At 32.1% G+C, this 69749-nt stretch overlaps 7 protein-coding genes, 2 long non-coding RNA genes and 1 pseudogene across 17 annotated transcripts; 5 read left to right on the top strand and 5 right to left on the bottom strand.

The window, feature by feature from the left end:
- Window positions 1-776: 776 nt before the first annotated feature.
- LOC123221509 lies at window positions 777-1515 on the bottom strand (annotated as a pseudogene).
- Window positions 1516-4340: 2825 nt separating this feature from the next.
- Window positions 4341-9993, top strand: LOC123220239. Its single transcript, XR_006503004.1, has 4 exons — window positions 4341-4610; window positions 4870-4936; window positions 7005-7072; window positions 9661-9993. It is a non-coding gene; the product is annotated as an uncharacterized LOC123220239 (long non-coding RNA).
- LOC123220238 (transcription repressor MYB5-like) lies at window positions 9465-11107 on the bottom strand. Its single transcript, XM_044642324.1, has 2 exons — window positions 10558-11107; window positions 9465-10251 (listed from the first exon to the last, which is right to left on the bottom strand). Exons 1-2 carry the CDS (start codon window positions 10836-10838, stop codon window positions 9663-9665), a joined length of 870 nt encoding a protein of 289 aa, XP_044498259.1. The 5' UTR covers window positions 10839-11107; the 3' UTR covers window positions 9465-9662.
- Window positions 11108-17685: 6578 nt separating this feature from the next.
- LOC123220407 (beta-glucosidase BoGH3B-like) lies at window positions 17686-21742 on the top strand. Its single transcript, XM_044642622.1, has 10 exons — window positions 17686-17808; window positions 18416-18645; window positions 18737-18941; window positions 19027-19117; window positions 19198-19343; window positions 20023-20266; window positions 20358-20462; window positions 20555-20737; window positions 20823-21027; window positions 21108-21742. The coding sequence occupies exons 2-10, from the start codon at window positions 18432-18434 to the stop codon at window positions 21593-21595; spliced, it is 1881 nt and encodes a 626-aa protein (XP_044498557.1). The 5' UTR covers window positions 17686-17808; window positions 18416-18431; the 3' UTR covers window positions 21596-21742.
- A 9207-nt stretch (window positions 21743-30949) lies between these two features.
- On the top strand, window positions 30950-32559 carry LOC123221195. The gene is made up of 2 exons (XR_006503231.1): window positions 30950-31332; window positions 32289-32559. It is a non-coding gene; the product is annotated as an uncharacterized LOC123221195 (long non-coding RNA).
- A 288-nt stretch (window positions 32560-32847) lies between these two features.
- Window positions 32848-40950, bottom strand: LOC123221194. Of its 4 annotated transcripts, none has more exons than XM_044643958.1 (11): window positions 40755-40950; window positions 39157-39823; window positions 37762-37939; window positions 37424-37649; window positions 36805-36944; window positions 36232-36521; window positions 35860-36072; window positions 35287-35775; window positions 34503-35174; window positions 33556-34092; window positions 32848-33345 (listed from the first exon to the last, which is right to left on the bottom strand). In XM_044643958.1, the coding sequence occupies exons 2-11, from the start codon at window positions 39433-39435 to the stop codon at window positions 33121-33123; spliced, it is 3249 nt and encodes a 1082-aa protein (XP_044499893.1). In that variant the 5' UTR covers window positions 39436-39823; window positions 40755-40950; the 3' UTR covers window positions 32848-33120. The 4 variants fall into 4 exon arrangements, with proteins under 4 accessions (XP_044499893.1, XP_044499890.1, XP_044499892.1 ...); XM_044643955.1 differs by having other exon boundaries at window positions 37424-37652; window positions 40755-40949; XM_044643957.1 differs by lacking the exon at window positions 40755-40950 and adding an exon at window positions 40690-40708 and having other exon boundaries at window positions 37424-37652.
- Window positions 40951-43610: 2660 nt separating this feature from the next.
- LOC123220960 (tubulin-folding cofactor B-like) lies at window positions 43611-49454 on the bottom strand. Of its 2 annotated transcripts, none has more exons than XM_044643590.1 (8): window positions 49257-49454; window positions 49013-49098; window positions 48493-48611; window positions 46623-46684; window positions 46395-46436; window positions 44834-44967; window positions 44222-44291; window positions 43611-43793 (listed from the first exon to the last, which is right to left on the bottom strand). In XM_044643590.1, the coding sequence occupies exons 1-8, from the start codon at window positions 49359-49361 to the stop codon at window positions 43746-43748; spliced, it is 666 nt and encodes a 221-aa protein (XP_044499525.1). In that variant the 5' UTR covers window positions 49362-49454; the 3' UTR covers window positions 43611-43745. The 2 variants fall into 2 exon arrangements, with proteins under 2 accessions (XP_044499525.1, XP_044499524.1); XM_044643589.1 differs by having other exon boundaries at window positions 49013-49164; window positions 49257-49451.
- Window positions 49455-49601: 147 nt separating this feature from the next.
- LOC123220959 (cystathionine beta-lyase, chloroplastic-like) lies at window positions 49602-54210 on the top strand. The gene is made up of 13 exons (XM_044643587.1): window positions 49602-49777; window positions 49976-50144; window positions 50230-50342; window positions 50590-50660; window positions 50779-50870; window positions 51019-51106; window positions 51184-51295; window positions 51659-51755; window positions 51850-51931; window positions 52977-53094; window positions 53298-53405; window positions 53492-53594; window positions 53808-54210. The coding sequence occupies exons 1-13, from the start codon at window positions 49712-49714 to the stop codon at window positions 53981-53983; spliced, it is 1395 nt and encodes a 464-aa protein (XP_044499522.1). The 5' UTR covers window positions 49602-49711; the 3' UTR covers window positions 53984-54210.
- A 1921-nt stretch (window positions 54211-56131) lies between these two features.
- On the top strand, window positions 56132-61627 carry LOC123221760. Of its 4 annotated transcripts, none has more exons than XM_044644666.1 (8): window positions 56132-56238; window positions 56404-56493; window positions 57279-57384; window positions 59067-59249; window positions 60068-60496; window positions 60709-60792; window positions 60911-60988; window positions 61389-61627. In XM_044644666.1, the coding sequence occupies exons 2-7, from the start codon at window positions 56446-56448 to the stop codon at window positions 60973-60975; spliced, it is 915 nt and encodes a 304-aa protein (XP_044500601.1). In that variant the 5' UTR covers window positions 56132-56238; window positions 56404-56445; the 3' UTR covers window positions 60976-60988; window positions 61389-61627. The 4 variants fall into 4 exon arrangements, with proteins under 4 accessions (XP_044500601.1, XP_044500599.1, XP_044500600.1 ...); XM_044644664.1 differs by having other exon boundaries at window positions 60068-60556; XM_044644665.1 differs by having other exon boundaries at window positions 56180-56238; window positions 56407-56493; window positions 60068-60556.
- A 1202-nt stretch (window positions 61628-62829) lies between these two features.
- LOC123221758 (binding partner of ACD11 1-like) lies at window positions 62830-66764 on the bottom strand. Of its 2 annotated transcripts, none has more exons than XM_044644663.1 (8): window positions 66589-66764; window positions 66396-66499; window positions 65895-65970; window positions 64581-64652; window positions 64446-64499; window positions 63585-63925; window positions 63292-63415; window positions 62830-63166 (listed from the first exon to the last, which is right to left on the bottom strand). In XM_044644663.1, the coding sequence occupies exons 2-8, from the start codon at window positions 66401-66403 to the stop codon at window positions 63146-63148; spliced, it is 696 nt and encodes a 231-aa protein (XP_044500598.1). In that variant the 5' UTR covers window positions 66404-66499; window positions 66589-66764; the 3' UTR covers window positions 62830-63145. The 2 variants fall into 2 exon arrangements, with proteins under 2 accessions (XP_044500598.1, XP_044500597.1); XM_044644662.1 differs by having other exon boundaries at window positions 66610-66764.
- Between the last annotated feature and the right edge of the window lie 2985 nt (window positions 66765-69749).

The following is a 69749-nucleotide window of genomic DNA, read 5'->3' as shown; positions in this document are numbered from 1 at the left end:
TCTCCTTCATTTGATGTGCATGTGCTCAAGGACATTATCAGCCAGCTATATTAGAATTCTGTGAGAGTAAAAGACTGATTTGATACAGCTAGTTTACATAGAATGAATCCTAGTGAATGCAGTCATGTAAAATGCAAATGTCTTGGTTGCAAAGTGTTAGGACTCACATATTTGTGCCCACAGGAGACAAAAAATTGGGTGCACAGATGGCACACCAAGGGGAGGAGGGACCACTTGGGACAACAAGCACACTTTTGGTAGCAAATTGTGTGGGCAGTTATGAGAGAAACAAGGATGAAAGAAAGGGTTAGGTGAGAAGGAGGAATCAAGCAGAAAAATTGTGGAAAACATTTGAGGGAGAGAACCTGGCCTCTCAAATACCAGGCCTGGGGAGGGTGTGGTGCTCTCTGTTATTTACTTTTTACTTTTGAATGTTGATTATGTAATTGGAACAATTGTTCATGGTACAAACAGAGTAAAATCAATACAAGATCAGTTGGCATTCAATCAACTTCGTGTACAATATCTGCATTTACAATTCAATTACATTTGAATCTGTTGTTGGTGCTTGGTTAATAACACAAAAACTTACACTTCTGTTAATGTTAAACTGAGATACAATAGCAAACATTGCCAAAAAAGAAATAAATCACTTTTTGTTAACCACTTTGTGAATGGAAAACAACTCTGGCATATAATACCATAATTTATATCAAATGAAACTTATGCTAAAGATGAAAGTTTACAATCAAAATTTTTAGAGTGACTAATAAGCACTAAATAAACAAGATATCGAAATAAGTAGTCCACCTTTTAAAAGAAGCAAGGTTAGGGTGGTCATTTTGTCTTGGCCAAGTTTGTGGCAAAGATGCATCCTTGAGAGAAATATAATCTGACAAAACATAGCTTGATGAGCACACAACTTGTATGGAATTAAGTTTAACTGTCCAAGCTTTGTCCATGGCAGACGCCTAATGGAATGACGAGCAACATAAAAATGATCAGCCCCCCACGTTTGATTCCAATACGAGTACTTCAAATTGATATTGAGGATGCATTGTTGGATAAAATCTTGAATTCCATCTGCACCAATTCTAGGGTCATCCCACAGCCTTGCTATTGAGAAAGGCAAAAAGAAAAGACTGCTTTATCTGGATCCTTTGTTGTAGAATGGCTCTTCATAAGAACCCCCTTAAAGTAGTTTTCATTAGAATAATTACCACTGGGTTCAAAATTCACTTGCAAGACATTTGCACAATGATCATTCTGCCTGTAAGGATAAACATATATCCTAAAGCTCCTGTTCATTTGTTTATAGTCTTCCAAATATATGGCTCTGTCATGGAACACCTGCCTGTTATTCATATATTTCCCTGAACCATAAAATCCAGCAGTTTCCAGATTTTGGGTTAAGTCAATAAAAGTTTGTAGAAATTGTCTAAAGTTTTTCAACCTTCTACTCTCCCCATTCACACTAAATTTGTTTGGATTAAAATTCTCGTGAGGTGGATATAACTATGACCAAATCAGTATCTGTTTTCAGTAAAATGATGGCAGTGAAATATGTCACCAAAACATGCAAGAAGTTCAAATCTTCCAAATGTTTACATTATGTTCTGTAATCAAAAGAAAACTTCTTATATATATGCACTTCAGCAGCATAAGTACAAGCCAAAGATGTCATACTTTTCTCCACTATCCTTGATTTAACATATAGAAACAGAAATTGTAAGTTAATATATACAGGAAAAAGAATGAAACAAGATCCTTTTAGGACAAAACTTCAAACGTTCATACACATTCAGCAAATTTTAAGTTTCCTAAACACATCTCTCCCACTCTCTTTCAACTTCAAGCACCAGGTGAACCAAAGGTCTCAAGCTTTCAAATTGTAGAACTTCAAAAAACTCAATGTTGTTTTATTACCATCATAACGTTTGAAAGGTATTTGATAAAAAAAAACATCAAAACTGACAGAGAAATTCAACAACCCAACACATCAAACAAAAAGAGAAAAATGCCCACAAACAAACAGTCTTCAACATCACATACCAGGTGATCCCGATTGATCTCCGACAGGCGTTGACTCACCTAGACTTTCCCACCACCACCACTGGGCAAACCAAGAAACACGTGGGTGACACTAGAAACACTTTGGGGTGAGGAATTTAAAGTAAGAGTTTAAACAAAAGTGAATTGTGTTCATTTTTCAGCCTACTTCCATACTTAAATTAAGTCATTTACTTCATTATAAACTACCAAAACGCCACATATAAATCCAACAACTTCGTGAAAATTTCAATACCTCTGTAGAAAATATCACAAATACTAAGCATACATACAGCTTAATTCTTAGCGATTTCATAAAATAGAAAATACAAGTAAAATTTAATACTGGATACATCAACTGCACTTTGTTCATATAAAGAATTATTGATTTTAATTAATGTTTCTCTTATAATGTATTTTAATTTACCTTGAATTTAATTCTTTCTATCATTTTAATGTAGTATGTAATGTTTGTTCATATAAAGAGTTCCTGACTTAAGAACTGTTATCTCGGACATCCTCTGACTTTTTCAACAAATCCCTTTTTATTGTTAATGACATTTATCTCCCCACATTTTTCATTAAACCCTTACCTATACTTTTTACAGTGTAAGTGTTAAACGTATGAGCAATACTATATATACTTATTTTAGATATATAAATTATATATATTTATAAATATCATCGTATGATTGAGTATTATTTTATCTTTAACACTTAATTACATAATAATGTATATAAGTGTATACATATTTATGTATTTAAAATAGATACACACAATTTTATTGTAATAATAGATGTAAACGAGGACAAATATGTAATTTAAGGAGATAAAACCCTCCAATGCCAGCATCAAGCCCTTTCAAATCATACATATTGATTTGACATATTAAGTTTATATTGCATTATTACAAGTAACGCAATTCTTTCCCATAAGTTTTATTTTTCAAGTGACAAATATCTTGCTACAATATATAGCAGCTATTTTTCAAAAAAAAATATATATATATTTGCATTATGGTACAACGTTTAAAATTAAAATATTACACAAATTTTAAGTTTTCTTTAGATATGAGAAATGAAATAAAACTTGTAGAGAAAATACTAAACTTTCTTTTTAAGTTATGGGGCCTTAAACAAATTTCCTTATTATATATTCGTAAATATTATTAAAATGAGAGGGCAGACTAATATTATGGTGACATTACACACGTGCTCAAAAATATGAATGTCGTTGGAAAGGTAGGTTACACCGAAACAATGGTTAAAGCATGAGTTTGTACCAAATAAATTGGCCAATGGACAAAGTATTGAGTTTTTCCAAGTTTTTACTTTTTAATTATAAAAATATTAAACACTCACCCATAAAAGATTAAGTCTGTTAGTTTTAAGGACAAAATCGTTTTTTCATTTGTAATATTTAGAATAAATTAAAATTTAATATCATTCCTCCCCTCAAATCCTAAAAACTAAAAGTTTGCCCCATAGACTAAGTTTTAAAAAATGACATTCCCCCCTAGGGTTTAGTTTTTAATTCTTAGTGCCAAATTCAGCATCATCGCTGGTGATAAAGATTTCCTGACGCATTACCATGCTTCGACAATCTCTCTCCTCTTCCCTGAAACGTTAATCGATAAAGATCTTGTTTGGAAAGACGAAAAAGCTTCGTTAGAAGATGAAACTCTTCGTCTTGCTAGATGTCTTCTTCTAGGAAGACAAAGAGCTTCATCTCATCTCCCTAACTTTATTCGACGCTGATTGGATATCTAGTTAAGAGAAGAGAGATCGTTGAAGGGAGAGGCCATCGACAATGACACTGAAGTTTGAAAGCTAAACCCTAAGGAGGAAAATATTATTTTTTAAAACTTGGCCTATGGGGGAAATGAGTAATTTTTAAGGTTTACAAGGGGGAAAATAAATAAAATTTTAAGTGGCCAAAATTCCGTTTATTTTAACTGTTCATGAGTAAGTAAATGAGATTTTTAAAATGAAGGGCTGAGAACTTGAAATAAGAGAATACTTTGGGTGGGAAATAGTCCTTTGACCAAATAAATATCCACATAAGTTAGGTCAATCTGTATAACTATATATTATAATGCAATAATATTATATACACAATTTTTATGTTCAGACAATGATATGTCATCATGTGATTAGATATTATTTTATCTTTAATTTTTAACTATCTAATTATATAATAAAACATCGTTATTTGTATATAAAATTATGCCGAAAATATTACTTATTATAATAATATATATATTCTCTCTTTAGAACGTTGGGTTGGTGAAGCATTGACCAAACAGAAAACCATGTGACAATAATCTAACCCTCTTTCTACTTGAACTTGAACCACAGACGACATCCAAATATCCTTTCCTCTTCTTTCTCAGTCAGTTTCATTCATCAATTTAATGATCAATAATTTTAATCTTAATTTCCGTCGTTGAAGCATATACCTTCTGTCCACCGATGTTCGAATGGAATGGGACAGCAACGAGAAAGGGAGTACTATGGAGGACGTAATATTTTGCCTGCTACAACTCATGATAAGTTTCCAGGTTTGTCATCCTTTGAAACTTCCCTTCATATTTACAGAAAAAATAACTTTAACTTTAGTTGAATGAATGGATTTTTATATATAACAGATTCAAACAATCTATCTCTTGCTCCTTCATGCTTTTCCTGTACGTTGAGATGCAGAAAATCACTTTAATTGCTCAAAACGAAGAGGCTGCTTGCTTCATCACTTTCCTTTCTGCCTTTCTTTCTTTCTTTCTTTTATTTATTTATTTATTTATTTTTTGTTTTTGGGTGCAGTAAATTTCGATCATGCATGGAGAAACTAAGGCCAATAAAGTATGACAAAAAAATGGTGATAAGGAAGGTGTGAATTAAGTGTTTATGCTATTTGTTAATTAAATTTGGTATTAATATTAATCTAATTATAAGAATTTGGGTTCTGGCAAAGCTTAATTTTATTCAGCTCAAGGTTAATTTTTTTTTTTGACTTGTTTAAAGGAATAAAAAATTTTAATAAATTAGTTAACTTCATTTTTAACTAATTATTTAAGCATAAAATAATTAAATTTGAGAGGAATACAGTATCCTGGATTCTGACTCAGGAATATTCAAATTAATCGATTGTCATTAATTCTAATAAAACAAATTAAAAACATTACATAAAACCATTATTTACTTAATATATCTATTTGGTATTAAATGGAGAAAAGAAGAGACTACAGAATAAGGGCAAATACGTTGTCGTTTTTGTGATGACATTATTATTCTTATTATTATAATTGTATGTCAACTTATATTCCTGGGCAATGAAGATTAGGTCTAGCCAATTTTGTAGGAGCTACAGTGATGAAATATCAATTAAAAAAAGGCCAAAAGACTTTTTCCCACCCAAGGTTTATTGGAAACAAAAACTTATACCTACTAACTTTTAAAAACCTCAATACCCGTTCATTGATAATTTTTTATTAAATTTTTTTATCAGAGTTAAGGATAAAACTATCATTTAATAAAAAAAATTAAAAAAACTAAACTTTTATCATAATTTCCCTCTTTAATTCGAACATCTCAAATTTTTTTTCAAAATTTGAAAGGTAGGTATTTTTCCCCCAAGTTTTTTCTTCTGCGGCAACGATTTCTTTACAATTGTCAATCGACCTTCCCTTCTTTTTCTTCCTTAGCTGATCGTCTCCTTCCATCCTTCGTTAGAGACAAGATTATCGTCTCCATCTCAGACAAAGACTTTTATTTGCATCTAAGAAGGAGACGACGATCTTCATCTCCGACGATCTTCATCTCTGACGAAGGCAAATGATAGCAAAAATAAATGACTAGTGAGGGAGAAAATAGAGGAAAGGTTGGCTGATGACCAAGAAGAGTGAGTCATCGGAGGAAAAAAAACCAGGGATAAATTGTGAGATTTCAAATTTTGAAGAAAATTTGGGAGATAAATTGTGAAATTTTAAAATTGGGGAGGGAAGAAGTTATAAAAGATTAGTCTTTTTAAATTTTTAATTAAATAACGATTTTATCTTAATTTTAATTAAATTTTTGATAAAAAATCACTCATAAATAAAAATTTAGATTTTTAAAAAATAAAAAATTGGAGTTATGGTTCTTACTCCATCAAGTGGCCGAAGACACATCATCTAGCTTGGGTAGGAACAAGATTTTTGGCCATTAAAAACATGTGATACTTTCACCGAGGAGAGAGGGATGGATGGATGAGTATTTGCTTTGCATGTGAATGCATGAAGATTAGGTAAACCAGTTTCTATTTCACGTCCAAGAAGATTAGGTGAAGCCGAAGTGTTTGAATTATTTCTTTATTTATTATAGTTATTTTCCTTCTTTAGGCTGCTCAAATACTCTAAATTCCTAAAATAATACATAATGTTTTGCTTTCTTAAACCAACATTCATTTATGAATTTTAATTATCAATCTGCCTAATAATATTATTATCTTAATTAATTTCATATCAAATACTAGCGTTGAATTTGAATCAAACCAAATTTAAGTTTGGCTTGATTTATATGAAACCAAGTTCCAACTTAAACTTACTTCAAAGAAACTCAAATTTGACTCATTTCAAAAGAGTTAAGCTCGAATTCGAACTTGTCATGAGCTTTGAGCTTTTGTTATTAAAATGATATCATTTTAATATATATTAGTTAAAACGATATCGTTTTGTATCGAAGTTTTTAGACTCATGAGTTTGGTGAGTCAAACACCCTAAAGCTCAAATTCTAAAATATTTAATTTTTAGATTCGAACTCAAACTCATTTAACTTAAACTTATTTTAGGTTCATTCGAGCTTAAACTTGAATAAACTCAATTCTAACCCACCGTATTGCATACTTTTTAAGAAACTATCAAGAATAATTGTTGGGTCTACTTTTATTGAAAAACTAACAATCATATATTTATTTACAGATTTAGAGGTTCATGGGAAATGGGAATGAAGAAGTCTGTCAAAGGCATTTTTAGCTTCAAAATATCAGGTATGAAAATTATTATTCTATTTAATATTTATGCATGATCCTAATTCCCACCTTTATTTTATGTCACTAATGGTACCCTTTCTAATAATGGATGGAACCAAATATTACCAGAAAATAACAAAAGAAAAGGGCAAAACAATAATAATTATAATTATAATATTCCAATGATATAAAAGACAAGAAGTTGGGTCTTCCACTTTATATTTGCATAATTTTTTCTTGCTCTTTCACTAGGAGAAATCTTTATGTAAACTTTGATAGTTGGATATGGCAAACATGCCAAATTTCATGTGATTATTTTGGTCAAGTTCGATTGGAATAGGAATAAATCTTATGAATCATTTTTAGGAATACTCAAATTCTATCATTTGAATGTAATTCCTCCGTTTTATCTTATACGTAAGAATGACTAGTAGGTAGTATTTAAAAGATACATACACAAAAAGAGAGCTATTTGCTAAAGTTATTCTCAAATAGAACTGAAAGTTCTCTTAGAAATCTAGTTATCATCTTAATGATCCTTGTCCGAAGTTCCATCATTTTCAGAATATATTTTATTGTGTCAACGATAATTAATAAGATACTATAAAAGTGAGTTTCTAATCTTTGGGTAAAATCATATTAAAATTTTTTATTGTGTTTCTACTCTATATTTATCATAGTCTACACTGTAATGGATAATAGAGTAAATACCATCCTTACCGTAGTTTATCTTACGGAAAGCTTAAAATTATGTATATTAATTGATAACAAAAAATCTCATAAAAATGCCAATTAGTATGCATGTTTTCAATAGTTATCTCGTGCTTCCTCCTAGGTTTAAGGATGTCTTCAACTTCAAACCTTAAAATAATAGAAATCATCTCTCACTTCTTTCTACGCACAGTTCAGAAAATCATCCTTAATCTTGTAAACCATGTTAAGTTTGACTGTAATTAGATCTTATCTTTTGAAAGGAGATATCTCTTAGGAGCCTTGATGGTTTTTGAACCTTCACAAGAGATCAAAGATGATAACACTTTTAACCTATAAGATTTGGAAATTAAGCATGCAAAATTTTTATTTTCTTTATAAAAAATTTAAGGTTGCATTTCTTCTTTCATTTGAAACTAAACGAGCCTCTATTTATTCAAATTATAAGTGTGAAATGTACAAATCTTAAAATATGTTTGTTTGTTTTTTTTTTTTAATTGTTTTATTTCAATTTTAACACTAAACATCTTAAAACTAATAGTTTATCATAAAAATCATATTATGTTCAAAGAAATTAAAGATAATAATTTCAATAAATTTTTTCAAAATAATAATATTTGGGAATTAGATACATTAATAAAAATAATTAAGAAATACAAAAATTATATTCATTTAAGAAATTAATTATATAACTTATTAACATTATTGTTGATTTGCAATTTATTCTATTAATTAAGAATTGAAAAATGTGATGAGTTAATTAATATCAATGTTTTTTGAAATGGTAAGAATTGGAAAAAAAATAAAGAAAATATAACATAGAAAGATTATATTAAAATTTAGTAATATTATTGTTGGTTTTTGTTTTTGCTTAATAAGTTTATGTGACACTAATTACAAAAACAAACAAAACCATAAGTATCTAAATCATCCAAATTTAGTAACATTTAAATTTAATATCGAAAATCGAACTACCCATAGACATTAATTTTTTATAATTCAAACACCCACAAATAAGAATTCTTAACTTGTAGAAATTAAATTTGTCATCAGAATATATTTTTATAAACACACTATTACACGTATCTTCAGATGAATTTTTGAAGTATAAAGTCTACTTCATTTTTCCATTTTATAAAATAGGAATCTTTCTGCTTTTGGAAAATAATTTGATAAAACACAGGCAAATGACCCGAAGATTTACATGAGAAAAAAATACAATCTCGTAATTAAGCTACACAAAGCATTGAAATTTCTCAATACTACATTCTGTACTAAAGAAAGTAACAAGGAGGAGATCATGTTTAATAAGTTAAACATGCATAAATTATCAAACAATTGAGATGTGTTAGAATTCTAAGTATAAGACATCAGACTTGGATCTCATATTGACAAATATGAACTTCTAATGTAAGGTTTATATGAGTTTAGGGTATCTAATCTTAATAGCTAATTTTTGAGATGTGATTTTCAGAATGTTTATATCAAAATGCCCCCTAAACTTGCCTTGCGGAATAATTATCTTCATAAAACTCTCTCCCCAAAACATGCAAAGCATAAAAAAAAAAAAAAAATTAATGAAGCTGATTAAAACTTATGCATGCAATGTATTATAATTTATATATTACTAAGTGAATACCATTAAAAATTTGAGGAGTATATGTATGTACGTAAATTATACTTAATTAAGTATTCAAACTCACAACAATAACTTAAATTTTTTCTAAAATAATTTTTACAGCATAGAGTAATGGATATTAATTGAGAACACAACAACATGAAAATGAAAACCAAGTCTAGTAAAGAAACATAATATCGAACTAATAACAATGCAACCATAAAATCACACAAGTAATTAATCAAACCTATTTAATCATGATTCAATTCCTTTTCAGCTTCATGCAAGGTGGTGATGACGACCCAAGGCCCTTTCTTCCTCACTTAAACCAGGCATAGCTGATAAAACTTCACCTTCCCAAATGTTACCATGGTGACTACTCGAGAGTTGGTGAACTGGGTTTGGCTGCTGCTGCTGGTGAAGGCTCATAAACACTGTGTCATTAATTAGGGAATCGAGGAATGAAGAGAATGTATCTTCGTTAACATAGTTTTCCTGGTTGATGTTTGAAGAATGGCTAGTTGGTAAACCCATCATGAAACCATCCATCACCATTTCGTTATCCTCCACTTTCTTATTTTGATTATGATTATGAAGATTGAAAACGAAATTTTCATTGCTTTGAGTAGCTGCTGTTTCGCTTTCTAAAGAACCAGGATTAAAATCAGGATTAGGGTTAGGGTTTGAAGTTGATGCAAGATGATTATTATCTTCTATATTATCCGAGGAAGAAGGAAATGGGTTTAATGGCTTGTGGGTTCTTGGATCTATTCCTTGACTAATCAACTTCTTGCTAAGATGGGTATTCCAATAATTCTTGATCTCATTGTCAGTTCGTCCTGGGATTCTTCCAGCTATCAAAGACCACCTGGGCGTAAGAACGTGAGGAGAAGATTTATATTAACAAATCATTCTTATATTCATGGGGAATTGAAAGATTAATTTAGGGAAGAAATGATTAAACACCAAATTATCTTAAGGAAGAGATGAAGCACGTAAAGCTCAGCTGATATTCATGTTGTAGGAATAGCAGATTAATTAAAAAGTAATTCATGTTAGGATAAAATTATACGTAAATTCTTACTTAATGTTATGTAAAAAGAACCGGAGATCAATGGAGCTCTTATTGGTAACGTGAAGGAGAGGGCCAGAAAAAAAGCAGAGGAAAGATTACCTGTTTCCGAGCAAGCGATGGAGGCGAAGAATAAGGTCTTCTTCATCAGGAGCTATGCGGCCTCTTTTAACGCAGGGTCTGAGATAATTCATCCACCGGAGACGGCAACTCTTGCCGCAGCGGAGCAGACCGGCACGCTTTGGGAGCGTGCGCCATCGGCCTTCACCTTCTCTCTTGATATAATTGGATAAGATCTCATCTTCTTCCGGAGTCCATGGGCCCTTTTTTATCCCCACCTTGCTGCAACAGGGGGTTTTAGCAGCAGAAGAAGGGTTTCTCATATTACTTGTGAATGAAAATCGAACTGTTGCTCTGTTTTAATTATTGGATTGCGGGAAGTAAACGTTGATGGAGGAATGAATAAACGAAGAGACTAAAGATTTTAGGGTTAAAGGCTGGCGTGGGGGAAAGTGTTTTTGCAGATGTGAGGAGGCAAAGATGAAGTAAAAGAGAATGAAGAAGACACATCACCGAGCGACCCTACATACATACAATGCAGCCAGAATCTGTGTGTCCTTACATGAACAATTTTCAAGAAGATTTTCTTTTAATCACAAAAATAATTAAAAAAATAAGTTTTGTTTTTCATCTTCCTAGTTTACATTGGTCAAGGTTAGGAATTTTTATATAAATTTTATCTCAAAACCTGAACTAAATTTAAGAAAACGTCTTCTATTTTTCATTTTTCATTTTAAATATTTGATTTGTATTAAATTTATGATAATATTTGGTATATAAATACAAATTCAGGTGTTTTAAAGTAATTGATTGGATTTAAATTAAATTAAATTAAATAATTATATGCAAAATTATGATGCTAATTTGTTAAAAAAAATAGTTTTTATATATAACATTATTCTTAAATTTATGTAAACAATAGTGAGAAAAAAATGCAGGAGTATTTTATTTATTAATTAAATTATATATTGCAAAATTTATTATTATTAAAAAAAGTGTGAACTTAAAAATATTCATATTGCCACGTCAGATAATAATTTACCTGGTTGGTGTTGCTTGTCCATTTGCTTAGATATTAAGTTTTGCAGGCGCCTTTTGTTTGATGGATAATGTGAATTTGACCTTATCCATAACTAATGGGTCCCACTTCACCAGCCGAGCCCACCAAATTATCTCTACTATTTGGATATTATCTTAATTTTGATTCAATCAAAGAGCTTAATCTTACTTTAGAATCATATTAAAATCTATTAACATTATTTAAACTATGTTTAAATTAATCTAATCTATCTTAATTGAAATGACATTTTAATATGATATCTGGATATAACTCACATTATTTTACGATTTAATACAATATTATACATTTTACTATAAAATAACATAATTTTTATATGTAAATGATACGTTTTAATATGAAATTGAATATTTCACCAAAATAAAATTGTTAAATTACATTGTATATTTATTTCGCTCCATGTTGTTAAGGATCTTAAATAAAAGAATTTTAATTCAAATTATTGGAAACGAGACTACAAGCAAGGAAACAGATTATTGAGTTTCTTATTAAACCATAGAAATGAGACTGCGATCAAGGAAATGGAAATAGATTATTGAGTCTCCTATTAAACCATTAATCAAAATAATTAAGTTTCCTTTTGTACAAGATTCTATTATGATTTACTAAGTATAGTCTCTTTTTTCTTGTATAAATTCACAGATTATATTCTTAACAAATATATAGAAATACATACAAAATTAAAAAATTCCTTACAATATTTCTCGTTCGGAATTTGACATGGTATCAGAGCCTCATTTGAGGCTTACCATTCTCGATCCTTTTAGCTCTCAGTGTTCTCCAATCTTATTTTTCTCTCACTCCAGTCCTCTGACCTCGTGGGAATACTAAGGATATACAAAAAAGGTACTATTCATTTTTTTTTTCAAGAATGGAAGTAGGCAAGACTACAGAGCAAGAAGAAACAAATTCTTCAACCCAAAACTCAAGATCAAGCCAACTCACTCCATCTCTAGTTCAAATTGTTCGAATCAACCAATCATATAAACCAGAACCAGGAGACATTTTATACACTTCACCATCCGATGGACTCGAGTTGGTCTTCATCAAGCAAACCCTCACTGGACCAAAAAATTATGCTCAATGGGTAAGAGATCTCAGAAGGGCGTTAATTGCTAAAGATAAAGTAAGGTTCATAGATGGTACTGTTCCCATGTCGGCAGAACTTGACTCGGTACGTTTTTGGAATAAATGTAACGTCTTGGTACATGCATGGATTAGTAATTGGTTGGCTCCAAAAGTGTTAGTCGGTCTGTCACCAACCGAAAATGCCAAAGAAATTTGGAACAATATCAACAAAATGTATGGATGACTTGATTTAGCAAAAATTTTCAACCTTCGATGAAGCTTCACTGATATCTGGCAAGGTAATCAAATGGTGGCTATGTATTACAACAAATTGTCAACCATATGGAACGAACTTGATGTTATTGAAAGTTCGATCATTGGCCCACCAAAGACACTTGGCAAGTTCAAATCCTCAAAGATCAAGAACGGTTGACGTGTTTCCTTCTTGGGTTGAATAAAGGTTTCATCGCTTTTTGAACACAAATCTTGACTGGTGGTAGTGAGCTTTCTTTCTGATGAGTCTACCAACTTGTCGTCCAGGACAAGTCTTAGAGAATGATAGGTTTTGATGTAGGAAAATCATTGAGTGCTCTCCTAGCATCTTCACCAACAACTCAAGAGGGGTCAAAAGAGGAAAACATTAAGATATCGACACCAAGGGTAAGTAATGTTGATTTAGGATTGAATAAAAACCTTTTTCATATCCTTTTAACAGATCAGATTATCATTCTACAATGAACAACCAGAATTCATCTATTCAAGTATTACAAAAGGGCTCCCAAATTTTTGGGGCTTATAATAACTCCCCAAGACCTTCCACATAGTACTTTCAATAACCTACAATTCTAGATAATCACACTCAGTCCTTTGGCACCAAACATAGAGGCAAATTATTCTGTGATTTTTTCAAGCGTCACAATCACACTTGAGACACCTGTTAGAAACTGCATGGCAAACTGGGTTCCAACAAAGTCAAGCTTGCGTATCATATTGTCAACCAAGTGGGACCTAACTCTAGTAACTCTTCACCGTCAGGACTCACTATAGAATAATATCAATAATTACTAGAACTCTTGACAAAAATTCCAAAGCCTAATGAAACTTCTACTACATACATAGGTACATCTTTCTGTCTTAATACTCAATTATCTGTTGATGTTTGGATAATAGATTCAACAGCTAGTGACCACATAGTCTGCACACTAGACCTTTATCAACACTATAGACCTGTGATTGACCTTACTCCTATCAAAATGCCCAATGGCCATATTACTCACGCAACCCATCAAGAAAGTATATGTCTATGAGATTTGGTTCTAAAAAATGTCCTTTATGTTCCCTTTTTCAATTTTAACCTAATCTCAGTGTCTCGAGCTTGTAAAGACAACTAACAATTTTTTTCACCCAAAAGTTTAAAAAGTTGCATTTTCTGTCTTGCTAGGGTTTACCTTCTTCCCTTTCCTTATTTGACAATCGGACTCTGCCTGAGATCGGTCTTTATCCTATCTTCTCCCTCTCTCATTGATGACGATGCTCAACGAAGCCCCAACTAAAGATGAATCAAAACGAAGAGTTGATATTTTTCATCTGTGTTCTCTATTGAATTGGCTCCACACAAAGCTTCCATTGTGTGATTCATCTTCGTCTGAAGCCAAATGGACAAAAAATGAAGCCAATTAGTGTTGTCTAGAGCTGAGTCGATGAAGACTCTTCATCTTCATGCTTTGGCATTTGTCTTTGATTTGTTGTTGGTCTAGGCTTAGTCAGGCTTCATCTAGCGTCATCGTCAATGGGAAAGGAAGAAAGATGGGATGAAGATTGGTCTTAGTTGGAGTCCAGTTGTGGGAGAGTAAAGGGGAAGAAAGTAAACATTATAGGGGAAAATGTAACTTTTCAAATTTTTGGGTGAAAGAAAATTGTTAGTTTTTTAAACTAAGAGAGGAAATTAAAATTTAATTTTATTTATTTTAACATTAGTTGTAAAAATAACAATTTTACTCTTATAATTAATTAAAAAATTTAACAGAAGTTAGGTGATAGATGAATATTTAAGTTTTTGAAACCCTAATATGGATATTTGGAAACAGACTAAACCTTGGATGAGAATAAGTCTTTTGAAAATTTTGTAGGGTTTTATCTCTTTCAGTTTTTAGTTTTTGCAGCCCTCCCTAAATTTTTTGAAAATTTTGTTTCACCTCAATGGTCTGTACATCCTCTTTCAATAATTAAGCTCCTTCGTCTTTGACCACCTTCTCTACTTGAGACCATGTTGACATTAGTCTTGCTCGTACGTTTTTGGTGAGGAAAATCACAAACATAAATTGCATGTTAGACCGAAAATCATGGCAGCATAGGAAGTGTGCACAAGGAGATGTTAGAAACAACCCAAACGTTGTCAGTGAAGAGAATTGCAGACCAGAACCACACTTCAGATTGAAACTACATATTGTCGGTGAAGAGATGATAGGGACAACCCATATGTGTTGTTGCAATTTTTTCATTGGAAACGTGATGTTTTGGTCTAACGTCAGCTTAAGTGCTCGAGAGAAGCTCAGTGTTGAGTAGAGAAGGTGGCTGGAGATAGAAGAGTTTGATCACAGGAAGAAGATGTGTAGACCATTGGGGGCGAAAGGAAATTTTCAAAAAATTCAAGGGGAAAATAGTCACTTTTCAAAATTGAAAAATTTGAGGTTAAGAAGAAGAGTTAACAAAACTAGTAAAACATTAGAATTTCTAGAAAGAAGTTTTAGGTTCGAGCCTCTATGACGTTTGTGAAACCTTCTAATTAATTACTTAAAAAAAAAATGAGGCTACAAGAAAATTATTGGTTTTTAAAACTATGGCAGGAAAAGAGTATAAAATTATTTTTTTAATATTACTAATTAAATGATATTTTTATTTTTATAACTAACAAAAAAATTTTTAACGGAAGTTGGATAATAACTAGCTATTTAAATTTTCGAAAGTTAGTAGGTATCACTTGGCAATTGACTAAACTTTGGGTAGGAATAAGTCTTTTGGCTTTTCAGATGGAGTCATCAGTTCCCCTACCTACCTCATACATCTATTGCTTTTTGAGCTACTTAATATATAAATTTGTTGACATATTAAGCTAGAATTTCATATTTACTAAGAATGGGCAGATCACGACTAGTTTATAAGGGTAAATCTAGCAAACGGGTGGGTTATTTTGGTTATTCAACTAAAAACACGTACTAGTTTGAAAGTTTTCAAGTCATACTTGTGCAATATTTGTTTTTTGTGGGTGGGCCTAATATACCCATAGATATCCAGAATAAATTAAAAAATTGAAATTCTCAAATATAAGCACTTCAAGAGAGTCAAGGATGCCATTAATTTTCTCTTAGACCTTTTAAGAAAGGAAAGGACATAAATGCAAATACACAGAGTTTAGAGTAGTAGAAGGAAAAAAATTAAACTAAGCTAGGACCTTTAAACTGTGATATAGAAAGTTTTAATTAGATAGAAGTTTGTAACCCACAGGTTGATCATATCTACAGAATTAGGTGCGGATTTCAAAAAATTAAGGGCTCTTATCTGTTTTGACCCAACCTCTATCAAGTTGGGTTTGCCCGTTTACAATGTCTATATTAACATGACAACACCAAATCTTTAGTCAATAATGGTTAATTATAAAAAAATATTTTAATTAACAAATAAAATAATATAAATAAAAATAATTTTAATTAAAGAAATTATGAATATTTTAATATGATCAACGTGACTCATCATTACGTCAATAATGGTTATCCAAATATTTTAATTAGATCTTTAGTCAAATGTGATATTTGATTATAGGAAAATTAATGCAATCTAATTTTTTATTAGGAAATTCATTTATTGGGGGTTGAATTAAAATCCAATTAAATATATTTGGCCTTTATTAGAATTCTAAAATTGTGGAAGCAATCGACCATTTTATTTTAGGTTGCTTGCTTGGCAATGAAATTACCTCAAATATTATTCATAGTCTACATAATAAAAAATCAACTTAATCTTTTATTACTTAACAAATTTTTTTTTTTAATTAAAAACCCCAACCTTCTCGGGCATGTATTAAAACATTCTAGTAATTTAATTTTCTATTACCCATTAATGTATTTACTTTAATTATTAAAAAATTATTAAAGTAATGTTTGATTTTATAATAATTATATTTTTATTTGTTAATTTTTTAAGAAAAATATTTTAGAATAATTATTTATACTTCTCAAATTTTATCAAATATAGTAATCATTTATACATATTAGAGGGTGTTTGGTTAGAGTTTTATAAAGATTACTCTGGTAATCTATATTTTATTACTTATATTATCTTGTTTGATATATCAGTAATAAAATATTACGGTAATATTTTATTATAATGTTGATGTGGTAGGTAATATATGTAATAATCTGGTTACCACTTTTTACCTTAGGTATTAAAAGATTTCTAAGGTAATCTTGATTTTATTATAATTATATACTTATTTATTAGTTTTTTTATATAAATAATTTTATTTTTAATTAATATAACAAATAAAATAAAAAATATTTTAGAGTAATTATAATTAAGGTTTAAGGGTATTTAAGTGAAATAATATACTAGTATTATTTTATTATTTCTAAATAAACATAATAATTATTTATACCTATCTATTTTTATCAAATTTTATCAAATATAGTAATAATTTATACCCAGTAATCTTCAAGGTAATATAGCAATTTTGGTAATAAAATATTGTTTAAACTAAATGCCCATATTAATGTTTTAGGTATCTTAGATATTAAAAAATTATCAAATTAGTTTTAATTTTATTATAATTATAATTTTATTTATTAAATTTTTTAAAATTAAAATATATTTACTTTTAATCATTTATACCAGTAATTTATTAGATAATATATGTTTAAGGTAATAAAATATTATGCAAATCAAATCTATTATGGAAATATTTCAATTTTGGTAATAAAGCAAAACCACAGGCACCCTGTTAAAACTAATTGCTCTCTCAAATCAATCACACGGATCATTCTATACAGAGTGATGACAGAGTATATTGCTCTTTGAATACCGACTCTAGCTGTGTCGTCTTCCGAAGGAGAACTCTGTTTCTCTATTTTCTCATTCTGATATTTGACTGCAAGGTCTAAAGCTTTCTTTACTTGCTTATGTGTTTTCGTTGTATGCATGCACTGCTACTTTTATCAAAACTGCTTTTTATGTTTGTTTCCTGAGAATGTGTTGGAAAAGAGAAGAATAACATCACAGCCATAACAATGACGTGAATAAATGTTGACTTAATTGATTTTTTTAGTAGTTGTTGTCTGTGAAATTGTCCTTTTTATGAATTGGGGAGTTTGATTTTATTCTTTGTTGAAAGTTTGGAGAGGTATATTACTTTGTTATGTTTTGTTTTTCTCTAATGCAAATGTACGGTGTTACGTGGGAGTATGAACGGTAGAATTCTTGAGAATTTTGATTCTCTATTGCACTGTTTGAATGGTTGCTTGAGAATTTTGATTCTCTATTGCACTGTTTGAATGGTTGCTTGAGAATTTTATGGTAGCTTTGCTTGAGGATTAGCTATATTCAGTCCTTTCTTGATGATATTCTTAAATTTGATCTCAATCTATTGTTTTTGTGTTAAAGAGATTCTTTATGTCTGTACATTGAGTGCTGAGGTTCAGCATTTAATGTTCATCAACAACTTACAATTATTCAAATGATGTTTTTTGCCCACTGGAAATTCAGGTATTTAGAAAAAAAAATGGGTAGAACAAATTGTGTGCTCTTGATGGGGCTGCTGCTTCTGTGTTGCTTAGCAGAAGCAGAATATATAAAATATAAAGACCCAAAGCAACCATTAAATGTTCGAATCAGAGACTTAATGAAAAGGATGACTTTGGAGGAAAAAATAGGCCAAATGACACAGATTGAACGAGCTATTTCATCACCTGATGTGATCAAGAATTACTTCATAGGTAGATTTACTCCTTACTTTCATACATAAAATGGAATTTTCCCTGCTAAGATCTAATCTCATTTGGTTAAGTTAAACTTCATTTTCTGCAGGGAGCCTGTTGAGTGGAGGAGGGAGTGTTCCAGCTAAAAAGGCTTCAGCTAAGGATTGGATTGAGATGATAAATAGTTTTCAAAAGGGCGCTTTATCTACTCGACTTGGTATACCGATGATTTATGGTATTGATGCTGTTCATGGCCACAATAATGTTTACAATGCAACAATCTTTCCTCACAATGTTGGCCTTGGAGCTACAAGGCAAGTAAATTTTATGAATCCTAAGATTTAACATTATGCTAAAATATCTGGCCTTGGGGATGAGTTTTTCTTTCTTATCAATCAGGGACCCTGGACTTGTCAAAAAGATTGGAGCAGCAACTGCACTTGAAGTTAGAGCTACAGGAGTTCCATATGCCTTTGCACCTTGTATTGCGGTACATTATCAATTTCGACAACTAATTGATATCAGGCTTTGCATTCTTAAGATTAATTGATAAATCTTCTGTTTTTATAGGTTTGCAGGGATCCCAGATGGGGTAGATGCTATGAAAGCTACAGCGAGGATCCTAAGATTGTTCGAGCAATGACTGAGCTTATACCAGGACTACAAGGAGAAATTCCTGCTGGCCTTCGAAAGGGTTACCCCTATGTCTCTGGAAAGTAAGTGAACTTTCTGCTTTATAAAATTGCTGTCTATAAATCTAAGATCTTTGTTGCACAATCTTTACTGTTATATAATCTGTTTTTGAATGATAATTTATGAACATGTGCAAATAATATTTTTTGAAGATTTGTTAACTTATAGAAATATTGTGAGGTATGATTCTCAGATTAAGTTTACAGTTGTGTACTTCCTCTACAAGAAAAAAAACCATCCATATAAGCTTTGTAAAACTTTTCGCATTTTTAGGAAACTATTTTAGAGTTGAAAGTCAGTGTAATTATATTTTTTTATACATAAAACTGTAGATTTAACTTTAATCAGTCGAACACATCTGCCCTTATTATTGTGCTTGTCTCTTTAAGGTTGTCAATAGCTGTAAAGTTCAAACTTTGCAACTCTGATAGGAGGCAAGAATTCTGGTAATCTAAATTCTCTGTTTTATCCGGAAGATGAAAGATATTTCAGCACAAATTCTGTCTAGACTTGTCTGCTTAATTTCATGGTCAAAGAAAGCAATGGCACTACAATGAGAACTTCGTAAACCAAATAACCAATGCCATTCTTGTTTTTGAAGTTATATTTTTGAAAACCCCCTGACAGATACCCAAGAGATTTTGTGATCAAGTTTACTTAAAATATAGTCGGTGATACAGATGTTTGCTCCTTTTTACACAGAACAAAGGTTGCAGCTTGTGCTAAGCATTTTGTGGGTGATGGTGGTACAACCAAAGGCATAAATGAGAACAACACTGTGATAGATAGACATGGTTTGTTCAGCATACACATGCCAGCCTACTATGACTCCATTATGAAGGGTGTGTCAACTGTCATGGCCTCATACTCTAGCTGGAATGGAGTTAAGATGCACGCTAACCGCGATCTTATCACTGGATTCCTGAAACATACTCTTCGATTTAGAGTAAGAATGTTTCTTTTTATGTGTACATATATATATTTTCAATCTATGCAAAATTACTAACTTTGATTATGAATCTTGTGAAATGGTTCAGGGTTTTGTCATCACAGATTGGGAGGGTATTGATAGGATCACAAGTCCTCCACATGCCAACTACACATACTCCATTGAAATGGCAATCAATGCTGGCATTGATATGGTAAGTTTAGTCTCAGAGTATATGTTCTTCATCAGATTTTTCTTAAATCTGTCCGAGTTTCGTCTTCCAATGCTGAAATGTATGTGTGGAAGGTCATGGTCCCAACAAACTATACAGAATTCATCGATGGTCTTGCATCCCTTGTAAAAAAAAATGTCATCCCCATGAGTCGCATTGATGATGCAGTGAAGAGAATTTTGAGGGTGAAGTTTGTGATGGGTCTATTCGAGAATCCACTAGCCGATGACAGCCTGGTCAATCATCTTGGAAGTCAGGTTAGTCAACAGTTGCAATATCTAATTTTTATGTTACAAAAACTAGCATCGAAAAATTCTTAATTTGATCCTGTTACATAAACAGGAGCACAGAGAATTGGCTCAGGAAGCTGTAAGGAAATCTCTTGTACTGCTAAAGAATGGTGAATCAGCTGATCAGCCACTGCTGCCTCTTCCTAAAAAGGCATCAAAAATACTAGTTGCTGGTACCCACGCTGACAATCTTGGCTACCAATGTGGAGGATGGACAATCGAATGGCAAGGACTTAGTGGAAACGACATCACAAGTGGTATAAGAATTCTTCCTGATCAATAAATACTGCATTTCATGGATAAATACAGAAACTAAAATGGCCTATATAATGTGCAGGTACTACTATCCTCACTGCCATAAAGAATACAGTTGATCAACAAACAGAAGTTGTGTTTGCGGAGAATCCAGATGTCAACTTTGTCAAGTCCAACAATTTCTCTTACGCAATTGTTGTAGTTGGTGAACATCCGTATGCAGAGACAAAGGGTGACAGTTTGAACTTAACAATCCCTGACCCTGGTCCGAGCACCATCACAAATGTTTGCAGAGCTGTAAAATGTGTTGTTGTCATAATCTCTGGCCGTCCAGTCGTGCTAGAACCATATGTTTCTTTAATGGATGCTCTTGTTGCGGCCTGGCTGCCAGGATCCGAGGGCCAAGGAGTTGCAGATGTTCTATTTGGTGACTATGGTTTCACCGGCAAACTTCCCCGGACATGGTTCAGGACAGTGGATCAGCTGCCAATGAATGTTGGTGATAAACATTATGACCCCCTCTTCCCATTTGGATTTGGCCTCACTACAAAACCTACCATGGCTAAGTAGGCTATTTAACTTCACAAAGATTTTCATATTTGTATTGGTACTAAAGTTGTAATCAATTTTGACTTGCCCAGACTGAATTAATTATAAACCGATAAATAACATAGTATTATCTATGAAAGAAATTGCTGGTTATTAGTATCAAAGAAATCCTGATATCTCAAAATGTAGAAAAGAATTCTACACAAATTAAATTATAAAAAAAAAAACAATATCATTTTATGTGAAGTGCAGGCATAGAAGAATTTGAATCCTTGTTTACTAAATTAAATACTATGAATTTGTTGTACAAACTTCTATTGACAAATCGTTAGTCAGTCTCTGGTTGGCTAAAGATTCTTCTTTGTTTGGGAGATTGGAGGGGGTGCCAGTATGAGAAATTGGTTGGAGAATAGTTATAAAAAAAAAGAGAAAAGAATGAAACTTTAAAGGAGAAATAGTTATTTTTAAAACTTTGAATTGAAAGAAATTATTAAATTTTTAGACTTTGAAAGGAAAATGTGATAAATTTTTAATTTTTTTTAATTTTTAATTAAAAAAGATAAATATTTAGATTTTAAAAATTAACAAGTATGAAGATACGATTTCACCAAACCTTCGGATGGAATTAGTTTTTTTGCCTTTGGACTATCATTGGCTGTTAACCTCGGAGGGGCAACTGTCAGTAGGAAACCTTAGTCACCCAAACATACTGACACGGACAAAGACCTAACACCTAAGTAAAAAAATTCTACGCTAAAACCAAATTTTAGGGACGAAATTGTCGTTGTCCCATCACACATGCATTGGTAAAAAATCACACTCAATCATATATATATATATATATATATATATATATATATATATATATATATATATATATATAAATTTTATTCACGTATAATAAAATTATGTATATATATTTTTTATATATAATTTGAATATATATATAATATATTATTATATAATTAGATAATTTTAAATTAAAGATAAAATAATATTCAATCAATATGATAACACAATATTTATATATTTAAATTACATATAAAATATATATACACATAATATTACTCTCCAAATTGATGCCAAAGATGGACACATCTCTTCAAGTCCTTGAGTTGTGATCCACTACTACTACTTAAAAACAAAAATGGTTTTAACAAGAAAAAAATAATGAGGATAAATATCTAGCTATTATAAATAATATTTTGAATATTTTAATGATCAATTATTTATATTCCCATTAAAACAAAATAAATTTATAATTTTAGTGATGAACATTTTAATTTTTTCATTAAAAAACTTATAAGTTAAATTTGAATTAAATTGTTCAAAAATTACAGTTTGATTTGAGTTAGATTGAGTAACAGTTGGGTTTAGTTTGCTTTAAAGAGTTAAAAAGCAGTTTATGGTTTACAATCCAGTTTGGCTGTAAATGAAACCAAATTAAACCGTAAAACTGGTAATAATAAAACAATAATATTATACACACAACTTTATGTACAAATAACACTATATCACTATTTAATTAAATATTGTTTTATCTTTAATTTTTAACTATTTAATTATATGATGATAGGCCGTTATTTGTGTATAAAATTATATGCAAAAGTTATAGATATAACATTACTTATAATAAAAATAATGACAACAACATACTAATCTCTCTTGTAGAACTAATTAATAAAAAAATCTAAATAATTAATTTAAAAGCCCTATAATCTCACTCAATGAAGTATGAGCCAATCTAAACAGGTGAGTCCCAAGATTAAAAATAATCATTTAGTGATAAAGAAGACACTTTTATAATGTAATTCAACATATAACCTATACTAAGAAGATGAAATTCATAATTAAATTCATAAAATCCTTAAATAAAATTTCATAGTTGGACATGTCATCATCTGTAGGATGAAGGAAGTGGTTAACCAAAGCAGGTTGAATAAAATAGGCTGGAATAAAGGTGGGAGTTTTCGAGTTTTAAGGCTATGGTCTATCCTTAAAAGGGTTTGTTTTTCTCTGTACTCCTCGTGATTGATCCATTGGGTCTCTCATGACCCATGACCTGGGATGAGTTTTTCACTTAATCAGCCATATTCCAAAGTAGTCCAATAGGACTCAAAACCATTAGTCGAACTAGTTAGCTGACTTATCCTTGAAACCATGTATAGAAGTAGTAAACAGTACAACAAGTGAATTCATCTGGGAAGAATTAGCTTCCACTTCAAGACTTTAGTTATGTAAACTTAATTTGTATCCAGTAATACCCTCTATATTGTTTGTTTTAATTTACTTATCTACTGAACCCTCCATATGTATTATACCTTGCACATGCGAAGTAAGCAAAAGGGGAGTACTAAACCCTAAACAAAGTAATCTCGGACTCCAAGAACCAAACCCTCATAAATTAACTGCTAGACCCTATATTCTTGCTGCATCGGCAGAAAGAGTTATTATTGTCCTAAAAATAAACGTTTGAAGCACCTAACATTCAATGCCACATGGGCACTTCGAGGAAAGCAATTGGCCGTAAAATATAATATATCCCTATTTTTCTCGCTCTTTTCTAGAACAAGACACCATGGTAAGTTACGCCATGATGATCTCTATGAAAAGCCAGTTACGTCTGTTACTTGTTTATATATTGGAATCAAGCTATTTAGGCTTTAGCTAGGGTTTATATATATGTAAATAGCTAGCCATAGAGAGAAAAGGATTTCTACATGCTTATGCTACTTGATTTATATCACGAATTCATTGAAGAACGACTCGTTCAAGACAGATAGAAATAGAATCGTAAGTGAGAGAACAAAAATAATTATATATAAATTAATGAATAATAGAATACTCTTTTCTTCTTCTTCTCTTAAGTCAGTTTCTTCCTTTTTCATAATAAATGATGACACGTTCATACTCTCTTTCTGTCTGCGTGCATGTCTTATGTTATTTTTGCAAAGAAAGAGAAGAGAGCCAGAAAGAATGTTGTATATATCAATTTCAGAATTATAAGATATCATAATATTAAGTAAACCCATTAATACGGCTAGTGAAAAGCCTTAGTTGTAATAGGGTTTTGATCATCAATCGTGTTCAAGGATAATCTTAACACAAAATCCTCAACATAGATATTGAAATATATATTATATCCTTTTCTTGTCAAACAAGATCGACCCAATAAAAATCTTATACCTATGAATCCAATAGTTAAGTTAATTTTATAGGTTTTAAATTGAATGATGTAAATCTTAAATACAGATAAAAAAAGGATCGAGTTATATCAAACCAAAGAAAGTATTATCTGTTGATAGTTTTAGAGCAGTTGCAATCAAAGATGAGAACTAGCTTACCTTCTTCAAGATGATGCAGTCATGTAATTGAGAGGAAAAAGCTGGTGTGAGGAATGAAGCCTGGTCCGAGATCGATCGGTCCATGAAATTATCCAAAAACAAGTGACAAGAGAGGGGAAGAAGAGGAAGAAGGTTCATAAATAAAACGATCTCGTTCCGATTCTCCTTCTCTTATAAAAACCCTTTTCTTCCTCAAGAATATCCTGATTTTCAAAGACAACAACGGAAATACAATGAAGAGATGGAGGAGAGAGAATTTGATCTTGGATCAAACTTCATTCCTGGCACCTCTTTTCCTTCTTTAGAAAATCCTCTTTGCTCTTTCTCTTTTTCTCATGATTCAACAATCAAACGTATACCCACAAGGCTGTTGCAGCGCTCAAGTTGTTATCTCTTTCTCTCTACTTTTATACACGCTTACACTTACAAACAACAACCAAACTGGAAAAAGAAATCAATTTTAAAAAAGAGAGACGGCAAAGACTAAATGGAAGTAAAAGAAAGAAACAAAACAAACAGATAAACGTGGGAAAAGCACATGATAGACAGGTCATCTTATTCATAAATAATGAAAAGACTGGGGGGATTTACAGGGACGATGTTGTCTTCTTCTAAGGCTTTTTAGAGAACAATTAACTTTAACAGCCTATATCTGTGGAAAAAGAGCTCCCTGCACGGAAAATAACGAGAAGAGGACCAAAGAAAAACAATGATATGGCCCTCCACATGGTGCAATTTAATATCATATTATGGGTTTTTTTTTTTCTTTTTTTTTTCCCCTTTTACAGTTCCATTATGTGTTATTAAAGGATCCCACACTAAAAAAAAAGTTAGAACAATTATCAAGATATCTTCATCAAGAAGAAAAGGCATCACCGGCCAAATAGAAGCATGACATGAGCACTACTCAATATACTCTCTTGTTGATCAGTATGGCACAGTACTACTGTCTATGAATATTGTTAAATTTTTATATACGAGAGTGGGAGGGAGTATTCTGGTGAAGCGCATCAATGTTGGTAAAAAGCATCGCTATTCGAGGAATCCCAATAACTTATTCAATTATACCATTATCATTCTTTGTCTAGTTTATCTCATTTTGGGAAGAGTGAAAGCTTCCAAACTAGCACAGCACTATTGCCCACACTTGCTTTTTTCACTTTCCGGGTTATTTTCTTAAGATCATTGTCATCACTCGTGGTTTTTGGCTGCTTAGATCGCCTTAATTTCTTTCACCTCGTAAAGATCAGATAATGGATCGATATAGGAAATTATTGAGTTTAGATTTGTTTTACTATCAAAGTTGTTGTACCTGCTACCACTTATAAAGGCAAGTTTGAATTTTCTTCATCGATCGACAGGTGCAGCCCCATCTAACTATTTAATTAGGAAAGCATTCGTAGGATTAAGAATCAAAGTGTATGTCGCAATCATCAAGTCATACAAAAGAAGTCTCATTGAGGCTGATTAATTAACTAAATATAGATATAATTTAATTGCATAGGAGAGCAATTAGCATTATATTGAATTCAATTGTCTAAAAGATTTTGACCTTTTAGATATGTATAGTGATCTAGATGAAAAGAAAATATCCAAGCATCAAAATATAAATACTCAAAGCAATTGGAGTTCTAATGTCACAGCACATAAAATAAAGAGATCCCATGTGAATTTGTTGTTCTATATGAAATTTAATATGCTAAATCTTCATGCATTTATTTGCTAATTCATTATTCTTCGAAAATTTTATTTGGATAAATAACATCTCTAACTTTTTCTGAGTAATGTTATGTATACCTATTTTTGATATATAAATATGTACACGTATGAATGTATTATTATGCGATAAAGTATTACAAAATCACTCAATTACATCGTGACACATCAATATATGAATACATTTATATACAAAAAAATGTGTAAATATAGTTTTATTTATTTATATTTCTATATTTTGAAAATAAGGGTAGAAGAAAGGAATTTCTTATAAAATTTGTCTATATTTTTTTATTTTTGTATTATCTCATTATGATTAATTTTAGTCGAATTAAATATATTGCACTAAGCCTCGATTTCGACACAACAACAAAAGAGAAGTAATTATAAAGAAACAAATACTTTCAAGGTTGGCTGCTAATCATGTCATCTCTTTGTAATTATTCTAAAGAGATTTTTCACCGTCAATATCAGTTCACATTTAGTCTGAAGAATTATTATTTAACGAGGGAGTTCTCTTTTTCAAGGCATGTATGATTGAGAGATTGAATGAAAAAATTTGTGTAACTTATTGTCCATGAAATGAAATCATTATCCATCCTTATAATTCAAAGCATTGTTTGAATTATGGCAACTCAATAGTTTAAAAAAAGAGGAAACAAAAGTGACTAAATATTCAAACCCTTTTAATTATGGAGTGATTAAGGTTTGTGATCAAGAAATAAAAGCTTTGAAATTGTCTTGTTTATCTCTTGATCACTATAGATGATGCTTACATGTGTGTGTGTATCTTTTGTGTAGTCAGATTCCTCCTTGATCAACCTTATGAAGACAAAAAACAAATAGACAATTTCCAATATATGTTGATTAGTTATATGAACAACATATAGTGATAAGTTATATACGTCATCTATTTGTAAATCCACAACAAAATGTGAATAAGAGATCTTCTGTCGAGGTAACAAGAAGAATAACTCTTGCCAATTATAATTGTTTCTTACCATCACCGTAAAATGCAATAATAATTTTTTATTATCATGAGATCACCTTTCATAACATCTCCAACCATGTTTAGAAGGCAAATAACTCACACTAAATCCGAGGCACACTCTCCACTTTCATAACAATAGGATTCCAATATCCATCTATATAATTACTTATGTAATCCTAATATATTATCCTATAAATAAATTAAAGATTACACAAAAGTTTAAAAATAACACTTATAAGATTACACTATTATGATGTCAAATTGTAATCTCAAATACTTAATAATATAACTATAGACATAGGAGGGTTCCAAACAATAGGTTAAACCACATTAATAATGACACGTACTATTGCCTCATTTATATTGTTAATTCTATTAATAATAAAATTATGTATACTCACTTTGAGTATATAAATGAATACCTACTTTGAGGATATAAATAAGTATGCATTTTATGTGTGTCATCATATGATTTAATAATTTTAAATTAAGATAAAATAATCTGCAATCATATGATAACACATATATATATATATTTATTTATGTACTCAAAATAGATAATTATAATATTGCCGATCAATTAAATATTATATTTTGTATAATAAATTTGGTTGATATACTTCACATCAAATCCAATATTGATTAGGCTAATAACAACCCACCAACCTTATTAGGCTTGTGGTATTTTTTTTCCTGTTTTAAAATATAAATTTCAACATATAAACACTAAAATGGATATCATTTATAATAAATGAGTAAGAAACTTATTTTGTCAATGAATATCATGCACATGATCATAATTGAACATTAGAGTTAAGAAATTATTGATGACGCCTAAACATAGAATAGAATTAATATTACATCATCAAGTTCAAAACAATTGAAGCAGAATGGCTTTAAATCACATCAAGGTGGCATTGTCAAACTTTAATTTGCCTTAACTTTTCCAACTTTAAAAATATTACTCAAATAAAAGTGGCCAAAAACTTAGCACCACCCAAGATTTGATGAAAACATAAAGCCTCACTCGTAATTTTTAAAATTTAAATATTTTTATTTTGTAAAAACTTATTATTAAGATTAAAGATAAAAATATTATTTAGTTAAAATTATTTAAAAAATAAAAAATTATCATATTTTTTCTCTTAATTTAAAAATTAAATAATTTTCTTCTATCCAAAGTTTAAAAATACAATTTTTTTCTTAGGATCTTTTTTCACTATTTTCTAGTGAATTTCACTATTTTCAATTGTGTTTTCATTCCTCCCAACTTCTCTTTCCCTCTCAGTCTCTTTTTCTCTCTCTTTTGCTGTTTTAGTCTCATATGAAGACAAAATCCTCTTCATTGGAAAGTTTAGAAAATGGCTAGAGACGGTGAAGTTCGTCTGAAAATGGTGAACACAAAAAATATAGAAAAAAAATATTATTTTTTAAACTTTAGATCAAAAAAATTATTATATTTTAAAATTAAATAAAAAATATGATTTTTTAAATTTTTTAATTTTTTTTAAAAATTTTTTATTTTTATTTTTAATAATAAATTTCAAAAGGATAATAAATATTTAGATTTGTAAAAGACGATAATTGAGGGATGGTTTAAGATTTCACCAAATTTTGGGTGAGAGTAAGTCTTTTGACCCATAAAATTTCTTCCTAATCATATGGTTCCATTTTAATTCTCTCTTACTTACGCATACATATATATATGCTGATTGATGATTCCAATGCAAAAGCAAAAGATGAGTCATCGTTCACATGATTTTCTGACTAATCTGATCAATGTCTATTCTTTTTGGCTCAACCAGTTCAACTGCTCTGGCTGTTTCTGCTTGTTTTGGCATTTTCTCTCTTATTGGGACTCCCATTATTGGTTGTCCACGTCTTGAACCAAATTAACAGGCCACTTTGCCCTTGTAAACTTGCCTTTGTCCTCCATGAATCTAATTTTCAATCTGATAGTGTTGGTCAAATCTTAATGGATAAATCTCTGAAATCTTTTGTCATTATTTAAATTCATGAGTTTGAGTGAAAATAAAAGAAAATTGCCAACCCAATCTCACCCTTATGAAAATGTCATTTCATTCATCCTAGGGCTTAACCTCAGATTTTTGGGAGCATAGATGGGGTGCGTATCCTTGACATGGAAATTAAAATATTATTATGAATTCTTTGATTTTTTTATTTAAATCTTTTAATAAAATATTAATTATATATTTTTACTTAAATATATTAATTGTTATAATTATTTCGTATTAATTATAATATTATTTAAAAATAATATTATTTTTACCCTAAAAATTAATATATAATATTTTTTAATACAAAAGATGAAAACGATAAATTACTCTTTATATCATCAATCATATCACTCTTAATAATAAACAATTATTAATTTTTTTTATTATTTAATAAATTAAATAAAAATAATATCGATAAAAAAATATAAATAACTAAAATACCTAAAACAAATGTCTCTTTTATGTATAATATTTTTACCGTGGATGGGATCGTGGCCAAGTTTTGTGGGTTTTCGTCTTTGTTAACCCACAATCCTAATTAAAAAAAAAAAAAAACCACCCCAATCCTAGTTTTGAGTATATAATTTTGGCCATTCTTATTTTTAACCTCGAAGATTTTTGGGATTCCCTTCCCCACTTGAGTTTGTATTTCTGTCAGATTTTTTTGTCACCCTAAATTGAGCTACATGCAAAAGGAAAAATAGTTCAATGTTACCGCATCAAAACCATTGCGTTTAAGAAGCATGATTGCTTCCAATCTAATCCATATAGCTTATAATAAAACCTTAGAAAATATTTCAATATTTCATTTTTGATAAAAACCTCCTGCAATTCTCACCCACTGGAGCAAATACAATCCAAGAATCGCAACCAGCACTCAAAGCCGAAGGAAAGAGTGATATAATTCTTATTTTATTGCTCTCAGGGTTAATAGCAAAACAAATGAAATTAACGGTAGATAATTTCGATAATTCGAAGAGTTGAAGATCTCTTTTTTAGTCAAAAGTATGATAAAACCTAATTAACAATATTTTTTCTCTCTCCTTCTCCTCTCCTACACTCCCCCTTTTATTTCTATATTTTCCATACTTTCTCTTGCCACTTGTCTCTCCGTTTTCGAGCAATTCTCAATTATTATTGCACCACTATCCCAATATTCGATTTTTCAATGATGGTACACTTACACCAAACAAGGATTTAACATTGTCCAACCCAATGACAGCTACTTTGTCCTCAATACGGAAAAGAGGAATTTGTGTGTTGATCACTTCAAACTATCGTAGCATTTCTTTGTACTAGCAATAGCAATTTGATTATTCACATTTCATTTCCACATATATGGTTCCTCAGTGGTGCCTTCAATGTTAATCTTGGTACATTCATGGAAAAGGCTAGCACATTATCCCTTAGCATATCAACACGCTTGATTTGCAATACCAAGCCTAGCAAATACTTTGATTCAATAGCTCCTCGACACGCTTGATTTGCAATATTTTCTGTGCTTCAGCTTTCTCATTTGCAGCCACTCTCGTCCTGGCAGCTGCATTGATTTCATTCATTGCTCTCTTTACATGCTCATCAAGTTAGTGTTTCGCACAGGTTGTAATGTATGTTTTAGTGACGGTGGAGCCTGAGGGGATTGTTGCAATTCCACATGTGCAGAGAGGCAGTTCATCATTTTCAATATAGGTAAACATTATATTCATATAGAACTACGTTGTATCAAATTATTAATATGCAAAATTTCTGTCATTGTTGCATAACAAATTTGTTAAGCTACTCTTCTTTATTGCCACTTGAGCTTGTCTGGATTTCTAAGTATGACAGTTTGACCCTTGGACTGGGGTCCCATGAATACCTGCACCTAATAGGACGGAATATGGATATGGGTAATTATATATTGGGGTCGGGCAGATTTGCGAAGAAGTTAATTCGTACCAGGTTTGTTGTAGTTATTGGCAAGGTGATGGCATTTCTGGTTGAATTCCTCTCTCATTATCATCTCCATCATATTTCTTCTAGCTCTCCCCCTAAGGAACTGGTTTCTGCTTTTCTTATGGGAATTTCATGTGATGCGTCGGGCCAGTTTTGTACGTAGCATTTGCTTTTAAAGAACGAAAATTTTTATGTGATCTATTTCCTGCATTGTTCGCTATTATGCCATCCCAGTTCTTTCTGTTGTTTTTTATGGTACTGACTATTTCTTATCTGTTTATGAGAGACAGTTTAATAAATGCTTACCCGAAATTTTAGACATATGATAAGATTACCACCACATTTTCAGGCACCTATAATGACAATGGAGTGAAAATGTGTTGATTTTATGAAAAAGCTTGTTTTTGGAGTTGAATTAGATGATAGTTTGTCGTTTCTTTTATACTCGTCAACAAAAGGGATCTTGGTATTCATTGTCATTCATCAATTGACACACGAATATTGGTGGTTGCTTTCTTTTGTTGATGTGCCTTACTTGAGCGATACCAATTCCCTCGCCATCCGAATTCTTTCCCTTTGTAGTTTCCTTGTTACAATTGATATTGCCTCCTTTATGTTTTGTTGCTTTTATGATCCAATGTCCATATCATGTTTAGTCTAACAGCACAGCATTTAGTTTTGTAGTTAACTAATTTTGTTGCTCATGACAGCTTGTGATGAACTAATGTTGGGCATTCCTTACCAAGCTTGGTGGGTTGTTGTCCTGGTGACTATCTGCTTGGTATTGGCCTTGACCATTCCTCACTTTCTTCCACCCTATTTACCGCTGAAGAATGCAAGTTTGCAGTCAACTGCAGAGTATGTTTCCCAGGAATCTTGACATCTAATTTAGAATTGTAAATTAAGGTTATCGTTCTCTGTGGCATTTTGTTGTTCATTGAAGTTTTTTCTAGTCCAAACTTGTTAGGCATAACTATTCAACTATTCCAGTGTTTGACTATTGAAATTTGGATAACAAATATTAATTTTCCTTGTTGAAGAAACTTGATCATCCTACATGCCAAATAACTAGTTCAGCAGAATCATGAAGGGCTGCTGCTTTTACATTCAGAGGGGAGAATGGAAGCTCATCCACTGCTCAATCAAAACAAAACTGTTAAAACTCTCTGTAGCAGAAATCTGCAACACCTGCGGAAATTTTATAGGCTGCCAAGCAAATCCATTTAATAGTAAGTGCACCAAGTGGAATAAAAAATGAAGCCTTTGTCAGAATATAATATCAGTCCATCTGTTTATTACGGTAAAATGACTGGAAATAATTTACAGTTTCCAGATGAACAGGTCTTTGATACATCAAGGGACTTGAAAGCATCAAGAAAAATCAATAAGATGATTTACCATAAACCTATTCTAAAAACTAAAGGATTAAAATGTACAGTGAGATTATCTGTACAGTCAAATGTACAGCAATTCATTGAAGAAAATACAAAAGTAATAAAGGACATTAATTGACATCTCACCAAGCAAATATCATTTGTTCTTCTATGCCTGGTTTTTAATGATCTTAACACTGTTATAGAAGCGCTTGAACTCCTTCACAGCCTTCTCCTCGATTTGGATTGATCTAATGGATGATGGTGCTTCAACTTCAGGTTTGAACCACCTGTTCGTTCCGGGAGAATCTGACGGTGAGCTCTGACTAGAAGAAACAGAGAATCCAGATGTTCTCATCTTAGGACTGTGAGAGAGACATTGTTGTTTTCCTTGCTGTGAGACAAAAAATAACAATTCAGATAAAACAATTTGGAAATACAAAGCCAACAAAAAATTTCAAGAAAACATTATATTCAGGCAGCAAAAATAAGTCAGTAATGCATAGTAGGCTTTCTTAAAATCAAGGAACTGCAGAATTATGGTCATCTCAATTTAACAGAAAACTATTAGACACAAAATCAGGAGAGAAGGGTATATGCTTGCCTGTTGCATCTGGATGTCCCTCAGAGATGGCCTATAAAGACTGGGAGGTGTCCCAGAAGCAGCCCAAGGGGGTGTGCCTTTTTCTCCATCAGATGCATGTGACATTCCAGAGGAGACCACAGGAATTGGTTTTGAAGGCAAAAAAGAACTCAATAGAAATTTTCCTTCACTTCTACTATTAGAAAGATCATCAGCTTGCTCTCTATTTGTAGTATGCTGGTTCACCTTGATTTTGCTCTGCTCATTCTGAATTTCTCGAAGTGAAGAAGATCCTTGGGAAACTTTAGCCCCGCCCCATGCAGGGCCTTCACTTTTTGGTGTTGGTGGGGGAGGGGTGGCATCTCTTGGGGTTTCGTCAAGAGCACCACTCAGGAACATAGAAAGCCCTCCCTTCTTATTCTTCTTATTCTTCTTAGGTGCCATTTGTGAGCAATTATCACTTTTCACTGTCTCTCGACTGTCTTTCTTCTGAACCAAGAAAGTGGACTCTTCGGAAGATACAATGACCTTAATACCTTCAATCATAGCATCTTCCTCCTACAAAAGTAATAATTAAAAAGAAAATCAACAAATGTAAGATGTTAAATAAATAAGTCTGGACTTATATTTCTGATGGTTGCACTACTTTCTAGAGGATCTAATCAAGGAAAGTCCTGTCACCTGGGAAAGGAACATAAAGACCACTAGTAGTCTGGTCTTCTCTACACTAATGCAATAATCAAATCCAAACTGGATGACGATTGAGTTGAAGTTGATGTTTACTTAAATGCAATTGCCACCGCATGGAACAACATAGATCCTTGACAAGCACGACAAACCTTAAAATCCCTTCTAAATCCCAGAAATTTAAAGTGTAACACCCATACAAATACCACTAAAGACTACATGTAGCCATTCATTAATCTTGCTGCAAGCAATGCACATAGAAAAATTATAAGAAACCATACCTTATTCTTGGAAATTTGTGAGATTTCAGCACCAAGGAAATCCTTTACAGGAATCAGTTCCACATCTGTTACGGTAAAACCAGAAACTGTTTCCAAGTGTTCAGCCTTATGTTTGCTCTTTTTCCTCTGTTTTCTTGACACTCCAGCCTTTCTATTCCCTTTTCCATCTGGCGAGGCTGCAGATGATGCTATTGACTGCGGTAACTCAACTGGAACACCAAGCTGAGCAAGAGAATTCTCAACAGCTGACTTTTTTAGAAGCTTTGCAATTTGCTGGTCATCAAGAGGATACCCTTTATTCTGCTTCATTTCAAGCATCTCAATCTGCTGCAGCTTTTTCCGTAAAGCTCGAATTTCCTTGCTTATGCCTTGATTGAGATCATCTTTGGGTTGCAGAAAGGAATCTAATCTTGTGTTTCCTTCCTTCTTGAAGGTGGATTTTTTCATGTTTTTGTTATGAGTCCTTAGAATCTCATTCTCACTATCCTCCTGTTCACTGTTGATGACGACAGAAAAAGTAGCAGTTGGTGTTGGGAGCCGACGATAGCACCAAGGTTCTGACGACCTCAGGTCTAACAACTTCTCAAGATTAGCTAAAATATCCAGGGATGCACTAGAAAAAGCATGTGATGAGACTGTCAATATATAGTCAAGGTTCCGAATACAAATATCCTGCTCAAAAAACTAATTGTTATATTCCATATAACAAAGGATAGAACCACAAATTAAATCTTACATGAAAATTTGCATCTTTTCAATGACAGATATGGTGATGATAGAATACCTCGCAATGCTTCCTCAGATCATCTGCTTCAAGTGAATCTGCAATTTCAAGTAGTTGTAAAACATTCCTTGGCTCCACGAGACACTCTGCAGCTACTTTTTCACAAAGGCTTTTTAAGCTTGGCACAGGCCTATTCCCAGAATCATCATTGTCCACAGCAGATAACATACTGGACTCCATGTCATTGAATAAAAAATCTTCTTCAAACTCATCTAGGTCATTCTTCACATTTGACTTCAACTTCTGATGAGTCTTCGCCACACTCAGAGGATAGACAGGATGATAGAGAGATCCAATAATCAATAAATGTGTTTCACCCACAGCAACAGAAGTAGCCTTCTTGACACCTGGTAATCGAGTAATAAGTGGTGGATTATCTTTTGTTTTCTTCCCATCCCACATATAAACATCACCTGTGCCTGTAACTGCAGCAGTCCAGTACTTTCCAGCAGATACACTCACCACATTTTTTCCGCACAGTGAATACAACTACAAGTTCGAGGAAAATACAATTCAAAAGTTTATTAAATAGCAGAGGTAAAAGTTGGTCAAGATACCAAGTTTAGTCAAAACCTGTTGGCATCTAAGATCAGGATCTGAAGAAGCCCAATAAAACAATGCCCCATCATCAGTGAGAGCCACACTATGGACCATCCCGGCAGCTATAGAAACAACATGAAGCCGTTCTGATTGATGGAACTTCAAAGGGGTGCTCCCACTCTTCCTCAAATTTCTAGCAATCAGAACGCGCTTCGGTGTAACAAGTCTGTGACCCCATGTATAGACCTGACATATATAGTTTATGAAGAATTTGGCCCTACTTAGATTTGAAGGTGGAATTGATATAAATAGTACTAGTTGTCCATTAGCCCAACTATTTCAATTAAGAAATGAGTTATAATGTGTATGGTATTGACCACAATAATCACATCTGCTTATGCTTACCTCTCCATCAACTCCTAATACAAGTGTGTGGCATTTTGCAGCCGCAATTCTGACTAGAGCCTTGCCTTTCAAGTACTCAACCAATCTAGGAGTGTAATTTGATGCTGAATTAGAAGTTCCATAACCAAGCTGACCCTCCCTATTGCAGCCCCATGTGAAAACTTCACCAGACTCAGAAACCACAGCTGTATGCTTGTTTGCTGCAGCAACAGCCATGATTCTTGACTTGAGAGAACTTACTCTACGAGGTGTAGGTTGATTATCGACAGATGTGTAGCCAAGTTGACCCTCTGCACATCATCAAAGAATTGAACATTCACAAAAAGCAGAAATACAAATATTATATGGAAAACTTAAAGGATCATTTTGTCTTTTTCATATATATTTACTTCATACTTTTAACACAAATCCATTAACTAAATTCAGAAATTATCGGTGTCTTTCCAATAAATAAAATAGATAATGGGAATTATAAAACCACAAAGCTAGACAAGACTGAATCTAAATTACAGCTATACAATCTGGTCAGCAAATTCTGTATTCATGCACAACCAAAGACCCAATAATTTTTACCTCTATTAGATCCCCAAGTGAATACATCCCCACCTTCGGTAGCAAGAACAGTGTGATGCTTAGCTGCAGCAATTGTCTTCACCCGGCGTGACCCTAAACCAGAATTCACCTGACGGGGAGTTATAACTGCAGCTTGACCACTGAAAAGAATAAATAAAATCCATCTGATTGTTGATTCAAAGGATCTTTATACACACCAGTAAGCATAATAACTTAAAGCAGAGTACCATGATACAAATTAAAAAGTTTAGCATTTGCCTTTTTAGTACACAGCATTTAAATTTGTGGTAACTGGCACCAAGGTTATCCTTTTAATTATTTCTCAATTCTTTGAGGTTTTAGCAACCAGACATGAAACACGACCACAGTTGTTTATCATAAATCTCAACATATAAATGCAGAAGGTTTACTGTTAGTAATACATATAATATTCGTATGCTTAAACATTCAGTTTTGATATTACCTTGAACCTTCAAAATTCATAATCATTATAAAAATCAAAAGTTTGTCTGTAAGTACTACTTTGCACAACCAGATTGCCAGAAAAATGCAAATTTGGACTTCCAATCAAAGTTTTAATACCTTGTTAACATGTATGCATAAATAATAGATAAAAAACCTGTGGATATCAAACTCAGGATGCCCAAGGCGACCCCCTCTCCCAAATCCCCAAGTGTAGACTTCTCCACGGGTAGTAACTGCAACACTATGGAACTTTGCAGCAGAAACCAACTTAATTACAGAACCATGAAGTGAATCAACTTTGCATGGTAGCTTCTGTATGTGTGCATTTCCAGTCCCAAGTTGATAATTTGCACCACTTCCCCAGCTAAACACCTCTGTTGCTACTAAAGAGTAAAAAAAAAAAAAGACTAAGGTTATACCCAAACAAATTCACACTCATTATGCACCAAGAACAAGAGCCAAATAAATCTTACAAAAAAATAGCAATGATACCTGAATTATGTTCAGGTCCAACAGTCTGCAACACTGGTCCAGATAGGAGATCGACTGGAGTTCGTGATTTACAATCCTCTAATGTCATAGAAGCCCCAGATTGAAGTAGGACATTTGCCACTGCAAGATGACCAAAATGTAGAGCCCTGTGAAGACTACTCCATCCTGATTCTCCATCCTGAAAATGGATAGTGTAAAGATCATGCAAACAGGAACAATACTCTATTATATAAATTGCAAAATGTGAACTTCTAGATTGCTTCTTACCGTGAATTTAATAGAAGATAATTAAATTCAATTTCATGATAATTTCTTATACAAGTTATATTATCACTACCTTTCTTGATTTTAATAAAGAGCAATACTATGTATAGTCACTTTGGTACACAATTATGTACACATTTATATGTGTCATCATATGATTGGGTATTACTTTATCCTTAATTCAAAATCACTCAATCATGTGATTACACATGTAAGTTTGTATACATTTGTGTACTCAAAATAAGTACACATAGTTTTATTGTTTAATGAATTCTACACACTCTCAGATAATCCAGTACCATCACTGAAATAGGATAAAACTGGTTCCTACATCCTACCCTGAACTGGAAAAGTCTGCACCATCAACAAAACTTTATGAACTTTCTGTTTGTGTTACCTTACTCATCTTGTTCTTTTACTTTCAATCAGTATCTCGTGAGTTAAGTCTGCATCATCACTTAAGAGACATTACTTTCAACTAGGTAAATATATTTTTTCAAATTGATGTATTCTTAAATATACCAAATGTCCAAGATTAAAATCAAGATTATGAATCCAATATGGAAGTAAAGTTAATTACACATTTACAAATCCCTTGCAGCAACATGCTTACAATTTAATTATTGTTAGATACCACAAGAGCATTGCTTAACTTAACATTTGCACAATAACTCAGGTTATAAAAGAGTGTAATGATATATAATTAACTAGCATGTGCACCAAGTAATTAAAATGTGGAGCCACTAATTTTCAAGGGTTTCCATGAAGTCTGGTTTGTGGTAATTTAAACCAAATGGAGTTCCCAGAACAAGAAACAAATTCAGTATATGAATGAAGCATTTCCAACCAAATTCCCTGTCCACATAAGTAGACAACAGATCCTGACTCATGTAATCAAACTTACAGCAGAATTAAAAACCGAAGAGTGAATACACATTCGAGAAGTACAAAGGAAACAAATAATAAAATACATTCATTAAAGCACCTTTAAAAGGAGAGAGATAAATGGAACAACAGAACTTAATTAACACAGAAACAAGATCATAAACACTGAAAAGTAAAACAATGGACAGGCATCAATTTGTAACACCGGATAATTTATATGAATGAGGATAAAGAACAGTAACACACCCTAGCATCAGGGTCAGCACCAGCTACAATAAGCCTCCTAACAATGGGAATGTGGTTTCTCCAAGTTGCAATATGAAGAGGAGTCAGACCGAACATGTTCCTTGAATTAATATTACCTCCATTCTTTTTCAGCAGAGCTAATGCAGAATCTACATCAGCTAAAGACCCCTCCCGCACAACAAGACAAAGATCATTTTGGATTCCACCAGGCAAACACTTACGAGAAGATGTTGGTAGATTCTGCTTATGTCCATGAGGTGAAACTAATATCTCTGTCATTGGAAGTATAGTGATGATAATCGATCAGCACTTTCTAGGTTCACAAAGTTGTTGGTTTGATACAAGTGGCAGCCAGTGCTTAAAGATATCTATATGCCTATACAATGTGAGGGGCTAAATTCTCTAAACATCTTAAGAAGTTAGTCCACGCCAACTAGCATCAGGCAACTCTCTTCCATGTTATAGCAAGAGAAAAATAAATCCATTTCAATAAAAAATTGAATTAAAATACTGCTATCACATCATTATCATCGCCATCCTTATTATGAACAAAAACCAATTGCAGCAGTCATTCACGAACAACCATCAAACTTGACAAGCCATAGAGAAATCTCCAGCAATCAAACAAACAGCATAACACATTGAATGTCCTTCAGTCATAAAATCTCTGCAAAAAGAAATGAAAAAATTTGACAAATTAACCAGAAAGTCGCATATGCACAGACAAATACCACAGATTCACAGACCAAACAGCCATACAATAATAAAAACATAATTGAAGCAGAATAGACATAGCTCCTAACAAAAATCCATATCTTAACATTTCAACATTGCAATAGAGTCTATCCTTTTTAGATCTCAGGCATTAATGACTGGTAATGTCACTAGAAGACATAAACTCTGTACAACATTCATACAATGCATGATATAAATAGAAGCAGAAACTATTACTGAAATGCAAATGATCATACGGCAAAACAGATCCATATTTACATAAAAATGATTGGCAGACATTACAAGGAAACTCAAGCGATAAAAGAGTCAACCAACTGGGTTTGATTTGATCAAATCAGAGTTTCAAAACAAAATATAGTAAACAAAAAATATACATTGACTTGAGAGCTCGTTCATCCACAAGACTCAAAAATAGTCCATAAAATCCAGCCAAAATCAACTGCACGCAAGCAAAAACTCCTAGTTCCACCAAAATGAACCAAAAATATAAATTCCAAAGCCAAGACAAAGTTTCTTACCATGTAAAGCATGAGATCAAGCATATTAAGTATTAATTCCCCCATCCAAAATACAAAAATTTGATTCATACTAATCATAATGAACCAAAGCCACCAAACAAAATGACAAATTTCAACAAGAAGACAACACTATAATAATCCAAAACAAAGGTGCAACACCTGACCACCTAAAAATGATAGCTTTAAAACACAGCAAACAAATCTAAAACCAAAAAAATCTCCCATAATCAAAATAAAACAATAAGAAATAAACACAAATAGAAAATCATAACCCGCTTACAAAATGAATAGAACTCAGCATTATCTATAGAAAAAGGCACCAGCTTTAAGAGATTTATACATTACCTGATACTTTTCTTTATGCTTATTTTAAAGAGAAACACGGAGAATTATACCCAAAAACAATAAGAATCTCAAAAAAGAAAATATAACAAGCAAGTGATTAATGTTAGGAAGAGCATCGAGCATAACGAAGGAATATACCGACCAGACAGAAGACATTAACAGTTTAACACAAACACAGGTGTTTAAATATGAGGGCAGTTTAGGAAAATTAGAAATACAATTTGACGAAAATGTACGATGGACTTTTGTTTGAGAAAGTATAGAATTTATTCTGAGTTGTCCTTAGAGAGCGTAAAAAGGTTTAGCGGTAGTGACACGTGGCGATAAAGTAGCGAAGGAGAACAGAAGCGAAGATCTGAAAGTGCGTAAATTTAATTTAATTAATTAGTTAATTTGCCGTTTTGGTAGGTTTGTGGTGGCCCTTTTTTCCTCAACTACCGCTTTGCCATGGTTTGAAGTTTTTGTGGTTGTTATGACTATTTTACCCTTGTTTCTGTTATTAAAGTCAATGAAGTCCTTTTTTTTTTTTAACTCCAAAGGAGACTTTTAAATAACAACCAAAATTTCCATTAAAGTGTATTTATTTGGACAAAATCCTTAGGTTGATATTTTGGTTTGAAAATGTGCACCAAGGAAAAATACACAAAATTAAGGAGTGTTAGATACAAGGATAGAAAGAAATATAACAATGAAAAACTTTACGGATTAACAAAACTAATAGATTATTAAAATTTTTAAAAAAACATACTTGAATTCAAACCTCTATCATGTTCAATTTAGGTAGGGTTCTCCGATTAGCAAAATATATATATATTTATAATAATGAAAGCGAAAGACAACCAAGTGTTTTTAGTGATCCAACTGAAAAGATTAATAGCCTGTTCATGGAGTAGATATATATATTGATAAGAGTAAATTAAAGTATAAATAGTACAATGTTCTTTGTTCAGCAAGCCTGGAGGGTTCCTAATATGTACTCGGGAGGTGAAAAGTTTTCTAAATTTTAATGTTGGAGGTGCAGAAGTGGTTTTTCGTGCCTACTTAGGAAGATGACAACCTTTAGAACTTCTGGTGACAAGTCAAAAACAAATCAGTGGAGGTTTAGTTTGCAGAATGGTTATCTGAATTTTTAGTCGAAAATGCAGGTTGTTCAAGCTCTCCCAATAGCTAAGTTGACAACAGATTATGAGATTTCTGAAGCTCTCTAATCCAGCAGTTGCATGCTCCAGAGTCTTTCTTGGCAGGTCTCTATTAAGGCTCATGCCTTGGTCTGTTTTCTTTTGAGTGTTTTGGCTAGTATAGATTCTCCTTTCTGGTACATTAGGGTTGTGTTTTGTATACAATTCATTTGCATATGTTTAGGTTTATTTTTGCATAGAACTTTCTCTCAAAATCTATCAAGGCAATAGATTGATAGATAGGGAGAGATGGTGGCTTTTGCTCCTTCTTGGTTGTGGCAGTGATCGGTCCACAAGCTAGGGCGTGTCTTAGAGGTGGACAGACGACTTGTCTTTGTGTTTTCTTCCGCTTGTAACCTTCTTTAGGCCCTTGAGTTTTGGTTGTTCCTTTTTCCATTGCCTTGCATAAGGTAGTGCTTTGTTTTGTCTATAATACTTACTTTCTTAGGAAAAAAAAAACAATTAATTATTGAATATATGTAGCTAACTTCATATATCTCCTTTCCCTATTCATTGTTTATATTTAAAGTGGTAGGGCTACATAACTAATGCAATAACTAATGGTGTCAAAGAGAATAATTTATTGTTATGTGATTGTTAAAATAGTAATTGGTCTATGTTTTTTGTTCCAATTTTTTAAAAGAGAAGACTTTCTTATCAAACTTAGTTTTACGAATTATGAGATAAAATAATACTTACTACCCTCTCTAGAGTCGAAGTTCAAAAAAAATTTAAACCTTATAATAATTGTCCTACAATTTCAAGAGCACGAGTAAACCACAAAAACTTTTTGCTTCTTTTACTTGGATAGACATCCCGTGTTTGGTCAAAATGTGTTGCATACACAAGTTGTGTGCCCATCAATTCAATTAAAAAGTCATGAGGTCTTGTAAGTTACATCTATTGTTTATGAGTGTACACTTGACATGTACCTTAGTGTTGCTTTGAATGGTCAGATGATTTTCCACTTTTTCTCAAAATGCCCATAAGAGAACTACCATTTCCATACATAAATCATATACCTTTCTGTAAGTATCTTTAGAAAACCCTAACCCTTTCAACTCATTTCAAAGATCGAAAATTCTTTCTTACTTCATGCATTGTTTGTCTTCCTTCTTTTTGTCTTTGTTGTACTATTCTAATGAGGTCTCATAGAGATAACTTTAGGGTTTATCTTCTAAATTATTTGTTGATTTAAAGTTATTTATATTTTTCAAATGTCTTTTGAGAATTCTAATGACAATGGTGCCTGCTTCTATGTTGACTCGAAAGGCTCATCTTTTGATGTGGTTCCTCAATTAGCTTATAGAATGAGGAGGACTGCAGGGTTAATTGTCTTGCAACCCTCTACCCAGGTAACTCTGAGGGCTAAACCTATAGGGAGCAACCTATAAAATAACAGCCCGGTGACAAGTCTAATTATTTAAACTTTTTAGAAGTTATTTATAGTTTCCGAGACTCATTCAAACTTACCTACTAACACTGCTAGAACTGTGCACAAGCCCTTGGTTGAGATAGCTTTGATGACTTCCTCCACAAGTAATGCTATAAATGAAGTACAAAATTTCTTTGCAACTATTAACGCAGAATAAATGGTCCACAAGGAGTTAATTTTCAAGTTTGAGAATGCAGTTACTCACAGACAAGATGTCCGAGGGTGTTGATAATGATGGCAATGTGACACAATCATTCGCTGTTTATTTATCCTGTTAAGCAAATTTGCATGTTTCTTTCTGGCATCCATAGGATGTTACAATAATACATGTCACATGAAGAAACGGAGCATCATCTTCATAATCTTATCAAAGCCTGCTTATATTTCATCTTCCTCAAGTTCGTCTCTCTCTGGATAGTCACCAACCTATAAATATAAGATAGCATCGGCATTAAGCAGATATATCAAGCAGTAGAATTTCCAATGGTGTACAAATCCATAACATTTTTTTAACAGGCCACTCTTTTAAGGTTTGAGAGCATCAAAAAGCGCTTAAAACTTGAGGGATGAAGCTTAACGGCTAGGAAACTTTGAAATTAGGGATGATCAGCATCAAGAAATTGGCAGTCTTGCATACAGAATGAAGATAACTTCCTTATCATGACTGAAGTTTCTTGTAGATCATTTATAGACACAACTTTCTATCAATGTGCACTTTATCAGTTTGTTCACTTATTCGACCTAAACTAAAGGATGATTCAAAACTCAAAGGGGCTCAACCGCTTAATAGGAAAGTGAGTTGTCATTGGCACAAAGTTTTAAAATAAAAGCATAATGTAATTTGCCATACGAACCTTTACTTTGTCTGGCCTAACCATTGCACCATGGAGTGGAAGGCACTGAAAGTAGCGTATCCCTTTCACACTGTAAAATGTCCAAGAAAAAAACTTAATGAAAATGCAGAACAGGAAGGTGCATTCATTTGAGTGCACAACCAGTTTTATAAACAAAATTCAACAGCAAAATTCTCCTAAGGTCTAAGCTCTCACTAAACTGTGCATCATTTTTTGTTTAAACTTAATAAAGGTATCTCATATGATAATAGCAGCCCTAAAGTGTACTATGTGGCATAGAAGTTTAATGTTCATCAGTGCATACCCAAATTTCTTTACGCTATATTGAAAGATCTTGCATTTTCATACTCTCCCAGGCTACCCTTGCCACTCAGTAAATTGCATAATGCTCTACCAAGTTATATGAAACAATCTATAACACGAATGCATCAAAGTTTGTTTGGTAATGCTGTTCTGATTAAAATATTAATTTTGCAGGATATACAAAAATAAACAGACAGCACTAGTAACTAAAAATAAGATGCACAACGACAACTGAATAATTAGAAAACTAGATAACGCATTTTTGAATATTGAAAAAACTCCAAGAAAATGAAACAGCAGTTCACATACATGCCGTCATGTTTTCCCAATGGTTCATCATATTGAATTCCAACCCAGAAACCAGGTGAAAGGGATTCTGCTCTACCCACAAATTTGACAACACCTCTTTTTGCTCCTGGATCAACTTCACATCTGTCTCCTACCTTATGTATTGGAGATATTGAAAAAGGTAAACAAATTATGGTGAAAGGGTCAAAAACAAGACAAGGTATTTTGTATAATCACAAACTGTGGAATTCAAGAATGTTCTTCAGTCCTACCAAAATTGGTTGGAAGTGATAGTCTAAACGCATAAGGTGGCCATCTACATTTGCAGTTAAAAAATGTTGTACTGAATGCAAAGAAATATCAATTACAGGCTACAGTCAACAAGTAAACCCAGCACACTGAACCAAGTAACATCAATAGTTTCTTGAAATAGTCATACGAGGACACAATTATCTCATATCAATCCAACCATGGCATCAAAGTCACATTCAAAAATGCAAATGCTAGAAACTTCTAATGTGTTACATTCTAATTGTACCAGGATTTTAAGTATCTTCAGCAATTCCAGAAACATGCTTTAGTACTGGGATTTATGCAATTGTCAATTACTAAAGAATGGTTCAACCCTTTCTGATTCTAGGAGCATAAAGAATCTTGCAACTTATTACCGTACACATTATAGAATCCTTGTCTCTACAATAAACAAGGAACAACAAGAATAGAATAATAATAACATTTGATCAGTTGTTGCATTGCAAAGACTACTCAGATTAAGCAGGCAAAAAATAGTTCATAGTTATGATGACATTGAGCAATTTCAGCAGTAGGATGAAATACTTGACTCTGAGGATTATAAGAAAGAAAGATGCCCTGTCTCCATCATATGAGATAGAAAAAACATAATTCAATTTTCCCCCTATCTATTCCAATCTTTGTCCTAAGGTGTACTAAGTGGCATAAAATAATTGACTTTACGGAATTATCTACTCTGTATCTATCAAGAAAAGACAAAGTCTCCCTTTTGTTTTCTCTCATTTGCTTTTCAGGATAATTAATAATCAATTGCTAGAACTGGTTTCTAATATGTATAAGATCTATAATTGGGATAACAAGTATGAAAATAATTGACTTCAAGGAATTTCAGATTCTGCTTCTAATTGTATAGAATGTACTTCGGTATACTCAACAAGAAGAAAAGATAATTATTCCATGAACAATACATGTTTACTGTTAGGAATCTCTAGTCATTATACTTCTGGTTAAAAAGCAAAAAAAGAAAGAAAGAAAAAGCACAGATGCATAGGACATTTTGAGCAAAAAGCAAGAAAGACTTGCCAACATCTAAAAAAATGACACAAAGTGAACACACAAAGATTAATCTGGATTATAAGTCTCAGTTGGTAGAATGCTGACACTTCTCTTTTTGCTCATTTTTACCAGCCTTAATAGCTTCGTTGATTCCCATAATCATCTCAGGCAAATTTTACATATTCTCCTTTGAAGAACTGAACATTTGTGAGCATTTATTATAATGGATAATATGTAGAAAAGTACAAAAGAAAAAAAAAAGGAGTTAATTGACCTTAATATTTGCACAGAGGTCTTCCATGTAGTTGTCTGATATCTGTCAATCAAAATAACACTAGAAAATAAAAAATCAAGACAAGAAGGAAAAAGAAACCTCAAGATACCCCATTACTACATTATTTAATTGAGAAAGCAGCTTGATGCAACCAATTATTTGTAACCCTTACCAATTTTTATTAGGAGCACTGGACAGGAGATTACAAATGGAATGTGGGAAACCTACCTTATTCTCAAGAGCTGATGGCTTTTGAGATTGCATTTTCTCCTTAAACTTTCTAAAGGTACCTGAAGAGAATGTACACAAAAGTAAAAAAGAAGACCCAAGGAAATTACTATCCACTAAAGTATAGAATATGGTTCTCCATTTTAATATGTTAGAAAATCTGAACTGATATTATTATCCAAAATTAGTGGGATTAAAAGCCTTAGGATTATTATTACTTTTTTATTTTTTATATTAAAGATTATTATCCATCTTTGTTTTTGAATTGTTTGCTTCCCAATAAAAAGAGGTATTCATTAAGAATCTCATTTCTCATTTTCACAAAATAAAATCACATTACTAGTAGACACAATTGAAAATAAAACCTTTGGCACTAAATTCTGTGTTTCCACACTATAGTAAATTAAAACAAATCATGCATCGTGCTATTAAGTTCTCTACTGCAGATATTATTTAAAAAAAAAAATGAAATCAAAAAGAAAAAGCAAGAAAGACAGAACCCTTGATGTATTATAAGATTTCTGTTATTACCAATTTTAAGGTATAACTAGCATCTCAAGTCATTTTGTCTATAATGCCACTTTAAGAAATACTGACCTACACCTTTTCTACAGCATTGACAAGTTAAAATTCAATTTCTGCACAGAGAGAGCAAATGAACTTAGAATTGGTTATCTCTGTAGGAAACAGTCAATTCAGTATCAAAATTTCTCCTTATGGCTTATCGAACTACAATGTAATTTGTCAGCAGATTTGGTGGCTACCTCAGACGATTTTATTTTATTATATCAGCATTAGCTGAAATTTAAAGGATCAGGCAGGAGATTGGGTGGCTCCTAGACTTGAATCTAAGTGAAAAATAAAAAATAATCAAATAAGAATTTCTGACAAAGTTCCTGGACGAAGCTTTAACTCTTCAAAGTCACTTGCCAAAGTCAATAGTGTGACAAAGAAGATTGGTTATCAACATCAAACGATTTGTAAAAAAATTAAATTTATCTACATATATCTAATTTGATAACACCAAGTCATCACATCTCATATGACACCATCTTTCCAGCCTAACTAGAAAATGAGCCAAGCAAAGCAAACAATTGTTTTCTTCAAGAAAGAAGTAATCTCTGTCCTGAGGAATTTTACTTTAGTTGTTGCAAAGCTTGAATTTTCAGATCTTTAAATTAAGTAGCATCTTAAATTTAATTTCTTTACAATGTCAACATTAGCTGTGTAATGTGATAATGAAAGCCATAAATTGGGTGTACACTACAACGTCTTTTGTGATTAGCCTCAGTAACTTCATTACTGTATTTAACCATAAATAATTTAGAATCTAATTCCACAATTAAAGAACACTTTGCCAAAAGAAAAAAACTTAAGTAGAGTTTTATGGATATGTAAGTGAATTCAAGCTCTTTAGCTACATGTCTTTTTGCATTTTTTTCCTAAACATTACAATGATACTTTACAATTAAAATACAGTTGCCTCCAAAATAAACTCTGTGAAGGCTTAGTAAAGGATAATAATGTTGCCGTTCATAATTTAGTAATATTGGTAAGATAAATGCTGCCTGGCAAGGCCAAGGCACAACAAATACGCCCTTGAGCAAGCTCAATTTATATTCTAGCCTCAAATTTAACTTATGTTTCAACAGCACCAGCTTGATTAGCTCAATATAAGGTTCTGCCCCCAAAAGCCATAACACCTTATATCAGCTCTATTAAGTTGATATCAATGGCTTGATTAACCAGTTATACCAATTCTCTTAAGTTTTTTTATTCAAAAGCGTTTCATAATGCTAATGAATATGAAATGAAAACCTAGCACACAAGTTCATTCCCAAGATAGGAAAACATATGTTGTGGAACTTACCATCACGTTTGCAATACTCATCTTCAGGTATAGTGTATTTCTCCACCAGCGAAGTGTCTTCAAGCCAGCCACCAGAGGTTACAGATGCGGGGTCAAGATCTATGACATGTAACCGAAACCTTCATAGAGAAAAGACATACAGGCCAAATGAAATCAATCAGAAATGGAATGCACATAGGCAAGGCAGAAAAAAAAAATCACCAGAAAAAAAAAAACAGCCAGTAGATCAATAAGACAGGCTTCAGAAAAAAATATGCCGGTATTTTTCAGTTAATATTAGATAATTCAATACTTGAGTTTTCAATTTAACAAACTATAAAAGTCCTGCAACTATTACAACATAACATTTTAGAAATCACCGGTCAAAATTAGCTAGGTTTAAGCTACAATGCACTAGCTACCAACAGCTTTCCTCTACTTTGTGAAGGCTTAAAAACTGTGTAATGGAAGTAAATAATAAGAAATAGTTATATAAACCAACTATTTCAAGAATTAGCAAAATAAAATAAAGGAGACAAACCCATTGAGAGGCGAATAAAATCCAAGAGGTCTAGAATTATCACTCAAATCAGAAACTTTAGAGTTTGTGTCATCATATAATTCGAGCTGCATTGAATCAACAGATGTACCACATTTTCTCCACAGCTTATCTTTTACAGATTCCACACTCATCTAAAAAAATAAAAAATAAAAGAAATAATCATCTAAGAAAGAAAGTAAGTTAGTTCATAAGTAACAGTATTATTTGTGTTGATGGTGAAAACCTGAAGGGAAAAACGAACATCAGCAGCAAAGGTTTTGATATTCGAGTGAGTGACGCGTAAAACAACTGACTCATCGCCCTCAACCTGCCGCAACCTAGCAGCCATATCTTTGCGTTTTCACTTTACTCAAGGGTTTTTGTAAGCAAAATATTGTCTTTTCAGGATCAAAAACAACTGCTATAGATTACTAGCCAAATCCCCCTTTAATTTAACAAAAGCTGATTAAAATGAAACGGTGATTAACCCGTTGAAAGTGCGGTTCGGGTCCCAACCCAACGGGTCGGTTTGCCATTTTCAAATTGTTAAAACTTGGAGGGTTTTTTCTCAAAAACTGACACAGTGAAAAGGGTTTACTTAAGCAGAACAAAACAAAACACCCGGCGTGGAAGTGGCTTTCTGTGTGGACGCAAGGCCAAGGAAGTGGGAGTGGGAATGCTAGTGGTTGAGTTCTGTTAATGATGGCCTCTTCTCTGTTTCTCAAGCCCTTCTTTATCTCGCTCGTCACTGATCTCAACAACCAAGTAAGTGTGTTTCTTCTTTCATTAATCTTTTGTTTAGTTCAACACAACTTCTCATATTTTAGCTAGCTTATATGGAGAAGAAAGTGTGGCGTATGCCAATACGTTGTGTTCATGTTTTCTTATTGAATTTGATTTTTTTTTTTTATTTCTTGAGGGAATAGCACTTATGAAATGATTCTGTTTTGGTGTTTCTTATAGGGTTCTATACCTGGGAATTCCCCAACAAGTTTGTGGATCAGGAAAGAATTTAACTTTAGGGAAAACCGTTTATTGTTTGTGAAGAAATTCAGTTTAAATTGTTCAATGGAGAGGGACATGGATGTGAGCACTTCAGCTGCTGTTGGTGATCTGACAGAGTGTTGCGAAGGTTTGTGCTGTTGTTTATTTTGTTCATGTTTACTTTAGCCCGTGGTTGTATTGGCACTACTGTAATTTTGTTTAACATGATGCAGGAACTAGTGTTAAGGAGCCTAGTGTTTCAACATTGTTGATGAATTTTGAGAGTAGCTTTGATCCTTATGATGCAGTGAGTATACCCCTTTACCAGACAGCTACTTTTAAGCAGGTAAGCTTGATGGACTACTTTGACTTCAAATTTTTCTGTCTTGAGGTCTGTGTTCATCAAGATTATGAAAGAGAAAGCATGATCTTGATTTTAGAATAGTTCTGTGCAATCGTATAGTTGAGAGAGAAGGGGGTGGGAATCTTGGAAAGAACTTATACTGTAGTTGTTCTTTTGGAAGCATGGCCATATTCGCCATATGGATTTTTGAGTCCTTGTGGTATTAATTTGTGTTGACTTTTTGTTGAAGCCATCAGCAATAGAAAATGGTCCCTATGATTATACCAGAAGTGGAAATCCTACACGAGATGCATTGGAAAGGTTAGGTTTTTGCAATCTTTAGATTCTCTCACATATCTTTTTTCTTGTGAATTTTTGGATTTTTTCATGTCTTTTTTCTTGTGAGTTTTCATTTGAATCTTTTTTACTGATTTTTTAGCCTCCTAGCAAAGCTTGATAAGGCGGATCGAGCATTTTGCTTCACCAGTGGAATGGCTGCTTTGGCTGCTGTCACCCATCTCATCGGAAATGGTGCTTCTCACTTTCATACTTTACTCTTATAAAATTAAGTATGCTTTTAGTGTCTCTTTCTTTGCGCTGTACTTTCGATAAATGAATTTTTCTTCCTTTTTTGGTGATGGCAGATGTTGAAATATTCTTGTATATTTTGATTATCCAGGTCAAGAAATTGTTGCTGGAGATGACCTGTATGGTGGTTCTGATCGTTTGTTATCGCGAGTAACTCCAAAAGCTGGGATTGTGGTGAAGTTAGTATATTTCTCATTTTGATTGTAATGCATTTTCCTTTATTAAAAATTCAGATTACTTGATTGAAAATGTGCAGACGTGTGAATACAACTGATCTAGCGGAGGTTGCCTCTGCTATTGGTCCCAAGACAAAGCTTGTGTGGCTTGAAAGTCCGACCAACCCTCGGCTGCAAATATCCGATATTCGTGTATAGTGTTTAACTTTTCTATAATTATATATATATTGTTGAGGACTTCAGATTGGTTAACTGCAGGTATGATGAGTGAAATATACTAAATCTTACAATCAGCAGATATAGCATGCTTGATAATTTAAATATAATGTGTTTTAGAAATGCTATCATGGAATTCTATAAAAATGAAAATATATCTTGTGTTGGATTTTTCATAAAATCTATTGGAACAATGCAGTTGCCATGCATTGACTGCTCTTACTTGAATATGAGCATGGATTTAAATCAGTTTCTTTATGATTCATTACTGTTTTGGTAGTGGTTTTTAAATATTTTTGATGCTTTCTCTTTACTTTTCCATTTGTGTTACACTTTTAGAAAATTGCTGAAATGGCACATGAACATAGTGCTCTTGTGTTGGTCGATAATAGCATTATGTCTCCTGTTTTATCACAACCGCTGGAACTTGGTGCAGGTATAACAACATGTGGAGATATGTCCTGACTTTAATGAACTGTTATTTTTTATATTAAATTATTCTTAATTATGATTGTGCAATTCCTTTTCAGACATCGTGATGCATTCAGCTACTAAATTTATTGCTGGACATAGTGATGTCATGGCTGGCGTGCTTGCGGTAAAAGGGGAAAGGTTTAGCCCTTGCTCTCTCTATTTGTGCACTCCTAGAATACTTATGTGAATCATTTTGTTTTTCCATACTGTGGTTTCATTGAAAAAGTGAGCAATATCATAATTTTTGTGTACATAGCATGTAGATTTTAAAAAGGATCAGTCAACATGTCACTTGCAGATCTGGAAGAACTGCACTCCATCAAAATACAGGCAAAAAACAAATACAATATAAATAGAAAAAGCAAGAAGTTGATAGCATTGATATGATACTGAGAACACATTGAATGTGCATTTTCAATAGGAACATACCTTACAGCAGCAATTATGATCTAAAGTCCGTGAAATTTGCTAACGCATTCTAAATCTGGGAGGTCCTTATCTCTTTCTGAAATGAATTTTTTTATTTTTTGGTCTATGGATTCTCCCCAATAATTCTTCATTAATGTGTTTCCATAACAGTTAATTTACATAAATTTTTTTTTTCATGTAAATTTTTTTTACTAGAAAGTAGTAAATTTTCATTTAGTTTCTTATGTTTCATAAAGTATTAATCTTTGTGTAAATAACTTGTGAAGTTAATATCATTCCAATTTCAGCTAGAATAATCTTTGTGGATTTTAAATTTGACATGTTTTTTAAAATTCCCAATATTAATTTTAACATTTTTAATAACTTAAAAATATTTTATGTATAATAATAGGTTTAAGTTAATTTTAGAATTTGCATTTGAACAACTCTAACGTCAGCTCTAAATCACTTTTTTTTTTGTAAAGAACCTATTAGATTGGATTCTGACTCTGTTTCCATATTAATTGTGCTTAATGATCGTATAACATCATAAAATTGATTTTTTATTGTGACATCCAAAACGACACCACAAAAGAATATAATTATTCCGTGAGTTTAAACAAGGAAGTCAATGTGATTATCACTTCAATTTTTTTTGTTGGTGATCATTAATATTCTTCTATTTCTGATTTAATTGCTTTCTACAACTTGCTATTCTTGTCAATTATTTATATTCACTTCCCTTTCTAACTTTTCCCCTCCATCTATACTTCAGCTTGGCAAAAGACTTGTATTTCCTACAAAATGCTGAAGGCTCTGGATTGGCTCCATTTGATTGTTGGCTCTGTTTGCGAGGAATCAAGACCATGGCCTTACGTGTAGAGAAGCAACAGGTTCTGGTTTAGTCAACTATGAGTATACGAGTCCTCTTATGTTTGAATAATGCTTCTTCCTCCTATTAATCTTCTGTGTGGTCCTGTAAATTCTGATATATATGCAAGTTGAGTGCGGAACTTAATAAGTTTAATTTATGCGATGCATCTCAGTTGATTCACCGTCAAATATGTTCGAATAATGCTGTTTCATACCTTTTCAGGAGAATGCACAAAAGATTGCTGAGTTCCTTGCTTCCCATCCTCGGGTGAAGAAAGTTAACTGTGCTGGTCTCCCAGGTCATCCTGGACGTGATTTACACTATTCTCAGGTTATAGTCAAATAGATGGATCTTAAATTCAAGTCTGTTATTCCCATAAAATCCTTACCATCAATACGTCATGCTTGTTCTTGCAGGCAAAGGGCCCAGGCTCTGTACTTAGCTTTCTGACAGGATCAGTGGCACTCTCAAAACATATTGTTGAGACAACAAAGTACTTCAGTATCACTGTCAGTTTTGGTAATTACACTTCTTAATCAAAGTGCAAATATGATTTCAAATTTTTTCATATAAATTAGTTTTAAGTTATGTTATGAATTAATTCAAGAATCTATATGAGCCAGATCAATGAGTGTTGATGAAGATGTCCTTTGCGCAAATCTATTTTAACTAACCCAACTGATATTGCATTGTAATTCAACTCTCACTGAGTGGTTATCTTCTATATTTAAGGAAGCGTGAAGTCTCTCATAAGCATGCCCTGCTTTATGTCCCATGCAAGCATACCGGCAGCTGTGCGCGAGGCAAGAGGTCTAACTGAAGATCTTGTTCGTATCTCAGTGGGAATCGAAGATGTTCACGACTTGATTGCCGATTTAGACAATGCACTTACCACCGGACCTCAGTAACTTCTTGTATATGCCTAACTTTTGGCCTTCATAGACCGTAATCGGACGACACCCTTCAGACACACCCAAGGTAATTTATGTTTCTCTCAGGAATTAGGAGCTTGGAGCCAATGCTGAGCCTTGGAGTTTGACGCATAATATTGTAAACTCTATTCTCCCTTGAGCTTCTAACTTTATTATTAACAAAACATAATTTTAATTTATAGATGATTTACTAGTTAGATGCACCGTGAGAAGCTTTTGGATTGATTTTCTATTCATGGTTTGCTATAATTTCTAATGGGATTGTGTTGCTTCACTATTGTATGTTGTTTACAATACAATAGTTGGGTCAACTATTATAAAACAATAAAATAATGTGCACAAACTGCATCAATGATGATATCTCATCGTATGATTTGATAATTTTGAATTAAAGATAAAATAATTTCTAATCATGTGGGGATATATTATAATTTGTGCACATTATTTGTAGATGTAAATCAGGACAACATCATTTGGAGGTATTAAACTATAACTTTTTTTTTCAATTAATGGGATCAAATTTTATTTTTTCTATTAAATGGACTGAATTTTAAAATTTTTCTAATAAAAAGGATTAAATTTTCAGTACTTTTATTAAAGTTACCGATTTTTTTTTATTTGTTTTGAAGCAAAGGGATTTATTTGATATATTTAATATAGAATATTGAAAATTTATTCTTATCAATAGAAAATTTTGCAAGAGCAATCTCTTTAATAAAAAGAACAAAATTTGATTTTTTTAATAGAAAAAAATTATAATAGTTTTAAGTGTTATAATCTCGTAAATTTATCTATTAGAGCTAAGTATGGATTTGAATTAAGTCAAGTTTAAGTTTGATTCAATTTGTATAGAATTGAGTTCGAATTTGAGCTCAAGCTCGTTTCATATGAGCTCGAGTTTGACTCATTTTAAAAGGTTGAGTTTAAGTTTGATTCAAGTTTTTAATTTAACTCATTATTAAAATGATATCATTTTTATATTGGTTAAAATATTATCATTTGATATCAAAAATTTTAAGTTCATGAGTTGGACGAGTTGTACACCTTAAAGTTTGAATTTGAAAATATTAAACTTTTAGATTTGAGCTTGAGTTTGAGCTTATTTAAGTTAAACTTATTCGAATCAAATTTAAACTTAAACAAATTCGGTTTAAATTTAATCAACCAAATTACACCTACCTCTGAATTCCGGTTGTGCATACCAATTTCAATCCCTTTCCCCCTGCAAATCTCGTGAAACATTAACTTAAAAAAACAAACAAACAAAATATATATCTTCATATTTGGATTTATTAAAGTTTCTTGTTAGACTTTTGTCATATTTTATGAGAATTTGATCATGAAAGCTGAAAATCATAGGTAAATGATTGATTTTTGTTAAGTATTGATAGGTTAAAAATGAAAACTGTCTGTGTCTTGTTATTTAATACGATTGATCATATAAACTGTACTCACGGAGAAGACAAATAAAATTATTTTAAACAATTATCCAAAAATATATCCCCATCAAATGTTTAAAAAGTCGCCATCACAATTTGATCCTCTAAGTGGGACCCCCTTTTTCCCGCATTCCACGTGTCATCTCCACCAACATTTCTTGGTCCCTGATGAGGTAGGAGGAGCTCTTTGACATCAAAATCTTTATTTTTTAACGTAAACGATATTTAACTGAAAATTCTGGTAAACATTTGGAACAATCAAATATTTTTCAGGAAATAATCAAACGTGTGATAAAAATTTTTTTATCCATAATCATGATATATATAATTTAAAAAATATTATTATAAAATTTTAAAAATATTTTTAACATTTAAAAATTTTTTAAATATATTTCCACGTCATCCTTTTTAAAAAAATATATTAATTTGTACTAATTTATATATTATATCACATTATATATATATATATATATATTATATTTTATAATATGTTTATGTGCTAATTTCAATATATTATTTGTATACTATATGTTTTAGAATTTTACAAAAATATTTCAAAAATGGATACCTGGCAAGGATCTAAATGTAACTATCAGATTCTACTGGACCAGAAGAACATATACCAATATTCCATTTTTTAAAATTTATTTCAAGATTTAAAAAAAAAAAAAAAGGAATAAAATAAGAGCACCTTGATCTTAAAAAGGAAACAAGTTCAATTCGATTAAAATTGTCTCCCCACTATCGGAAGGCAACCACGAAGCTTCCTTCCTTTCGTTATCCTTCTCTCAGGTATCGTTGCTATCGAATTTAGGTGTAGATCGAGTACTCCATATCTTACTTCTTCGCGCGTTCACTTATAGCTAATCGTTTTGAATTTTTTTGTAAGTTTTTTTTGTTTTTTTTGGTTGAGCTGATTTGTGGTGATCACGGCTTGTGATGTTATGCTTGATTTAGAAGTTGTATGAGTTGTCCTTGTTTTTGCATTGGAACTTGAAGATGTCGAGTGGACCGGTGAGGAGAGTCTCACGTCAGGATATACAGTTGGTAAAGATGCTCAGCTATTTGACTCTGTTTGTTAATCTTCCATTTGTAATCTTTGTTGATTTTTTATTTTTAATTTTAGTTTTACTTATAGAAATATGTGGTAACTAGAACGGAGAATCGATAAGATGATTTAGCCGCGGGAAATTTACGAAATTACTATTTTCTTGGTTCTTTTCTGGGGGAGAATTTTAGCTGCTTACTTTCATGTCGGTTGGTCGAGGAGCTTTCTGAAAAGAATATGAATTACTTAAAAAATATTACAATTATTAATTCAATAGGTTTCGTATTTAAAAAAAGACAAAACGAAAAAGTTTCTAGAAATTAAGGCGGAAGCTTTCCCTTGTTTGTTAACCTTTTAAGATATTTTTCCTTGGCCTCGTGATTCAAGACTGAGCACTGTTTCATTTAGATACGCTATTGGCAATATGACTAGTCTACGGCAAGCCCTTTTTTGGAGGTTTAAATTTTTTTTTTAAAAATTATTTTGGGAAACATGAATGGATAAATGGAGAGCAGTTGATCACATAAGAGATTACATCCAAAGCCCTTGAGCACTATTGATATTGTTACACACTGGTGAAATAAATCCCATAGTTGAGTTATCAAGCAATCATTTAATCAACTCAGAATAGTTAATCAATTTAAAATTTTCTTCTCTTACCTTTTCTTATTGATATTTCATTTTAAGTTTTCTTGTCAAATATGCATTACAAACCCTTATCTGTAGTAATTTTTTTGTTAGCCTGATGTGTGTGTGTTTTTGGTTTATTGGTTTTTTATATCAGGTACAAAATCTTATAGAACGATGCCTTCAGTTATATATGAACCAGAAGGAAGTAGTGGAAACTCTACTAGCTCAGGCAAAGATAGAGCCTGGTTTCACTGAACTTGGTAATTTTTCAGTTTTAATGCTTTGCAGAAGTCACAATGCCCAGTTTAACTCCTCTGAGTGACTTTAGTTTATAATTTGGCCCCTTTATTTTTCTTGTTCAAAATATTTTGTTGCTAATTTCCATGTAAGTGTATGGTGTCATTATTTACTTCTAAACTCTTTTTTGTTTTTTATGTTCTGTTTGATGGGTGTTTTTCTAGAACCATTGCTTTTTTCATTCAATTTTTTGTTCCACAAAGTCTTAAGCATTCATGTTCTGTTAGACATTCTGGAAAGTTAGTTTTTAAATTGACTAAATTATCACATTTGTTAGGGCAGCAGTATGGAACTTTTTTCTTAGCTTTATTGGACAAATAGATCAAATCTGTTAAGATTCTTGTTTGCTGTTTTTACACTTTAAATTCTCTGGTTGTTAATATCTGTCTTCCATTCTTTCTCTATCTTTCCAAATAGAGGGCTGATTAATTGAGTGATAAACTGCAAAATTTACAGCTCCACAAAATTCAAGTTTTCTAGAGGGGAATAATATGATTAAAAATAAAGTACTTTCACATCTGGATTATAGTTTCAGTAATTTTGAATAGCTGTCTTGATTGTTTGTGTGTTACAGAACCAAATTTCATAGTGCAGGCTTACTTTTCTTCGGAACCTTCCACTGTTTAGAAGGGAGTCGATTACTTGCAGAGACTCAGAGTAGGTTGTTTTGTAATTTTTGGCATAGAAGTTCAGTGGTTGCTACAGACATGAAACTTTCTTCTTCTTTTTTTTTTTTCTGGTTTTTTAATGAGGTATCTGGACTAGTATAATTATGCAAGCTTCTTTGATTTGTTATTGTACAGTCATTTAAGCGGCTTATGGAGAAATTTTTTGTTGTATATTCTTATCAAACAGCTAATGGTGTTCCTATCCCTATTTGCTGCAAAAAATTCTCCTAACTCTAATTTTGGATTTTTACTTTTTAAGAATCCAAAGAAAGTACAGTGTGCAGTTTCTATATGAACAGAGGATTTTTTTTTTTTCTTATTTTAGGCTTTTCATTTGGTTAACCAATTTCTTTACATAGCTAGATGTCTGAAAATGGTAACAGTTAACACTGGACATTTATTTTGGTATGGACAAGAGGCTCCTCATGGAGTTATGTAATTGCTGTGCTTTATGGGTCTTGAGAGGAGCAGTATCATAAGTTGGATAGTGGATGTGCTAATGTAGTACTCAAGGTGAATATATATGGCTTTGGCAAAATAGTATCAAGCTGGTAGAGGCACGGGGGAAGTAACATAATTCAAGTTCTGTTTGCTGATTGCTTAAATTAGTATTGTTGGATATATTTTAGCATCTAGAGTCATTATTGTTATGATAGACAGCGGAGCTATTTTATGTCGATCTAGATATTCAGAATAACTCTTTACTAACTTTTAGCTACTGCTTGAAATTGGTAACTTTATTTTATGATATTTCGTAACTCTCTTTTGAGGCCACAGAGATGGATGTAATTATTATGTACATTTTTAGGGTTTCATACTCTTTTTTTGGCAGACTGGGATGCATCAGATAACTTGTGACGTTTAGGATGCATCTATATATTTCTGCCAGTATCCAAAAAGTGGTGTTATCTTAGTTTCTATCCTGTATTTTATTCTTTAAGTCAACTTGTGAGTTTGAAATTTTGCTTGCTTTGCAGTTTGGCAAAAGCTTGAAGAAGAGAATCGAGAATTCTTCAAGGCTTATTATTTGAGGTTGATGGTAAAGCATCAAATTATGGAATTTAATAGGCTGCTTGAGCAACAGGTGCAGTTGATGAGTCAAATTCATCCAACTGGAGTTGCTCCAATACCTAATTCAAATGGCTCTAATGTCCCAACTTGTAAGATCACTTTTAGCCTTTATTTTGCATGCTTACTCTGCCTGCTTTGCATTGGTGAAAAACCTATCCTTTTTTTATGTGTGCTTTTTCCTAGTATTAATAGGTAAAGCAATTAGTTCCCTTGGCATTCTGATTCATATCTTATATCAGGTGATATATAAGAAGATGTTAGGTTCATGATCCATAAACAGTTGTTAAGGACTTGCACATAGTTTGGATGAATCTTTAAAAGTAAAAAAGAGTAAAAACAGTATTTGATGAGTCTTATAAGGTAGACTACATTTCGCAATTTTATTTGAAATTGGAAACTTAATTTTTAATGTTATTATGGTAAAAGAAATTATTGGTATACTTTGTTTTTTAAAGTAAAGAATTTCATTTGAATTGTAAATTAATCTCACCCTAATCTTCTATGTTTCTTTTCCAAAACCTATTAAGTAAAAGATCCAAGCTTCTCAATAAAATTAACCAGCAAAATTATAAGTTTCTTCGAGCTACAATATTTAATTAATAATCACTGATTACTGAAATGGTAACAAAGGTACAAATAATAGAGAAACTTTCCCACAATTTTAATGATTTTACCTTGATGAATTTGTCATCTAAATTTGCTTAGCTAAATCAACCTTGTTGAGTTTCTATGTCAGAGTGATGAAATTTCATGCAGTTTTTCCTTGGAAAACTCATGAAAATACTTCTTTGAAAGAAAATGTCTGATACCATGCTGTAGTTTTCCAGAATACATGATACAACTCAAAGTCTTATATGGCTTCTTTGTTTCTTTTTAAAATCACAACTTACATTAGTCTCTTTAACAGTGCACCAGAATTCAGTATGCTTTCCTGCAGAGCCGAGTGGACCCAATATAAAGCTAGAAAACATGCACCATCAAATTGGTTCTGGTTTACCCAATTCATTTACTAATGGAGGATTGTCATTAAGTACAAGTTTGCGGTCCTCTGTTGACATGTCTGCCCGAGCGAACAGGATTGATGCCCAACCTAATTTGCTTTCAACTCAGAGCATAGGTCTTATGCAAGGGATGAATGGGGGGATGATCAAATCAGAAGTGGGATATTCAGGAAGTTCCTCATCCCCTTATATGTTTGGCGCTGATGGCAATGTCCTGGAACCACGTCCATCTATTGCAGATGCATCTGTTACATCTTTTAGTAGTGTAGACTCCACCTCTCAAACCCTGAATGAATCACTTTTAGATGCGGACCCATCTTCATTTGGATTTTTAGGTCAGATTCCCCGAAACTTCAGTCTCTCAGATTTGGCTGCTGATTTCTCCCAGAGTTCGGGTTTGTTCTCTTAATGCATCTAGGATTCAATTTGAATTGTTTTTGAGTCCAAACAATACTAGGTCCATTGCTCAGAAAGACATTTTTGAAGCATTACTGGATAAATTTTTTGATGTTGTACTAGGATTAAATTTCACTTCTTCTATTTCCAGATATACTGGAGAGCTATCCTCGGTCACCATTCCTGGGAACAGATGGTGATAATTTCCTGGATTCACGTGAAAGAGAACATCAAGGTGAGTTCTACCTTCTCCTCCTATCCTCTCCAATTGCCATTTCACCTCAGTTTTTGTATCACAATGAAGGTTTTCTCAACCAAGAGAAGTTTTCATGATTTGTGGTCTTCATCTACAGGAGATAACAGAAGGTTGGACACTATCTCAGAAGGCATAACTTACGAAGATTTTGGAAGTGAATAACCTCCAGAAACTGGTAAGGTTCCTCCTCCTTATATAAAACTAATTGTCTTCCTCTTTTAGTAGCTCGTGTTATTGATTGAGGCATCATAACCTGTTTCCAATAACACACAATGATTTGCCTAGCAACTCCAGAGTATGACAGAAGTATGGTTATTGTCATTTATTTTACCGATTCTGAAATTTATGAGATAGTTTTGCTTTGTGGTTGCCTTGACAGGCTTGCATACATGCTTTTGAGTATTTAGTTTTTGTCTGCCCAATGCTTGGAAATTAGTCCGGCATTAATAATAGTAGCTGTCATTTCAACGGAACATGTCAATAATGATGTCCACGCAGATTGAAAAGTCTCCCTTAAGAAATAACTGGGCAATCATCTGATTACTGCGCTTATCTCTTGTGATCTATTACTGCAGGTCCGAGTTGCACATATAGAAACAAGGGGATTGTATATAACATATCATAACCGGAGGTGCATTGCAGTTAGAAGCTGAATTTCTCAAAGATATCATTGGGTTTGTGTAAGTTATCTTGCTTAAATATGTAGTGTTAAGACTTCGTATGGATTGTTAAGAAAATAGGAGTTACCACCAATGATTAAACTTCCTGGTAGTCACCAATGTTTGCAATTTAATTGTTTGTTCGGCTTTTTTTATGTGTCTTCGGGGTGCTGCCGGTAATCTGTATTTGTAACATTGATCAAATGGGGGAATCTAACAGCAACAAGCAAATCTAGATCAAAAAATGAGAAGAAATAAAATATGTTAGTAAACCTTAGGCAGTCATTATATTAGAAGTTGATGACACACATCTTTGTTTCTTTTATTAGCTTTTTGTTTTTTTTTTTTTTTTTTTTTGTAGTGTGAAATATCAATCACATATCTAATATTCAAGATGCAACCTGAAACAAATGGTTTCCGATTCTTTTGTGAGAGTATGTTGATAGTAAATAATAAAATGAATGTAATTATAATATGGATAAAGTTTTTTTTTTTTTAATCATAATGTTTGTTGAGATGCTAACTTTGAATCTGATGTCAAACGGCAGGATTAATGATTGAAATTTCAAGTCAAAATTTTGACAACAGTTGGATTGAAAAAACGAGGGCAACTCTGCAGCTTTTATATAAGGATGTTATCAAAAGTAATTTTAATTTTAATTTTTATTAAATTAAAAAAAAAAAAGCATTCTTTTTTAAATTAAAATAATAAATAATATAAAAATATAGTTAAAAAAATATTTATAATATAATAATAATTTAAAAAAATAATTTTATCAATTAATTTTATAATTTGGCAATATCAAAAAACTTTAATATATTATTAACATTAAAAATATTTTAAAAATTATATAAAATCATTGAATTAGGTAAATTAAGAGTTTGATTTTAAGATATTGTTAGAAGACTTGGTATATTCTTTTATTATTATTTATATTATTTGTTTATAAAAAATATATGCATATAGTTTTATGTAATTTATGTAAGAGTAGAGAAAAATAACCCACCTAAAAGGAATATTTTGACATTTTATATTTCACATTTAATTTTTTAAAAGTAATTTTAATTTTTTAATTTCTTGAAAGAAAGCCAATAAATTTATGATATAAGGGAAGAATTCTATTTAAAATTTTAATATCTTGTCTCAGCTTAAAAGTATTGGCTGTAAGTTGTAACCACCATTTATTATTATTATTATTATTTGTTACAAATTTATCCTTAGAATCAATGCTAAGGTTTATTGACATAAACTTCTAAGGCTGTCTGGTGAATCTTTTATTACAAAATTTTCGCAACCCGAAAGAGGGAAAAATTGAAAGAAATATCAAGTCCTGAACTTGAAGAAATGATTTTTCAATTTTGTCAAAAACCTAAGTCCCTTACTGCTTAAAACCAATGTGACAATACAAGCTGTAAAATTACAAGGAATGAACAAACAGAGCTACCTACGGTCAAAGAATAAGAGGTATCGAAAAATATCGAATGCAAAAACTAATTATGCACGCATCAAACCAAAAACAAATAGGTATAAGGGGAACATTACACAAATTCCTCCCATCCTGTACCAAGCCTACAATTTCTCAACTCTGCATCCCATTTCCATTTGATGCTTGGAGCAACATAATTTTCAAATGCATCACAATAGAAGACTCTTCTGCACATTCGACATCAATTTACACAGCTATCGGTGAATCCTGCAGATGATAAAATGTTATACTCCTCTAGGAATGAAATCAAACTACCAAAATATTCAAGTGGCCATAATGTGTAAATCTTGATAAAAATGTAAATGATAATGCTAACAGTAGAAGAAACCCACCTTGGCTGTTAGGCTTGACACAGCTAGATTAAACTTTTCTCTAGTTTTTGTACCCGCTACCTGCCCCGCCCTTGCAACCTTATTAAATGCATCATTCAACCAAGCTGATCCGGCAGTCACATATCTATCCACCACCACGTAAAAAAAAAAAAAACATTAACCATCTGGATTTATCAGTTCAACAGACATTTGACAGTTGAAAGTTGAACAGCCAGCCCAAACCATTGGTCATTGACAGGAAACAGAGAATCAGAGTTAATGTTTTTAGTTTATTTAGGAAGGAGTCTTCAAACCTGCTTGTTTTGACAGCTGATCCAGTATCATTTATTTTTCTCTCGGCTGCAAATATAGCTGCCATTGTTTTATCTGACACATGAAGCCTTTGATCAACAGACTTCACTTTCTCATTAAGCACTGAAATTCCAACTGTCAGCTTCTCCGAAAGTCCTACCCTTCGATCGAAGGAAATAACCTTGGCTGATGCACTTGCTGTCAACTGATGTTTCTCGTCAAATGCTTTAGCCTTATTCACTGCTTCTTGCCTAATTGCTGAACCTTTTGCCAGCATAGTTGTAACAACTTCTTGTGCTTTAGTAACATAAATTCTCCCACTATAAGAAGGGCTAGTTCTAGCCTGAAAACAGAAAAAATTAAACTAAGAACATAAAACTTAAAGAGAACTTTTAAGATGCAAATGATATGACGATGAGTCAGAGGACTCCAATGAAAACCGTGTTGAATTGAGCACTACAAATCCATAGATAGTTGGCATCCTATAAATAGATGGACTGACTCAAACACAAAAGGTCAAAATGTATTTGTGAAAGAATACAATTACGATTCACTTTAAAGATGCTTTGACTCATATGAGAAACAGTTATATTTTTATTCATGATAGGCGTTTTTTAGTGGAGAAGCTTAAGCTGAATTGAAAACTGAAAATTTATTTGCTGAATAACTCAATCTTTAAACTGTCATGACAAGGCAGCCCAATATCAAATTAGACAAACTCTGCATTCTAGAAATTAAATAGTCCTACAGCATTCCCACACCCAGCATCTTTTAGTACTGAACAATACTTGAAGTTTATAAGACAATTATTTTAACTGAAATTCTTAACAGCGAGTAAGCTCTAAACTGGTGATTTGTGGTACCTCAATATATTCAGCAGGATTTGCAGACACATCACTGTCCACCACAGTTATTACCTGCATGTATAGCCCTTCAGAACAGAAGAAATTTCACTTCTAAACCAGAGAAGAAATTTTAAAAACTTGTAATCAACTCACGTGAGTTTCAAGGTTGGGCACAAAGTTTTCAACTGGTCTTATGTTAACAGTCTGGTCTACAATTGTTGCTCCCTGAAGAAAAGACAACTTTTTAACTTTGTACAGCCACGGTATGCAAAAAAAAATTTCACGCACAATAGCATGAAATCCAAATCACACATTAAAATCTAACCAAAAATGAATTTCTTACAACTTCTCAATATGTGACCGAGTGAATGAAAACAAACATGAATAAAATGTTCCATGAAGTCCTGCATTATATTTGGTAACTCTACAAAGCAGCATATATATACAAAATTGCATTACAACTAAAAAACTAAATATGTCACCTTTAAACATACATCAGAAGCTTCCTACTACTTTGTATCAATGTTAAAATCGAAGCATCACATACAACAAACAATTTTCTATTATTTTAAATGTTTTACAGGCAACCAGGTAAAACCACCCATCAACTCCTACCCTAAGGGGGTGTTTGGTTTGAGTAATGTCTTATTACCAAAATAGAAAGATTATCTTGAAGATAAATTACTTAAAAGATTAATAGGTATAAATAATTATTATATTCGATAAAATTTGATAGATATAAATAATTATTATGTTTGGTTAAAGGTAATAAAAGAATACTAGTAAATTATTTTACTTAAATGTCCTTAAATATAATTATTTTTAAATATTTTTTTATTATTTATTATATTAATTAAAAATAAATTTATTTTTGTCTCAAAAAATTAATAAATAATAATAGAATTATAATAAAATTAAGATTAGCTTGATAATCTTTTAATACTTAAGATAAATGTGATAATCAGATTACCACTTATATTACTTGTCACGTCAGCATTGATAATAAAAGATTACCATAATATTTTATTACTGACAAACCAAACAAGATAATAAAAAATATATTACCAAAGTAATCTTTAAATTTTGAAACCAAACGGCCCTTAAATTACATAGCAAAGTAAAGTCAATTCTAATTGCTTCATTATATTGAAATTTAGTTATTCTATTTAATTAATCTTAATCATAATTATTGATTTAATTCTAATGAAGTTGGTATAGCTAAAGCTAAAGCCATGGCTTCGAATTAAATAAAAAGGGTCACGTCAAAGGGTGAAGTTAAAGTTAAGTATTCAAACCATTCTTTCGCTAAATTGCTTCAACCTCACTTGAAAACAAAAATAAAACTGAATAAAACCCACAAATTTAGCTGATTTCTCAATGTGAAAGTAGCTGGAACCAGCAAGGCAATAAATAAGTAAACAGAAAATTCTTTACAAAAATGAAAAAGTACGCATATTTGGGACACACCGATAACAACAACGCAATTTCAAGCGCTTTGTGGTCCTTGAATGTAACAAAAGCTGTCTTTGGATGTCCAGATTCTCTGCGCAAACAATGAGAAAAATAATAATAATAATTAAACTTTCCTTTCCACTTCATTTCATTTCTCCACCGATGCATTTAAAAATATGCTAAAAATATATAGAAAAATTGCCGCTTTTCCGCAATATATATATATATATATATATAATCAAAATTCGTATTCTTTCTTGAGTATACAAAGATCCGAAAATTATATTCAATAATACCCATGAAGCTACTTTTTTTTCTTTTTGATAAGTCAAAAGAACAAAACACAGATCCAAAACTTTGCTTCTCACTAATTTAAATTTTTCTCGGCTACCAAACACAGAATTAAAGAAGAAAAAGCAAAAAAAGAAAGGGAGAGAGAGGGGAGGAGTTAAACTAGCGTGAAACACGCGAGTAAATAAAAAATATTAAATTATATAAGCATGTAAAGAACAGTACCGTTGCATCTGAACGCGTTCAATATCACCGGAGAAAGAGAAGAATTCGTGAATCTCTCTTTCAGTAGCTAGATCCGAAAGGTTCGTTACTTTAACCGTTCTCGTCTGTTAACAACAACAGAACAAAATCAAAAACAAGGCAGTGGTGAAATAAATTACTAACGAAAATTTTGTTAAAATGGTTGAGAAGAAACCTATGAAAAGAAAATTGTAACCTGCATTGTTAATGTGTAAAAGCAGCAGTTCAAAATGGAGGGGCAGTTGATTGAGTTGGGTTGTTTGGTTGAATGGAAAAATAGTGAGAGAAATTAATACTATAACAGTTAAGTTGAAGCTCAGAGAAAGGAGGAATGTGGGCAGGAGAAATGGAATGCTATGTACTCTCATAAATGCCCTGAGCAATTTCTGTTTTCCCATTTTACCCTTTTCAGGTGGATATATATATTTTTTTAATAATAAATGGAAAAAAATAATTCTATTTTTCATAAATGGTAGGCATAATTTATTAGGTTAATATCTTTTAATATCAATTAAGGTAGAATCAAGAGTCTTGTGCAATTTAAGTTACAATAGTGGCAATGAACATTTGATGAAAAATTTTGATATCTATTACTTTAAATATTTTAAGTGAAGTGAGGATCGTGAATAGGGTTAGGTTTGACTCGTTTTTTTAAAGTTTAATTCAAATAAGCTCGAGTTCGAGTCTAAAAAATAATTTTTTTGAACTTGAATTTCAGAAACATTCGACTTATGAAACTCACGAAACTGAAAAATTCAATATGAAACTACTAAAATGATGCCATTTTGATTAAGATGCATCAAAATAACATCGTTTAATATTGAATTAAGTTTAAAACTCAGTTCAAGCTTGAAATCGAATCGAATTTAAGTTTGACCTTCGATTGAAGCTTTCAAGCCCTACTAATCAATATCCGAGTAAGCAAGCTCAAACTTGAGCTCGATTTGAATCCACCTGTAGTCGTAAGCCAAAAAGAAAGGATAAGGGAGATACATAATTTTTAACATGGCTTAATTTGGTGATCGGAAAACCTATGTCAATGGTGTAACTCGGTGGAACTATAGTTGTTACAAAATATCCTGAAAGGGATATAGATAGGAGAGAGTCAACAACAAAATTATTTGTTGGTGTGTCTATGTATTAGTATGACTAACTTCCCATTTTCTTCTCCTCATATCGGTTATTTATATTTATAACACTTGAGAAAAAAAGTTACATTCATATAAAAATATTTGAAAATTTATTATTCAAATATGATTTGAAAAATTTATTCGTATTTTAATTTAACTAAAAAGAAATATCTACAATATCAGAATTATCCCAATTAGGAAGAAGAAAATATATTTTCCTTGTTGACACATATGATCTCATTGCCATAAGATGGAAGGTCTATCCATATTCTTGAATGTTTCGTGGATAGGGGATATTATTAATTACTGGTCCTTCAACTAGTCATCGGTCATAATTGTTTTGAAAGTGATACTTCTCAATAAGACATTCTACAAGTTGAAGAACACCATATAACAATTGCTCCTAATATTTGGAATGCAAGTAGAAGTTTGAAAACTTGTATTATTGTCTACTTAAATTGATGCCACTCAAAATCTTTGTTATAAAGACGTCTTAGTTGGCACAATTATGGTCTTGTATATTTTGAGTTGTGTATCAATTTGTCAGTCCACTTTTCCATGAAATGTGATTATGTTAGGGTTGGTACCTTAAAGTCACTCGTCATAGTTGTGTAACTTATTATAATCACATATTTATGAATAAAATGGTATTAATTATTTATCTATGATGTTTTATGTAGATAAATGTCCAGAATAGTAAAACTGTGACAAGAAGATCAATGCATGAAAATTGATTATAATAACTTTGTGATCACATGAGGTGGTCGTTGTAAAACCATCCATACTCCGTAGTCTTGATATTAACTTAACTAAGGACACATGTGTAACACCCCTCCTCAGAAGTACTACCCACCGAAGGAGAGATGTTACAAATTAATATCCGGAGCATCTGTATTTTTTTTTAAATATTTTAAAATAAACATATCACTAAAACTATTTAGGAAGTATTCTAAGAAAACTGAAAATCTGGAAGCGAACAAAAGATGTATATACTCATATGAAAAACTCATCTAAAAGCATCTGAAAATATGGAGTAACCATATACAACTGTACAATCATCCCAAAAAGTCCAAAAGCAACAAGAACATGCAACTGTATACATGTAATATAAACCAAAGATAACCTGCTCCAATCGGATCTATTTACGCTGACCTGACCCTGCCTCGCAGCTACCTCGATCACCTGTATTTGCAATCATGAAAGAAAAGGAAGTGAGTGATAAGAACACTCAGTAAGGGGAAAGAATTAAGTAAACTATCTCTTTTCCTGTTCTAACTCACTCTCGAGACTCAACCTCACTCACAACCCCTCTAAGAAATCGAGGGGATAATCTAGTTCATTCTTTACTATCTGAGTCATACTTTGTCCCATCTGGTGTTTGTTTGATAATTTCTGGAAGCTAACTATAGGGATTTGGTACTTTTCTAGAGCTATTTTTCTTTCTTTCACTATACTATTTCTGAATCTAAATTGAACTCTACTGTGAGCGGACCCTACTAGGGGTCTATGTCCTACTACGGATGTGTCTTACTGCGAACGTGCCCTACTACGGACGATGTAGTGTAAAGTGCCCCATCATAGTTTATAGCATGCATGCAGGTCTTCCATCTTACTAATTTTGTTTCCATCTAAATTTATTCATAACTCACCAGATATTACTCTTGGGACGACCCCTAAATCTTGAGACCCAAATTCTTTTTCTTGCTTTTCTTTTTTTTTCTTTTCTTCTTTTCTTCTTTTCTTTCCTTTCCTTTCCTTTCTTTTCCTTTCTTTTCTTTTCTTTCCTTTCTTTCTTGCCCAAAACTACGAAATATTGTTCACAGAACAGTCATTTAGCAGGGCAGCCTTCTTTTTCATATAATTTAACAGTTCAAACGGTTTCTAATTCATACAAGTTATATATCATTGAAAAGAGGCTTCAAAGATCTTTCCAACAAGCTATAATAGCACTCATAATTCAATAGATAAGTCAGTCAAAACATGGGACGAACTCAGTGGTAAAAACTGTAAATATCAGGCAACTTTTTGCCATGAACAAAATAACACACATAGACATCCCAAATGGCAAAACAATATTCCTCAACTTCAAAATCATCATTTATAACCTAGATCCAAGGAACCAAAAGCCTAAAACATGCAACATATCAAGGATGATTTCTCTTACCTTGTTTCAAGTCAAATCTTTATAAGTTGACTTCCTTCTCTT

The sequence above is a fragment of the Mangifera indica genome, chromosome 7, assembly GCF_011075055.1.
Source record: "Mangifera indica cultivar Alphonso chromosome 7, CATAS_Mindica_2.1, whole genome shotgun sequence".
In the NCBI taxonomy this organism is placed as follows: Eukaryota; Viridiplantae; Streptophyta; class Magnoliopsida; order Sapindales; family Anacardiaceae; genus Mangifera; species Mangifera indica.
This window is presented reverse-complemented; position numbering and strand designations above follow the sequence as displayed.

Excerpts from the sequence above, each read along its gene's own strand:
- LOC123220960 (XM_044643589.1), bottom strand. The coding sequence starts at position 49,361 with ATGGCTGCTAGGTTGCGGCAGGTTGAGGGCGATGAGTCAGTTGTTTTA. Across the intron at positions 44,968-46,394 it reads ACCTCTGTGCAAATATTAAG|GTAGGAGACAGATGTGAAGT; the intron begins GTCAATTAACTC and ends CCAATACATAAG. Across the intron at positions 44,292-44,833 it reads TTGGGAAAACATGACGGCAT|TGTGAAAGGGATACGCTACT; the intron begins GTATGTGAACTG and ends GACATTTTACAG.
- LOC123221758 (XM_044644662.1), bottom strand. Across the intron at positions 65,971-66,395 it reads GAACGCGTTCAGATGCAACG|AGAATCTGGACATCCAAAGA; the intron begins GTACTGTTCTTT and ends TTGTTTGCGCAG. Across the intron at positions 63,926-64,445 it reads ATCCTGCTGAATATATTGAG|GCTAGAACTAGCCCTTCTTA; the intron begins GTACCACAAATC and ends TTCTGTTTTCAG.
- LOC123221760 (XM_044644664.1), top strand. The coding sequence starts at position 56,446 with ATGTCGAGTGGACCGGTGAGGAGAGTCTCACGTCAGGATATACAGTTG. Across the intron at positions 56,494-57,278 it reads CACGTCAGGATATACAGTTG|GTACAAAATCTTATAGAACG; the intron begins GTAAAGATGCTC and ends TTTTTATATCAG. Across the intron at positions 60,557-60,708 it reads TGATTTCTCCCAGAGTTCGG|ATATACTGGAGAGCTATCCT; the intron begins GTTTGTTCTCTT and ends TTCTATTTCCAG.
- LOC123221194 (XM_044643955.1), bottom strand. The coding sequence starts at position 39,435 with ATGACAGAGATATTAGTTTCACCTCATGGACATAAGCAGAATCTACCA. Across the intron at positions 35,776-35,859 it reads CTGATCTTAGATGCCAACAG|TTGTATTCACTGTGCGGAAA; the intron begins GTTTTGACTAAA and ends TCGAACTTGTAG. Across the intron at positions 33,346-33,555 it reads GGGACATCCAGATGCAACAG|CAAGGAAAACAACAATGTCT; the intron begins GCAAGCATATAC and ends TTTGTCTCACAG.
- LOC123220959 (XM_044643587.1), top strand. The coding sequence starts at position 49,712 with ATGATGGCCTCTTCTCTGTTTCTCAAGCCCTTCTTTATCTCGCTCGTC. Across the intron at positions 50,871-51,018 it reads CACCCATCTCATCGGAAATG|GTCAAGAAATTGTTGCTGGA; the intron begins GTGCTTCTCACT and ends TTGATTATCCAG. Across the intron at positions 51,107-51,183 it reads AAAGCTGGGATTGTGGTGAA|ACGTGTGAATACAACTGATC; the intron begins GTTAGTATATTT and ends GAAAATGTGCAG.
- LOC123220407 (XM_044642622.1), top strand. The coding sequence starts at position 18,432 with ATGGGTAGAACAAATTGTGTGCTCTTGATGGGGCTGCTGCTTCTGTGT. Across the intron at positions 18,942-19,026 it reads GTTGGCCTTGGAGCTACAAG|GGACCCTGGACTTGTCAAAA; the intron begins GCAAGTAAATTT and ends CTTATCAATCAG. Across the intron at positions 19,344-20,022 it reads TACCCCTATGTCTCTGGAAA|AACAAAGGTTGCAGCTTGTG; the intron begins GTAAGTGAACTT and ends CTTTTTACACAG.
- LOC123220238 (XM_044642324.1), bottom strand. The coding sequence starts at position 10,838 with ATGAGAAACCCTTCTTCTGCTGCTAAAACCCCCTGTTGCAGCAAGGTG. Across the intron at positions 10,252-10,557 it reads CATCGCTTGCTCGGAAACAG|GTGGTCTTTGATAGCTGGAA; the intron begins GTAATCTTTCCT and ends TCTTACGCCCAG.